Here is a 72089-nt window from a genome sequence, read left to right as displayed (position 1 = left end):
GCACATACCATTTTTAATGTAAAATTTACTCCTCTTTCAGATTCTGCTGTTAAAATTTGTTTACATTATATTGTTAAAAAGTTATAAACAATTTTTTCCAAAAAACACGATTTTTCGAGAAAAAAATTTCATTTTAGACGTATTTTACCTGAAAAAAGTAGATTGATACTCTCAAAAGCTTAAAATATCGCCTCCATGGACCATTAGCTACAAAACCCTGAAGCGACAAATTTTTTTTTCAAAATGTCGGACGCTCATATGGCGGTTAAAACTAGAAAAATGATTCACATATGAAACCTAGTGCTCCAACTTTTTCAAGTCACTGAAATCGCCTGAAACTCGTTACTCGGGGGTTCTTGGGGTCGCTGATTACGAATAATGTCAGTTATCAAAAAATTTTTATAGAATAGGCCACGCCTTAGCCCTTATCCCTTTAACGCCCAAATGGACAAAATTTTGGCACGAAGTTTAAGGACTTATTTCGGTACTTAAAAATCAATAGAAAAATTCACGAATTATCATTTCTTATGTTTTCATATGCGCTCTATCGAATGGCGTTAAAAAAGTCAAAAATTTATAAACAAAAAAATTATTAATGTTTTTTTTTAAAAAAGTCCGAATTTTTTCCAATTTTTGTTTAATTTTTAATTTTTTTTATATGAAATAGCGGAAAAATAATTCCAAATGTTAAAAATAATGTGACATAGATATATAACCTAGAAGATAAGACTATAGAGAAAATTAAAAATTAAAATGGCGGCTCAAAAATGGAGTTTGAAGTTCAAATTTTTTTTCAAAATTTGATTCGATAGTACGAAATTGTTAAAAGTGTTTAGATCAGCTTAAAATTTGTTATTCGGCGGTTTTAGGGGTCGCTGATTACGAATCCGAAGTCCAATTTTAAAAATTCAAAATGGCGGATCCAATATGGCGGACAATTTTTTTAAAAACTCATTAAATTTGATTGAAACTTGTTATTCGGGGGTTTTTGGGGTCGCTGATCACGAATCTGAAGTCTTATTTTAAAAATTCAAAATGGCGGATCCAATATGGCCGACAAATTTTCAAAAACTGATTAGATTAGCTTGAAATTTGTTACTGGAGGATTTTTGGGGTCGCTGATCACGAATCTTAAGTCAAATTTTAAAAATTCAAAATGGCGGATTCAATATGGCGAACAATTTTTTTTTAAACTCATTAAATTTGCTTGAAACTTGTTATTCGGGGGTTTTTGAGGTCGCTGATTATGAATCTGAAATCCAATTTTCAAAATTCAAAATGGCGGATCCAATATGGCCGACTAATTTTTTAAAACTCATTAGATTAGCTTAAAATATGTTACTCGAGGGTTTTTGGGGTCGCTGATTAAGATTATAATGTCCAATATTTAAAATTAAACATGGCTGCTCCAATATGACAGACAAATTTTAGTTGTAATTCGATAATCACGTTCTTTTGCCATTAAAATACTTAAAATATTTTTAATGTTTTCTAACTTTTACCACGTGGAGGTAAATGTGAACTGGAAAGTCTTTTTTAAAAAAAGTTTTTTCGATTTAATATATTGATAACTAAAATTAATCGAATTAAAACTGTGAATAAAGATTTTTCAAATGTTTTACAGGAGCTGCAAGCTGGAGATAAAAAAAATGTTTTTTTTTCAATTTGACCTTGAAATAAGTAATGATTAAAATAAAACATATATACATTCCCATTTTTTGAGCTTTAAATTCAAAAATTATAATAACAAATAAAAAGAAGAAAAATACATAAAAAATGAATAAAGAAAAAAAAATAAAAAAATATAAAAAATATAAAATTTAAAAATAAAAAAAAGAGACTTTCCAGTTCCCGTTTACCTCCACGTGGTAAAAGTTGGAAAACATTAAAAATATTTTAAGTATTTTAATGGCTAAAGAACGTGATTATCGAATTTTAACTAAAAATTCGACTGTCATGTTCAAGCGGCCATGTTCAATTTTAAAAATTGGACTCCAGATTCGTGATCAGTGACCCCTAAAACCCCGGAGTAACAAATTTCAAGATAATCTAATCAGTTTTTGAAAATTTGTCGGCCATATTGGATCCGCCATTTTGAATTTTTTAAATTGGACTTCAGATTCGTGATCAGCGACCCTGAAAACCCCCGAGTAGCAAGTTTCAAGCAAATTTAATGAGTTTTTAAAAAAATTGTCCGCCATATTGGATCCACCCTTTTGAATTTTTAAAATTGGACTTCAGATTCGTGATCAGCGACCCCTAAAACCCCCGAGTAACAAATTTCAAGCTGATCTAAACACTTTTAACAATTTCATACTTTCGAATCAAATTTTGAAAAAAAATTGAACTTCAAGCTCCATTTTTGAGCCCCCATTTTAATTTTTAATTTTCTCTATAGTCCTATCTTCTAGGTTATATATCTGTGTCACGTTATTTGTAACATTTGGAATTATTTTTCCGCTATTTCATAGTAGAAAAAATTAAAAATTGAACAAAAATTGGAAAAAGTCGGACTTTTTTTATAAAAAACATTAATAACTTTTTTGTTTATTAATTTTTGACTTTTTTTAACGCCATTCGATAGAGCGCATATGAAAACATAAGAAATGATGATTCGTGAATTTTTCTATTGATTTTTAAGTACCGAAATAAGTCCTCAAACTTCGTGCCAAAATTTTGTCCATTTGGGCGTTTAAGGGTTATTGGCCTAAGGTCATGCAAGAATCTCACCGGGAAAAACCGTAAGCGTCCTGCATTTGTACTGTGATAGTTTTCACGTGTTAAATGCGTATTCTTTCATGGGGAACATCTTTGTTTTTTCTCTTCTTGTATGTGTGCGCTTTAAGTGTTAAAATGTCGAATTTGATCAAAACTCGTCACGCGGGGGTTTTTGGGGTCACTGGTTACAAATTCGGTGTTAGTTTCTCAAAATTTAAAATAACAGTTTCAATATGGCAGAATTTTTTGAAAATTATCCCGATTGACCTGAAACTGTTTACTTCTGGGTTTTAAAGGTCACTGATTACAAATCTTATGTCAGTTTTTTAAAATTTAAAATGGCGGATCCAATATGGCGGATGACTTTTATAAATAATCCTATTACCCTGAAACTTCTTACTTGGGGGTTTTTGGGGTCGCTGATTTGGAAACTGACATTATATTCGTAATCAGCGAATCTAAGAACCCCTGAGTAAAGAGTTTAGGCGATTTCAGTGACTTGAAAAAGTTGGAGCACTATGTTTCATATGTGAGTGATTTTTTTAGTTTTAGCCGCCATATTAGCGTCCGACATTTAAAAAAAAAAATTTGTCGCTTTAGGGTTTTGTAGCTAAGGGTCCATGGACGCGATATTTTGAGCTTTTGAGAGTATCTATCTACTTTTTTTTAGGTGAAATACGTCTAAAATGAAATTTTTTTCTCGAAAAATCGTGTTTTATTGGGAAAAATTGTTTATAACTTTTTAACAATTTAATATAAACAAATTTCAACAGCAGAATCTGAATGAGGAGTAAATTTTACATTAAAAATGGTATGTGCCAATTTTTCTATATGCACTTTAAAAAAAACGAGGTCCTTAAAGTCAATTGAAATTTTTCGTCCGTCTGGTCCTTAATGGGTTAACAAAAAAAATCAAGAAAACGGGTAATTATTTTTTCAAAATGGCACAGGAAATTCAAAAATAAATATTTGTCTTTATCGAACGATCAGATTTTAGTCCTTTGTATATAAAATCATCAGAACCAAGTGTGATAAAAAAAATTATTTGGAGTTGAGAAAATGGTATTTAAAAATAGGCCTATTTCAATGGAATTTTACAACTGCTCATGCCCCCTTAACAAGGAATTAAAATAATGATCTGCCTCAGAAAAAGTATCATCTGTCTTACACTTAGATTCAGCATCGCCATCATGCAAGTAAGGTTCGCCAGAATTATTACACGGAGAGAAAAAAAAGTAAACGGCTCTACCTAACGGTAGAGCGGTTGCGTTAAATGCAAAACAGCCGTTCAACTTGAGGTTAAGCACGCTGCTTACTCTCGAGGGGAGAACGGTTCTCCTTTTTGGGGAAAGCGGGTACACTTTTTGGAAAGTAAGCGGCTCTATTTGTGTGGAGAAGAGAACGGATACTCCTCAAAAAGTATAACCGTTCGACGTTTGCGGCGCTACTGCTGTGCTCTACAGCGCTCTCTTGCCAAATCAAACGGCTCTCTGCTTTTTTTCTCCGTATCGCGGATGAAATTATGTTGGCATTGATATATTTTGTCGTCCGGCATTTAAAATTTTTAAAATCTGACTTCAGATACATATTCAGCGACCCCGAAAAAACCCCGAGTAATACAATTAAATCCAATAAATGAAATTTTAATGTTGTCGTCCACCATATTGGATGCACCATTTTGAATTTTGAAAATATGATTTTAGATATCGTAATCAGCAACCTCGAAAACCCTCGAGTAACAAATTTGAAGCCAATACGATGATTTTTTAATATTGTCGTCTGCCATATTGGATATGCCATTTCGAATTTTTGAAGTATGTCTTCAGATTCGTAATTAACGAGCCCAAAAATCCCCGAGTAACAAATATGAAGACAATACAATGAATTTTTAATATTGTCGTCCATTGAATCCGCCATTTTTGATTTTTTTAAATTTGACTTTAGATTCGTAATCAGTGACCCCGAAAACCCCCGAGTAACAAATTTCAAGCGATTTCATGAACTTTTGAAAATTGTATCCATCCTGTGTTAAATTTTAAATTTAGATGACTTGAAAAAATCGATATGACAACTAAAATTCGATCTGAAAAAAAATTACTTTACAAAATCTTGTATTTTTTGAGTATTTTTTAAAAAATAAGGGTTTAACGTCACTTTTTGGAAATTTTGACCATGCCATTCGAAAGAGCGACTCCAAAAATGTATGGATACGTCCTTGTAGATTTTTTAATAATTTTTTTCTTTTAATATTATGAGCTTGAAACCGAAGTTAAAAATCAGCAAATTTGTGCATTAAAGGGTTAAAAGACTTGCACTAGTTTGTTTTTTGCTCTTCCAAAGCAAATATCCAGTTTATAAGAGATGTGAAGAAGACACTCAAACATGCGAATCCACATCTGCAAAGATGAAATGAGACGCATGACTGTTCCCAAAATCTTATTTGACATAATAATCATTTGACATAAAACCATTTACCATAAATTTCATTTGACAAGTAATCTATTTGGTATACAAAACATTTAATTTGAAATTTATTTGACATACATTTCATTAAACATACAATTTATATTGCATAAATGTCATTTAATATTATTATCATTTGACATATATTTCATTAGACATAAAATTTATATAACATATATTTCATTTGACATAGAATTAATTTAACATATATTTCATTGGATATAAAAAACATTTAGCATAATTTCCATTCAACGTAAAAAGGGGTTGGGACAAGTCACACTCAGAAAGTCTCCCCAGGACAAGTCTTCACAGAGACATAACTCCCTATGGGACAAGTCTTCCCAGAGGACAAGTCTTCCCAGGGACATCTCTCCCTAAATGTAAATATTAAAAGTAAATAATGTCATGTGTGGATAAGCCTCCCCGGCACATCACTCCCCAGTTAAAAAATGTTTATTAAAACAGTGTCAAATTTAGGACAAGACTCCCCAGGACAATTCTCCCCGGGACATCTCTCCCCAGTTAAAAAATGTTTATTAAAACAGTGGCAAATTCAGGACATGTCTTCCCGGGACATCACGCCCCAGTTAAAAAAAGTTTATTAAAACAGTGTCAAATTTAGGACAATTCTCCTCGGGACATCTCTCCCCAGTTAAAAAATGTTTATTAAAACAGTGGCAAATTCAGGACAAGTCTCCCCAGGACAAGTCACCCCAGGACATCACTCCCCATTTAAAAAATGTTTATTAAAATAGTGGCAAATTCAGGACAAGCCTCCCCGGGACATCTCTTCCCAGTTAAAAAATGTTTTTTAAAACAGTAGCAAATTCAGGACAAGTCTCCCCAGGACAAGTCTCCCTAGTTAAAAAATGTTTATTAAAACAGTATCAAATTCAGGACAAGTCTCTCTGGGACATCTCTCCCAAGTTAAAAAATGTTTATTAAAACAGTGGCAAATTCAGGACAAGTCTCCCCGGGACAACACTCTCTAGTTAAAAAATGTTTATTAAAACTGTGTCAAATTTAGGACAAGTCTCCTCAGGACAAGTCTCCCCGGGACATCTCTCCCCAGTTAAAAAATGTTTATCAAAACAGTGGCAAATTCAGGACATGTCTCCCCAAGACATCACGCCCCAGTTAAAAAATGTTTATTAAAACAGTGTCAAATTCAGGACAAGTCTCTCTGGGACATCTCTCCCCAGTTAAAAAATGTTTATTAAAACAGTGGCAAATTCAGGACAAGTCTCCCCGGGACATCTCTTCCCAGTTAAAAAATGTTTTTTAAAACAGTAGCAAATTCAGGACAAGTCTCCCCAGGACAAATCACCCCGGGACATCACTCTCCATTTAAAAAATGTTTATTAAAATAGTGGCAAATTCAGGACAAGTCTCCCCGGGACATTACTCCCCATTTAAAAAATCCTTATATGAAATCAGTAGATATGCAAATTAGGTAAAGAGAGACATTCTAATGTTATTTACTTTCGAAAGAGGAAGAAAGCAATAGCGTTAGATTTTCTGCGTTATAAACAGAGACCGATAATGTTATTTAGTATCTAGAAAGAAGGAGACAGTAAGATATTTGAAATATACACATATATATATATATATATATATATATATATATATATATATATATATATATATATATATATATATATATATATATATATATATATATATATATATATATATATATATATATAATTTAAAGAGAAACGAAAGGTCTGCTCGAGTACCTGGTCTATTGTTTGAAGGGTTTCTTTCAACCAGTAGGCAGTCTATTGAGTGACCAGTGAGCAGAGATAGATAGAGAGAGAGAGAGAAACTATGAATTAGTAGTATGCATGAGTGCGAGTGAGATTCAAGCAAATTATATACAGGAGCGTTACTGGTAGTCTATTTTAGACTACCAGTTTTTTATTTTTTAGCATTGGTAGTCTATTTTATACTTGAAGTAAGTATATATATACACTGTAAAAAATTAAGGCAGTTAACGGACTCGGGAGTTGGGAGTGAAATTTTTCGAGTTAAAAATCAACTCCAAAAGAAAGTTAATTTCTAACTCCCTTCATTCAAAACCCGCGCGAGTTATTTTTTCCTTGGGGAGTTAGCATTTGGGTGTAAAGTTTTAACTCTCTTTATTTAACTCCCCTGGTATTAACTCCCCAATGGGTGCGACTTTTATAGAATCCCCTGGGGAGTTAAAATTTAACTCCCTTTTTTACAGTGTAGTTACAGTTTATTAACACATTTTTGCAGTATATAATACAGAAAAATAAAAGTCCAAAGTGAAGAACATGTTTTTTTCTCTTTTCAAAATTAAAAAAAATAAGACGAAAAAAATTTTTGTGATTAAAAATAAGGATAAGGAGGTAAGTTTTTAAAAATTGTGTAAAATACTACTTTTTAATGATATAAAATAATTTTTTTGTCCTACCTGCACGGAAAGTACGTCATTTCAAGCACTTAGAGCGGGCGCAAAGTGACTCATTACAACCCAGGGGTAGGGGAAGCGGGCATTAAAATGTGATATTTTCGAGTTTCTTTTTATGTTGACTATAAAAATGCAAACATTTTCAACTTGTTTTATTTTTTCTAGAAAAATGTGCAATTTTTTTTCGATTTTCTCTAAAAAAAATTAAGACAGATTTGGTTTTGTTCACATTTAGGTTATAAAAATTGGCAATTACTATATTTCCAGAATACATTGTTTTCTTATTTCTATATTAAAACTTGTATCATTATAGACTTCAAAGAGTTAACATTTATAGAGAGTTTAATTTTTAACTAATATGAGCATTTAATCGTTCGTGCCCTCAATGACATACTTTCCGTGCAGTTAGGACAAAAAATTATGTTAGCATCATGGGCGCAAAGGTGATTACGACGATGGCGAAATTTCGGGACCTCGGGGACACTTTCGCTCCCTCGGCTTCGCCTCGGGCGCGAAATTGTGTCCCCTCGGTCCCTTCCTTTCGCCATCGTCGCAATCACCTATTTTGCGCCCTTGATACGAAAATAACTATTCTTTTTCTTGTAAAGAAATTTAAATAACTTTCTAGAATCATTTAAAAAATGCTTGATCTCGTCCTTGAGTTTGCCTTGTTTTATTAAAAAATTAATATAATTTCAGGAATACTTTATATGGTTTAATATTTTTTTAATAAATCTTAAACAAGTACCCAGTTTTTTATTATACAAAAGTTTATGTTGCTTAAACAAAAAAAGAAAATTTTTGATTTCAGTTCAAAATTAGATGGTGGGGCGAAAAGGTAAATGTATTTTTACATGTTGTTAAATTTCTTTTGTTTTTGATTTTTTGGGCTTATTTGTTTAAAAATGACTTATTTGACATTAGGGAAGTACTCTGTCAAAAAACAAGACCGTTCACGTAAAATAAACCAAAATTTTTTTTTTTTTTGAAAAATTTTTTTTTAACTTTATAACTGTTCTAAAGCTTTTGTGCAATAAACACAGATCTTTTATTAACTAAATAACTTGTTTATGAATACTTTAACCTATCTACTACTTAACACCTATCAGAAAATAGTTTTAGTAGGCTAGAAATAGAATTCAACATTTCGCCCCAGCATGGGGCGAAAAGTAAAAAAAAACAAAATTTTCAAGAAAGGACAAAACATGTATTGTATGAGAAAATATCAGAAACTTTTTTATTGAAAGTTGTAGGGGACAAGTTGCCCTACAATATTGATATATAAATATTTGCATCTAAGCGGATTATATTGTCTAAAAAAATCATTTATGCAAAATTTAACTTTTCGCCCCAGTTTCCCCTACATTTTTACCCTACGAGGGTAAAATTTGTTGCGTGTTATTTTAACACAAATTCAGGTTAAAACAACACTTTTCATTTCCTGTGTAGCACTAACATGTAGTGTTTACACAATTTTCGCAGATAGTGTACAATTAATTAAAATTGATTTAATAAATGGTAATAAATCATTTATCAGAGATCAAAATAAGTAAAACAATTTCAAAAAAAATTTTATTTTTAAAGTAATTTGGTGTTGAAGTTCTGGATCATTTTATTTTCATGTTATTATTACTTTGAAACAAGTAATGATAATAAAGTAATTTCTTTTAAATAAAGCTTAATGTCTATACTTTAATGATAAAATAAAAAGATTGTTAAAAAATTAAAATCTAAAATTGTTATTAACAATTCTTATAAACAATTGCAAATTCAAGAATGTTCTGAATATTTTGGGAAAATTAAATTACCATGTATTGATGTGCAAAACTCTAAGTTAATTAAAAAAAATTTTCGCCTGTATTTTGGCAGAAAAATCTACACAATTTCTATAATATAGAAGGTTACTGATTTTTCTTTCTTTAAATGAATCCTTGGAGTTTTGCCATAATTTTTCAAGTGTCCGGTTTCATTTATTTTGGCCCTAATATATGTAAAAATATAATAAACTGATGGAAAATATCTGTAGCGTTTTTACTTTGTAATTTCCACATTATGAACACAATTAGTTTTGTAGTATATGAACCGTTCGCTCGAATAATGGCTTAAGTTGATTTAAGCCGTTTTTCAAAAGACGCTTACCATCCTGTTAATTAACATCTAAATTATAATGTTTGATTGGAATTGTTTAAAACAAAACCTATTAAATTAAATAGTAATGCTTTAAATTACTTTTAATTTTATAAATTAGTGTTAGTTTTAAGATGTTCCAAAATGCCTCAAAAACACTTAAGCCGGTATTCGAGCGAACGGTTCATATATATATATATATATATATATATATATATATATATATATAAATATTATTTCAATATTAAATATAAGAAAAACTCTAATAAAAATATAATATACACTACCAGTTAAAATTTAGAGACCATACCCATTATTAGGAGAATGAAAAACATTTTAAAATGTATCATGTACGGAAACTAAAATTTTTGTATCTTTTAAGTTTTAAAAGATGTTTAAATTTTGAATTGATCAAGATCTTTTAGAAGTCACAAGAAGACTAGAGACAGGAGGGCTAACTCGGCTGTTTTCTCACTCACAGCAGTGAGTCAGTATTAGGGGGGTTCTGAAGGCGTAGTTAGATTGCGCCAAATATCTTGTTTTCGGTTCTGCACATCTCAACACTCTTACATTATATATTTGAATACGTGACACGCGTGTGTGAGTGGAAGTGCAGAATCAAAACACGATACTTGGCGCAATCTAACCACGCCTTCATAATCCCCCTATATTTGTCCTACCCCCACTACTGCAGTTAGTCCTCCTGTCTCTAGTCTTCTTGAGAAGTCATTTGATTAATATTTTATTTAGACATTTTTAAAAAATGATAATTTAAATGTTTTACAAAAATTTTAATAACTTCTAAAATACTAAATGCTTTTTAATGATGTTATGCTTATTTTAAAGGTGATTTTCTCCAGAATGAGAATTTTGTATAGGCATTAACGTGTAATTTTTTTTAGAAAATTCAATTTGTCAAACTTACATTTAAAAAATTAAAAAACTTTTAAACAATCTTATTAACAGAGAAATAATTTTTAAAATATAAACATATGTTTTTATTTAATTAAGATTTAATTTAAGGTTATATTAAGGTTTTTGTTGTGGGAAAGGACCAGAAGTGGGCGCGCAACGCGCGTCCTTTTGGTTCTAGTGTTTATTAAAACAGTGGCAAATTCAGAACAAGTCTCCCCGGGACATCTCTTCCCAGTTAAAAAATGTTTTGTAAAACAGTAGCAAATTCAGGACAAGTCTCTCCGGGACATCTCTTCCCAGTTAAAAAATGTTTTTTATAACAGTGGCAAATTCAGGACAAGTCTCCCCAGGACAAGTCTCCCCGGGACAACACACCCCAGTTAAAAATTGTTTATTAAAACAGTGGCAAATTCAGGACAAGTCTCCCCGGGACATCTCTCCCAAGTTAAAAAATGTTTATTAAAACAGTCGCAAATTCAGGACAAGTCTCCCCGGGACATCACTCCCTAGTTAAAAAATGTTTATTAAAACAGTGTCAAATTTAGGACAAGACTCCCCAGGACATCTCTTTCCAGTTAAAAAATGTTTTTTATAACAGTGGCAAATTCAGGACAAGTCTCCCCGGGACATCACTCCCCAGTTAAAAATTGTTTATTAAAACAGTGTCAAATTCAGGACATGTCTCCCCAAGACATCACGCCCCAGTTAAAAACAGTGTCAAATTTAGGACAAGTGTCCCCAGGACAAGTCTTCCCGGGACATCTCTCCCCAGTTAAATAATGTTTATGAAAACAGTTGCAAATTCAGGGCAAGTCTCCTCGGGACATCTCTCCCTAGTTAAAAAATGTTTATTAAAACAGTGGCAAATTTAGGACATGACTCCCCGGGACATCTCTCCCTAGTTTAAAAATGTTTATTAAAACAGTGGCAAATTCAGGACAATTATCCTCAGGACAAGTCTTCCCGGGACATCTCTCCCCATTGAGAAATTGTTTATTAAATCAGTGACAAATTAAGGACAAGTCTTCCCGGGACATCTCTCCCCAGTGAAGAATTGTTTATTAAAACAGTGACAAATTCAGGACAAGTCTCTCCGGGACATCTCTTCACAGTTAAAAAATGTTTTTTATAACAGTGGCAAATTCAGGACAAGTCTCCCCAGTTAAAAATTGTTTATTAAAACAGTGGCAAATTCAGGACAAGTCTCCCCGGGACATCTCTCCCAAGTTAAAAAATGTTTATTAAAACAGTAGCAAATTTAGGACAAGTCTCCCCAGGACATCTCTCCCTAGTTAGAAAATGTTTATTAAAACAGTGGCAAATTTAGGACAAGTCTCCCCAGGACAAGTCTTCCTGGGACATCTTTCCCTAGTTAAAAAATGTTTATTAAAACAGTGGCAAATTCAGTACAAGTCTCCCCAGAACATCTCTCCCCAGTTAAAAAATGTTTATTAAAACAGTGGCAAATTCAGGACAAGTCTCCCCAAGACAAGTCTGCCCGGGACAACTCTCCCCATTTAAAAAATGTTTATGAAAACAGTTGCAAATTCAGGACAAGTCTCCTCGGGACATCTCTCCCTAGTTAAAAAATGTTTATTAAAACAGTGGCAAATTTAGGACATGTCTCCCCGGGACATCTCTCCCTAGTTTAAAAATGTTTATTAAAACAGTGGCAAATTCAGGACAATTATCCTCAGGACAAGTCTTCCCGGGACATCTCTCCCCATTGAGAAATTGTTTATTAAATCAGTGACAAATTAAGGACAAGTCTTCCCGGGACATCTCTCCCCAGTTAAGAATTGTTTATTAAAACAGTGACAAATTCAGGACAAGTCTCCCCGGGACATCTTTCCCCAGTAAACATTTTTTATTATGGGGTTACAATTTGGCACAAACTTATTTAGCTTATTAAGTTTCCCTCTTCTCTAGCGAGAAAACCTATTGACGGGTGGTCCAGGCGTAATGCGAGTACTCCTAATAAAGTCGGCTGTAGACGCAAAATTAGGTTAATATATAGAAAAATTTCTAAAGTAGAATGGTTATGCTTAATCCAAAAAAGTATTTCTCGGGGACTCTTGTCGAAGTGCGTAAGGCCAATAGGGCAGGAGTATAAACAATAAAAAATAAAAAATAAAAAAAAAATAAATAAAAATAGTGCACCGATATTTACCATGGCTATGAAATCTAACAGAACTCAGTTCTTATATGTTTTTGAGGTCGCTCATGACGAATATATAATCTTATTTTCAAAATTCAAAATGGCGGATCATATATGGTTGACAAAATTTTTTTAAATTTACTTGATTGGCTTAAATTTTGTTACTTAGGGATTTTTGTGGTTGCATATTATGAATCTGCTACCGGATTTTCAAAATTCAAAATGGCGGATACAATATGGCAAACAAATTTTTTTTTATTCACTCGATTCGTTTGAATTTTGTTACTTAGGGGCAGGGACCGTCACGGAATCAAAACAAAATTGAAAAATACTTTTGTTTTGATTTGGATATGGGTATTAGAATCAAGATTCCACTCTATTTCGTTTCAGTTCCAATATCAAAATTAAAATTCCACTCTATTTTGTTTTGGTTCCAATATCAAAATCAAAATTTCATTCTATTTAGTTTTGATTCCAATATTAAAATTCTTTTTAGTTTTAATTTTAATAAAATACTACTGCGTATGTATAAGTCTCATTAAACCTAAATTTTGTTGCAATTGGCAAATATATCAAAAGATAATATCGTTTTTACATACGAAATCTGAAGTAGAATTCGAATCGACTTCTGTTTCTATAAGAAAACCGAATTGCAATTTCTTGATTGTGTACTTCTGATGGATTTTCTTTGTATTTTGCCTTATTCTGCCTTATTCTGACTATTCTGCCTAATAGATGGTCATCATTTTCAAATTTCAGGCGACTAGAATTGATTAAATATTTTTTGTCCGTTAAATTGGATTCGCTATTTTGTGTTTAGAAAATCCAATTGCAAATTCATAATCTGCGACCCCAAAAACCCTTGGAGTAACAAAATTCAAGCGAATCGAGTAAATTTAAAAAAAATTTGTCGGCCATATTGTATCCGCCATTTTGAATTTTGTAAATCCGATAGCAGATTCATAATTTGCGACCCCAAAACCCCTGAGTTACAAAAATTAAGTGAATCCAGTAAATTTTAGAAAAATTTGTCGGACATATTGGATCCGCCATTTTGAATTTTGAAAATCCAATTATATATTTGTCATGAGCGACCTCAAAAACATATAAACACTAAGTTCTGTTACACCGAAAAAAAAATAATTTTAATTTTAGACTATTCCTCTTCTTTTGCAGCATTTTTTCTTCTTATATATGGGCACTAAAGTTTTCATTTCTAATTGAGAGGATTTTCCTCTTTTACATTTTCCATTAAATGTCACTTTTTAAGCAGTTTGAAGGTGCGCTCAGAAAAACAAAAAACAGCTTAAAAATCTTCTTTCTAGTATAAATTTTTTTCAATTTAAGAGGAATAATTTCAAACAAAGAAGAAAGGTTAAAATTCATCTTTTACACTGCAAAAACTGGTATCTCACTCGTGTTTTAAAATGAGTTGTTTCAAGTGTTTAAACTATTGAGATACAAAATCTGTCTTATAGTGAGACATTTAATTTAATCTCATGTCTCATTTTAAGACATTAAAGGTAACTCAATGCGTATAAGACACGTAAAACGACTTCTTAGTGTGAGACGGATACTTGAAACACATTTCGTGTCTCAAAATGCATTGCTAAATGTGTAAGACACTTTGAAACGTCTTAAAATGAGACACATATCTGTTTCAAATATGTGGACTAAGACATCTTATGTGTTTCAAATATGGGACAAAACGTCTCAAAATGAGACACTTGTTTTTGCAGTGTAGTTAAAAAACTTTTAAATATATACAAAAATTCCTCTTTTTTGTAAATGAATATTCGCATATTAAAAATAAAATGTAAAAATAATTGTAAAGCGGAATCTTCTTCTCACTTTGAAATTTTATTTTTTTCGGTGTAGATTTCATAGCCATGGTAAATATCGGTGCACCATAAAAAGAATTAAATAATTTTTTCCTCAAATTAGCGCCATTTTGGAGCCGCCATTTTGTTTTTTAATTTCCGCTTTTGCATATTTTGAAAGTTCAATAAGTTTGTGCCAAATTGTGACACTTGTATTCGTGTGAAACAAATAGTTTCAGTAAGAAATAATTATTAAAAAAAATTTTTTATATTTTTTTTGCAATTTGATGCACACAATTCGCTATATATAATTTTCTTTGCGATAAATTTAAAATCTGAGCACGGAATCTTGTATAGCGACCCCGAAAACATAAAGAAACACTTCAGTTACTTGCAGGGAGTATTTTCAATATATGAAATTAAATCTTTAATTAAACACAAATTTTCAGAGGTTTTAGGGGTTAATGGGTTAAATAAAAAAATATATCGACAAAATCCTTCGTCAGACGAGAGTCAATACTATGTAGATGACAACCATATTTTGTTTTTTTGGTTTAAATCACCCAGACGTGAGATTTCATGTACACCATTTGTGCACCTAAAAAAGGACAATAGTGCGCTTGAAGGAGTGCCACCACAGCAATTTTGAATATTTAGACTTAAAAATTTTTTTATCCCACATGCACAAAAATGGCGCTTTTGGATAGCTGACGACAGGGAGTAAAGTCACTCATTCGGTTGACCATATAAAAATAGCGTCCATTTTCATATAAGTCGAACAAGTGAATGACTTTTACTCCTAAAAGTCTGCTATCTGAACTCGCCACTTTTGTACATTAGGAATAAAACATATCGTAAGTAACATGGGAATAAAGGCAGCCAATTTGTTTAAGATGATTTTTGTGACACGAGTTTTTTACAAATACTTAAATATATAATATAGGACGGGTTAATTTAATTTAATGTCGAAGTCGTATTTTGCTAGAAAAAAAAATCCGCAAAAATAGGCCTATTCTTTCCCTTGCCATAGTAGACTTCCCCCTTAATCCTGAATGTGCCACCGTTTAAATAAATAATTTTTACTGGGAAGAGATGTCCCGGGGAGACTTGTCCTAAATTTGACACTGTTTTAATAAACATTTTTTAACTGGGAAGTGATGTCCCGGGGAGACTTGTCCTGAATTCGCCACTGTTTTAATAAACATTTTTTAACTGGATAGTGATGTCCCGGGGAGACTTGTCCTGGGGAGACTTGTCCTGAATTTACCACTGTTTTAATAAACATTTTTTAACTGGAGAGTGATGTCCCGGGGAGACTTGTCCTAGGGAGATTTGTCCTGGGGAGACTTGTCCTAAATTTGACACTGTTTTAATAAACATTTTTTAACTGGAGAGAAATGTCCCGGGGAGACTTGTCCTGAATTTGTCACTGTTTTAGTAAACAATTTCTCACTGGGGAGAGATGTCCTGGGGAGACTTGTCCCGAATTTGCCACCGTTTAAATAAATAATTTTTACTGGGGAGAGATGTCCCGGGGAGACTTGTCCTGAATTTGCCACTGTTTTAATAAACATTTTTTAACTGGGGAGTTATGTCCCGGGGAGACTTGTCCTGAATTTGTCACTGTTTTAGTAAACAGTTTCTCACTGAGGAGAGATGTCCTGGGGAGACTTGTCCTGAATTTGCCACCGTTTAAATAAATAATTTTTACTGGGGAGAGATGTCCTGGGAGACTTGTCCTGAATTTACCACCGTTTAAATAAATAATTTTTACTGGGGAGAGATGTCCCGGGAGACTTGTCCTAGGGAGACTTGTCCTGAATTTGCCACCGTTTAAATAAATAATTTTTACTGGGGAGAAATGTCCCGGGGAGACTTGTCCTGAATTTGCCACTGTTTTAATAAATGTTTTTTACTGAGAAGAGATGTCCCGGGGAGACTTGTCCTGAATTTGCCACTGTTTTAATAAACATTTTTTAACTGGGGAGTGATGTCCCGGGGGGACTTGTCCTGAATTTGCCACCGTTTAAATAAATGTTTTTTACTGAGGAGAGATGTCCCGGGGAGACTTGTCCTGAATTTGCCACTGTTTTAATAAACATTTTTTAACTGGGGAGTGATGTCCCGGGGAGACTTGTCCTGGGGAGACTTGACCTGAATGTGCCACCATTTAAATAAATAATTTTTACTGTGGAGATATGTCCCGGGGAGACTTGTCCTTAATTTGTCACTGTTTTAATAAACAATTTTTCACTGGGGAGAGATGTCCTGGGGAGACTTGTCCACACATGACATTATTTACTTTTAATATTTACATTTGGGGAGAGATGTCCGTGGGAAGACTTGTCCTCTGGGGAGTTATGTCTCTGTGGAGACTTGTCCTGGGAGGACTTGTCGGGGGGAGACTTTCTGGGTGTGACTTGTCTCATATTCCGTAAAAATACAATTGACTTGAATTTTATTTCACATAAAAATCACTTGACATATATTTCAACTGACATAAGTTTTATTTAACAGAAAATTAATTTAATGTAAAATTTGTTTAACATATACGTCATTTGACATAATATACATTTAATAAATTTTATTTTGTCCTAAAATTTATTTGTCATAAATTTTATTTGACATAAATTTCACTTGACATAAATTTCACTTGACATAAATTTCATTTGATATAAATGTCTTTTAATATAATTCTCATTTTACATAAATTTCATTTTATATAAAGTTCATTTGACATAAAAGACATTTAACATATTTCTCATTTGTCATAAATTAGATTTGACATAAAAGTCATTCAACAAAATTCTCATTTGACATACAAATCATTTTACACAAATTACATTTTACATAAAAATATCGGCGCGAATTTTAAAAGTAACCAATTAGATATTGTCAAGAACATTGTGATTCGCCAATTTTGTAATTCGCGCCTATATTTTCATGTCAAATGATCTTTATGTATTATGTAAAATTAAATCTATGACAACTGAATTTTGTACCAATGATAATTATGTGTAATGACTTATCCGTCAAATGAAATTTATATCAAGTGAACTTTATGTCAAATGATAATTATGTTAAATGGGATTTATACCAAATGAAATTTATGTCAAGTAAATTTTATGTCAAATGAGAATTATGTTAAATGGCATGTGTGCCAAATGAAATTTATATCAATTTAATTTTATGTTAAATAATAATTATGTTAAATGATATTCACGTCAAATAAAATTTATGTCAAGCGAATTTTATGTCTAATGATATTTTTGTCAAATGGTTTTTATGTCAAATGAGAATTACGTTAAATGACATTTATGCCAAATGAAATTGATGTCAAATGAATTTTATGTCAAATGAATTTTATAACAAATAAAATTTACGTTAAATGAATTTTATGTCAAAAAAATTTATGTTAAATGATTTTTATGTCAAAAGAAATTTATGTTACATAATTTTTATGTCAAATGAGAATTAAGTTATTTGAGTTTTATGTAACATAATATTTCTGTTAAATGAATTCTATGACAAATGATATTTATGTTGAATGGTTTTTGTGTGCAATGAAATTTATGACAAATAATGTTCATATTATGTAAATTTTAAATTAAGTAGTTTTATATCAAATAACTATTTGGTCAAACAAGATTTCGGGAATAAGCATGGGCCTCGATGAAATACGATAGTTCAGTGCTTCAAATATAACTTCTTTTTACTTAACTTTTTGTATGTTGTTCATTTCGGACTGTACAGCGCCACAAACATTACAAAGTTGGGTGGACTTTGTGTTCGTAATAGAATTGTATGTTTTCCTATCTATCATAGTAAGGTATAGTTTGTAATTCACATTGCATAAATTGTCGTTAACTCTCAGTTTATATGATGAAAGCTTATCAATTTGACTATCTATATTTCTTTCTTAGAGGGCTATTGGCTCTGCTGTTTCTTTTTTAAAGGAAAATTGGACAGGCCTACAAAGTCTGGGTGAAGATGAACGATGATTCTGCCAGACAACTATCTTTTCCTAAGTATTATCAGAAAAAGTAAACAATTGCAGAGGCAGCAACGATGTCAGAAACATACTTCGATTATCGAGATTAATATTAATAGCTTTTTGGTTGTAGCTGGATTGGCATGATGCTCCATCAAATCCCCATTTGGAAATTAGAGTAAGGTTTAAACGTTCTGCTTATGATAAGATTGATAAAAACAGGAACTTGCATAGTTAAAAGACGTTCGGCAGTTTTATCAAGTAAATACTAAAGTGAAATTTTAACGTTTGATTCTGAAACTTGAATGTTGCTTTCTTCAGGGTAGCAATGTTTTTTAGCTAACAGCAGTTTTTCATACCTGGGTAAGATTTCAATATTCTTTGTATGAATTGTTGTTCTAATATATTGGTATTGAGCTTTAGTTAATTTTGCCTCTACAAACAAGGACGTCTTATAAAAGCATTGCAGATTCCGTTCCATTTTGCGACAAACTTTTCTCATTTTAGTAACTTCACCTTCAATGCTTAACGCAGGCGACTGCACATCAGTAAGAAGTTTAGAAACTAAGAAGAACTAGAAACTACGTTTCCATTCGATCTGAGACACATTGCAGCAGCATGAACAATTTCGGCAGAAGATTTCTCTTTTCGTATCTGTAAAGTACGCCTGCGTTTACCTGAAGACGATAAATTATCAAATTCTTTCACTGGTCTTCTAGAACCTAAATAATAATTGGTGGATATATACAAAAAAATGCCTCTATTAATAAAAACGAAAATTTTAAAAATTCATGATTATTTATGCAAACTAAATTGTTAATTAACCCGTTTAGTCCCAAAAGTCCGTTTTTTTATCTTCACATTTGCACTTACCATTTTCATAGATGGTTGGCTAAAAAAAATTTGCATATCGTGTTTTTTATGTATTTTTTGTTCCTCTTTCAGAATCTCAAAGAAAATTTAAGTTTTGACTTAAGGATTAAAAGTTATCATTGTTTAAAAAAACCAAATTTTTTGGTTTTTGTTTTATTAAAACTATATTTTCAATTGGAAATCTCTTCAGGAAAGATTTAGACTGGCAAAATATCGCGCCTAAAACGTTTGACCTTTCATTTAAGCATTGCTAGAAATTTTAATTTTTTCGAAATTCAAAATGGCGGTTCAAAAATGGCCGACAAAATATCTAAAATTTTGAGTAGTCAGAAAAATGAATTATTGACACATTTTCTCATCACAAATGACATCACAAACAATGTTATAAACAATTTTTCTTCATACCCTGGTCGAAAGTACGCACTTCCTGTAGCCTTATCGCAGCAGGAAGTCGAAGATTTGTGCATTGGTTGAAATACTCGAGCGCCCTCTGTAACAGCGGGAGCAAAAAGTGTTCGACATTATCTGTGTTACCTGCAGAGAATTTAAAGCGCGAATCGTTCACACGCGTAGTGGTTGCCGCATTGTGTTACTTAACCTAAAAGTTTGTCTTTTCTCGGTGATTTTACGTGAATATTTCAATCAAAAAATGAATGAAATCATTTCATCCGATGATTCTGCAGATGAGGAGGTTCGCTATATTTTTCCTGTAATCTGCACTTAAAACTGAAGATCCCTGCCGAATTTCAACTCACCAGGTTGAGATTTGTAAAAGTTAAGGGGGGGACAGCCCATTTTGCGTGGCTGGGACGGACACACGAGTGATTTCATAAGGGTTCCGTCAGTACACCTATGGTGTACGGAACCCTAAAAAGGTATAAATTCAAGAAAAAAATTTTTTTTCCGGGTTTCAAAGTAACATATGTTTTAAAATATTATAAACTTTGTAAAAAAAATTAATAAGAAAATTTTACTTACCTCAGGGTAAAAAAATAAATGAAAACTATCCCAAAAAAACGAAACAATTTAAAAATCTGCCAAATTCGCCTAAAATTAGTTACTCGGGGGTTTTTGGGGTCGCTGTTTACGAATCCAATGTTTGTTTTCAAAAATTCAAAATGGCGGATCCAACATGGCGGATGTAAACATTTTCGTCATTTTTCAAACTTTAAATATTTATATCATATGTACATTCTTTCAAAAACTTAAAAAATTTATTTGCTTAAACAATTACATTTGTTATAAACAAATTTTTTATTTTTTAACAAATAATTAGCTTTTTTCATCAAACAAAATTTTTTCCTTTTTTATATTTACTATCATAAAAAAGAACTCCTTAATGAAATGGGAATACTATAAATTATTCATTTAATTTTAATAAACATTATAAGTTAAGAAATATTTATATTTTTAATGAAGTAAACCATTATTCAGTTAAAACAGTTTACATTTAAATGCATATAAATAAATATATTTTTTCTGTGAAAAAAGAACAAAGTTAAATATTTGTTAACTTATAATGTTTATTAAAATTAAATGAATAATTTATAGTATTCCCATTTCATTAAGGAGTTCTTTTTTATGATAGTAAATATAAAAAAGGAAAAAATTTTGTTTGATGAAAAAAGCTAATTATTTGTTAAAAAATGAAAAATTTGTTTATAACAAATGTAATTGTTTAAGCAAATAAATTTTTTAAGTTTTTGAAAGAATGTACATATGATATAAATATTTAAAGTTTGAAAAATGACATAAATGTTTACAAATACAAAAGGAAGTTGATTATTGTTTATATAATTGTTAATATTAATGATAATTTTTAACTTTAAATTAATTGTTTACTAAATTAGATATAAATTCGAACTTGTCTGCAAAAAAACCAATTTTTTTTATGAAGAAGGTCCGAAGTAATCTATTTGTTAATTAACATTGTTTGCAACAATTTAAATAAATTTTATTATGCTTTATTAATTGTCCGGTGGTCATACTAGACTAATTTAAATTGATTTCGATCATGTGTAATGGAAAAATAAAAAAACTAACATGATTTTTTCTAAAAATATTGTAATTTGTCAAATTTTTGAGTAACAAGAAAAAAATAAACAATTAAAAATTCAAAAATCGACTTTGATGGATCTCTTAGTAATTTTAAATCAAGAACATCAACATCCGATAAAATTTGTAGTTTCTAGACAATTTTCAATAGTAAGTTGAAAAAAAATCCCACTGTTCATCGCGCTGGAGTGCGCGAGCGGACGGACAAATTTTACTTATTACACTATATCTTTGGCAAATTGTTTCGGCCCATTTTCAGACTTATAACTTCTTTTAGGGGAATTCCCAAGCTTTCATTTGAGATTATTAAAAAGAAAATAAAAACTACCGAACTTGCACAAAATTGCAAAAAACTATTTATTTTAAAAAATTTTTGCAAAAAAATTTTTTTTTTATTATATAAATAAAATATTTTAAAAGTACACAAAAAAACCTTTCTAAAACACTACTTACTTTTTTTAATTGAATAATTTAAGTAGAAACTACAAATGTTTAAAGAATGCATGTTCGAGTTGAAGCTGAAATTTCAACCCCCCACCCTTTTGATTGGGGTGGGGGGTTGGACCTGTAAATTGGTGTAGTAACTTGTACCTATTAGGGTAACATATTTCCAAAGTATAAAGGAAATCCAAGAACTTTTTTTTATTTTTGGGGCAGTTCAGGAATAATGCCTCATATAATAAATATGTTTTTTTTGTTTTAATATAATTTTAAGCTACCAAAACAACATAAATTCTTTTTGTTTGTGTGGTGTTCTTATGCCATGTCTTTTTTAAGAAAGGATAATTCTCATACTTAATTACTATTCATCATAATTAATTAAAAATTATTATCATATTCAACAATTAGGTTAGGTTTCTTTTAGTGTCCATGACAGCTCCAAACTCAACAATACCAATTCAAATTCGCGCGCCATATGTCGGCCCCGACCTAGCTTTAATATATATACACACACAATTTGACAGCTAACCTATCTTGTGTTTCTAACGTTTCTAAAAATGTATTATATATATTTTTTTTAAATAAATTAAAACTTCTAATAGTTAACAATCATGATGTCATGTCAATTATGATTATATATTAAATATTGTTATCACTTGTATATGAGTTTTGTGTTTTGTGTTGTGTTGTGACAGGCATGCTTGTGTGTGTCCGTGTCCGTGTGGTTCCACCTTTCGAGTTCTTCGATATTTCGATTTCAACTCGAACTCTCTTTTTTAAGAAAGGACAAAAAATTATTTAATAATTATAATTTATTAATATTATCTACTTATACATTTTATAGATTTAGAAATACTTATCGTTATCAAAAATCTCTTTTAACAATTGTCGAAAACTATTTTTGATACATTTTAGGTTTACTTTTCACTGACAGTTTGTAAACAACCGACAATCATATCAATTTTTAATTTTTATTTAAAAAAGTGAGAGGAATGACGGGTGAGAGGAATGACGATTTAAACATTTTTTAATTTTATTTAATTGGCAAATAATTTTCCTCCAGCTTAGAATGCCCTATCATGTTCATAATCATATTTTATTCATATTTTAGAAAATTGTTCTTAAATATCATAACTTTTAGAAAAAATTGATAAAATACCAATTTTCATGTTTTAAATAATTGTCTTACGTATTGAAAGAATGAAAAGAACTTAGATGACAGGTTAGAAAATCGATTTTTGAGGTGGTAAAATATTTTAAAAATACATTAAACAATAAAATTTTACAACTTTTTCTTGCAGAACATTTAGAAAAAGTCATAAAATAGTGAAATATCACTTAGTATTTTCCCAAATGATTATAATTATTTAGAAAATCTTGACTACATACAAAATGAAGTTTTTTGGAGAATCACCCATTAATTGAAAAAATGAATAAATTTAAGTCACATTAAATTTGTAAACATATGAAATAACCTCCACTCGTGTCACAAATATCACCGTAAACAAATGGCTGCCTTTATACCCTTGTTGCTTAATATACTATTTTAATATAAAAATTTTAAAAAAATTTCTTTACATTTCTTAAAAGTAGAGAAAAAACTAAAATTTTCATTTTTTGATAACTTTTTTCTAAACTAAATATTTGCAGACTTATAAGCTATACTGAATACAAGTCTACATTCTCAAATCCAAAATTTAAAAAATTCTTAACTTGAAAATAGTATTTGAGAACTTGTATATCTTCAGAATAGTTAAATAGTTATATGCCTAGAAAAATCGATTTTTTAAAAATCATTGACCTATAAGTATCCTTAAAAATTGTATCTTTAAGGGTTTAAAAAAACGATTTTTCTTTTTTTTGCTTTAAAATGTTCCTGAGTATCATAAAATTACTATTCTATAACGTTTTTGCAGAAATGTACAAATGAAAAAAGTTATTACAATTTTTATGGCCGTGTATCAGCTCACTTGAATACGTTAACGAATACTTTAAAAAAACTTTTCTCGAAAATACATTTTTGAAAACAGGGAAACACTTCTCTTAAAATCTACCAAACCCATTTAAATAAAACAAAATCCATACGATTCTTTTATTTAAAAAACTTGACAACAAACCTTTTATAAAGGTTTGTACCCTAGATATTATTTCTTACGGGAGTGAATTGACCTAAAAACACATCTTTTTTAGATTTGTATTTAGTAAAGGATTAAAAATTTTTTTTTTTAATTTCGAAGTTCTATTCCTGGGTTGTAAGGAGTTTTTCTTTATTAGTTTTTAAAAACAGTAAGCCTTTATGTCATGATTCAGAAAACTCAGTGCCTATTGGAATATTTGAAATGAATTTGACTATTTTTTAAAATAAAATTTTCTATATTATAATTAACAAATATAAATGAAATTTGAAGTTTGTAAATCATTTGATACTATGTGTGTTTATGGGAGTAGTTCTTTAGGAACATTGAAACGATAAGAATCGAGTAACAAGTAGGTGAATGTATTCCATCCTCAGGTTCGAATAAACGAGGCTGTCTTGTTCACAGTATACAAGTTTTCTTTAGCGAGCGGTAATGAATTCCAGTAACTCCGCTCTACTGCAGTGATTTTGCTTTAAAACTCTAATAATTTATTTTATATAAATCTGTGATGGCACGCAGTTTTGGCTGCTTACGTTACCTACTTCTCTCGTGCGTTGTATTTTTTGGAGTAAGTGTTCTATGACTGTGTTTAAATTGAAAATTTAACATTTTTACTTCTAGCTTTTACTTGCTTTTACTACATTCGCTAAACTATACCATAGGCATTACAAAGGTAAGCGACTTGAATATAGTCATCGCGTACCTGATCAAAATATTAAGGACACACCGGTTTCTAAAAACAATGTTGTTTTGTTTAATATCAGCAAGACCATTATAAATAATTCTATGGCTAATGTTTAATTTTTTTAGGGTTTATTCTAATAAATTATTTATTTGGGCTCTTATAATATTCATGAAACGTTTTCGGTTTTTATTTATTTTTACAATTAATTTTCATGTTATCTGTTTGTGATAAATATTTAGTTCGTTATTAGTTAAATTCAATAATTAAATTAATTCTTAAGAAATTGTTTTTTGCATATATTAAGTACCTTTACACATTGTTGGATACATAGGGAAGGACGAATGGTTGCCACTCCTACCAATATTTTCTTTATATGAGAAACAAAGAGACAAATTTGTAATGCTATCATTTTCATTTTTTTTAAATATCTCTAGTTTAGTGAAAAAGATTGTTTAGATTTTCGTGTAGATTATTTCTATGAATTTTTATGAACTGTAAAGTAATAATCAAATTTATGAAATAAAGTTCTGTTTGGAAAATTCTTTCCCCTTTTGCTTCTTTGTGGAGGAAACTTTGTAGTCCTTTAAGTTATAAAACTTTTCAACATGGTTTAAAAAAATTTGTAGATCCCTTTTTGTATGTATAGGGTTGTCACGCTTATGCTATTTTCAAATTCCCTGAATTTTTCAGGTTTTCCAGGTTAAAAAACGGAATTTTTCTAGGTTTTTAAAACGAAAATTATTCGAAAATATCAATAACTTGATTTTTAAATAAATATTTAACCATTATTATTTTTTCATAGAAATTCAGATTTTCAAAAATTTTAAATTCAATAACATATAAGAATATTATTATAAAACATAAAGATATCGATCACTCCGAGTCTTCAACTAGGAGTGATCGCTTTCTTCATATTTTATAATAATTAAAACTTGCTACCTTGTTACTGCAACTTCTTTAAAAATTATTTTAATCATTACGATTATTCATTTCTAGAATTTCCAATTAAAATTCTTCTTTAAGTCAATTTTTAAAAATAATTTTTGAAAAAATTCTTTTAGAATTTTCAAATTCATTTGTTTGCAATTTAATTTTACGAAATTTTGATTATTTTTATTCATCAATTAAATATATTAGAAATTAAAAACTTCAAATAATTAAAAAAAAATTCCATTAAACTTTTTGAAAAAATATAATTCTACAGAATTCTTAATTAAAAATATGAAAAGTTCAAATTTTCAAAGATTTTAATTTGAAACCTTTTGAAAATTCAATTATTTCTAAAAATCTACGCCATAATGCTTTTAATATTTAATTATAATCTAAAATTTTAACTAAAATTCATTATTAAATAAATATTTATTAGAAAATTCTACGAGAATTTAATTATTTAACTACAAAAATAAACATTTTATTAAATAATTGAATGTTTCTTAAAATTGAATTTTCATAAAGAATCTTATCAACAAATTTTTAAATAATTTAATTCTCTTGACAAATTTTAATAAAATTTTTAAGAATAATTTCATTTTTTGAGAAATTTGATGAAAATTGTATTAAAAATAATTGGAATTCTGCTGAAAATTTTATTAAAATTTTTGAAAATAATTGAATTTCGGAGAAAAATTTTCATTATGTCTTTGTGAAAATAATTAAATAATATTAATTTTAAAATATTTAAGTAAAATTAGATTTCGAGAATAAGCAAAATAACTTTAGAAAACAATGATTTCCAGGATTCCGATCAAAATTTCCTGACTTTTCCAGGTTTTTTCAAGGTTTATAAAATTCCCTGACATTTCCAGGTTTTCCAGGTTGCGTGGCAACCCTGTATATACCCATATACTATATGATAACTCGAAGAGCTTTTAACGAATTTGGGTAAAAAATTTTTACTTACATTTATCTTATTAGTGTCACAAAATAGACACAAAGATTATTAAAAATCCTCAGAAAATATTTTTTTTCAATCTTTAATAACAAATTCATTCTTTCAAAAAAATTTTTCTATTTCGGATATTGAAATTATTATATAATAGGATTTTATTTCTTACATTTCTAAAGACTTTTCTAAATTAAATTAACTAGGTATAAAAGATACTGATTTGTAAAAACAATTCTTAAGAATCCCCATCTTGTTTAAATAAGTTTGGTGAAATTATATCTTCACTTTATGGTGCAAGAAATGTCCCCTCAAGGTCACAGTAACAGCTTAAAAAAGAGGATAGTAATAATATTAGAGGAAATGTACTTTTTAGATTCTGCAAGACTCTAAATCTTTAATTTTGTATTAATATATTAGTTTCTTTTAATTCAACAGAACCGATTCGTTTATTGAATTCGTTTATTGAATTGAATTGAACAATCAACGGAAGAAATTATAAAACAAAGTAGGAGATTTTTCCTTTTTTTCACCAAAAATCTAAATTGTATAACAAAATTTCTAATTCGGTTCCAAATGTGAGAAAAATGAGCTGTGCACAAGGACAGCTCATTTTATGAATATTGAGCCGTTCAATTAATCTAGAAAAAAATAATCTAGGAAAAAACTTTTTCACTTTTTTGAATTTTGACAATTTTTTTCACGTTTCTAGTGTCAATAAAAATATAACCATTTGAGTTAATTGTGAGCATTAAACTAATATTTTAAACAAAATCTAAATACAAATAATGTACTACGAAAATTCTACATTAAAAAGAATAGCTTGTTCCATATTTACTTTTGATTTCCCGCCAAAGGAGAGGAAAACTGTAGAAAACCTCTCCCGAGTACAAATAGTTTATCGACTGCCGAGTTCTGTTTGGAATTTTAAGTTCAAAAGAATTTTTTCCACAGACACGTTTTTTTCTACATGGGACATAAAGTTTATTTCTATTTTCTGCGTACTCACTTTTTAAACACATTGAATTATTAACATAAACAATTTAAGCCGGTTGTGTTGATCGCACAAAATCGAAATAGCAGGGCTATCGAAACGTAAAATTGAGTTTTTTATTTTTTAATATTTGACTTGGAGGATTGATAAATTTCTTGACGTTTTACATTGAATTTCTGTCTTTACAGCATAAAATTGGTTCAAAATAGGTAAATAGGGGAAACTTCGATCAAAAAAAGGAAAAATAGGGAAATATATAAATGCAGATTTCTTAATCAAAAACAACAAATCAAAAATAGTAGATATAAACAAGTAACTGATTAGAGGTAGAATTTCCGTGCTGGATCACGAAACTCTTAACATTCATAAGATACTACTGTCGATCTATTGTGATGGTGTAGTAATAGTAATATCAATTAGGGTATTTTAGAGTTTAGGCTGTGAGCATAAGTATATCGCTTTAGAAAAAAATTTTGAAGTTACATTTAACAATTTAAAAATGACTGACACAACATGATTGCTACATAAGATTAAACAAATTTTATAAGATTGTCATTCATTACACTGTCACGCAAAAAAAAGTTAATGTTCTAAGCTACAGGTCAAGCAATTTCACATTTTAACAAAATTTCATATTTCCTGTAATCTTGACCCATCTACTCTATATTTACAAAATTAATTATTTTTTCAGATTATTGGAATAATTGTGAGCGTTACTTCTGGATATTCCATTTATCGATTATATGAATATGCTCCTCTTACACCAAATAAAGTGTGTGGACCAGCTATAATTTTATTGGGAATGGGAATTTTATCAATTCTTCTTGCATGGTGGGCATACTATTCAGTGGATCACAACAATCTATCTCCAGCAGTTACGGTAAGTCTAATAAAATATCGTACTCAATATAATTTCTAATGAACTTATCGAACACTTTGAAAATTTTCATATGAGTAAAAAAATGTATTATTAATTTTATTTACAGTTTAGTTTCTTTCTTGGATTAATCACACTTGTAGAATTCTCTACAGGAATTTGGTCTTTTGTTAAGCATGAAGAAATAAATGAAATTCCTGCCTTTGAAGCAAAAAAAGCTTTTTCTTTAGCTATAACGGATCATAAAAAACTTTGGGATCGTATGCAATCAAAGGTAACGAGGTATTATCAATATTAATTTAACATTATCATTACATTTTCTTAATCACCAGAGTCACAGTTTTCCAATCTTCATAACAGTTCATCATATTGTGAACTTCTCATACAATTTTCTCGATTTGGACAGCCACATTTTTCTGTAGTATTAATCCAAAGGCTACATTTAGATGCTCTTATTATAAAACTAATTTAATATACACATTTTAATGCGCTAATGACTGACTTTCAAAATGAAAAAGTTACACGCTATTAACTGATTCTGAGTTCCGAAAAGTTAAACAATTTGAAAAACATGAAAGTTAACCTTTAAAGTACTAATGTACATACTGAGTACAGATCGTCCAGGTGTTTTGTTCAAATGCGTTCCATTCTTAAAAAGATGTCATTGTTTATTGTTAAATATTTTTTAACAAATTAGCTTTATATTAACAAAACTATAGTTTTCATATTCCTCAGAACGTTTCCTATCGATTAAAAAAAGTCGACTGAATTTCATCAATTTGAGACAAAGATATAAGGTTTTAAAGTATTGCATGGTACAAATCGACCACATGTGTATCGAACGTAAGTTTTTGAAGTGTGTACTTTAAGGGTTACACGGAGAGAGAATATAGATTATATTTTATATAATATTTATAATATTTTCAAATTGGGGAAAAAGTGCGACAAAGCGAAATTTTGATATAAAAAATACTAAACTTTAAAAAAACTTATGTGAAATTTAGTATAATTATATCAAATATCAAGAATATTAATTAAATTCTTATATAACTTTAATAAATTTCACAAAACTTTTTTTTAAGTTTAGTATTTTCTATATCAAAATTTCGCTTTGTTGCACTTTTTCCCCAATTTGTAAAATACTTTTACAAAATTTAATATATATTCTCTCTCCGTGTAATGAAAAAATTAAAGCAGGTGTTAAAGTGGAATTTTGATTTTACTAATTTTAAAAAGTTGTTATTGTTACACTTTAACCCACGCATACTTCGGACAAATAATTGTTAAAGGCAGTGGATTCCCCTTCTACTTGGTTATTCATTCATTCAGCCATAGGTAGAGAACCTTATTCTTTTAAATGTGAAAAGAGGATAATTTTGGGTAATTAAATTAAAGAAAACAAATGTCATAAACAATTATAAGTATAATTATATTCTGCCCAAAATTTCCTCATACAATTTATATTTTATTTGGTTTATACACTGAGAAAACAGGATATTAAAACTCTTAATATACTAGATATTTAAGAAAAGATGCTAATGCATATCATCCAGATGTTATGGTTTAATATCTCAGATGTTAAAAAGTATAATCTGTAAATGTGAGGTTATGTTTGAACAAGTCTTTTTCAAACATTTTAGATATTAAATTTGAACATCTAAGAAGTTTACATAGTTCACTGTCTCAGATATTGACCATTAATATCTAGATAATAAGGCTTAATATCCATTTTTCTCAGTGTACACCTGTCTTATCAGCCTTACATACTTGTCTATACAAGTGTTTTTACATTTCGTAAATTTCTCTTAAAAATTTTTCCTAATAAACTTAATACTAAATTTTGCGTCTACAGAACGTCTTGAAATTAGGAATACTCGCATTTGTCTGGACCATCCGTCTAATGGGTTTTGATATTAAAATGGGTGTGAATGAGAGTGCAGTGTATGTGTAACGTAGTGTAAGATTACTGTACTCACTATTCGGTAATTCTATCCTTTAGACACTGTAATCCAATATATGTGGTTTGTATTGTTCTCCAAATTAATTTCGTGAGCGATTTTTTAAACAAATTCTGTAAATACCAAATCTAGGGTTACAAGACCGATATTTCGTTATGAACTTTCTTAATTTTCCTCTAAGTTGTACAAATTTGAGACACAAAACCAAATAATCAAAGTCTGTCTTTAAGATGCATATAAATATGTATTAATATATAATAAATATGTCATGTCATAAAGACATTTGAAAATGGCTAATATATAAAGAACGATTTTTTACAACTTGATTGAATTATTTTGCAAACTATGATTGGTTCAAATATTTCGTTCGCGATATTGAATTCGACATTTTAAAATTGGAAAAACTTTCTAGATTCTAGTGTAGCAATCGAAAATCTCTTTTTTTATAAAAGAAAGAAACTATAACTTAGGTATTCATTTGTTTTCCATATTATTGACCAGATTCTCGTTTTTACGATCTTTTTCGAGCGATTTCTCGCTCGAATGCGACACTGAAGATTCATATTCAGCGACCCGAAAAACCCCAAAGTAACATAATTTACCACTATCACAGGATTTTTTAATACTTCATCCTCCATATTAAATCCGCCATTTTGAATTTTGAAAAAGTAGCTAGTGGAGTTTTTTCGCCTGGAAAGCTCAAAAATATACTGATTTTATTATTAATATAATATATTTCATAAACAAAATATATACTATTGTTGCAAATACAATAGTATTTGCAAATAGTGTTAATGTTGCAAATACTATTGTATTTGCAACATTTAATTAAAATAAAAGACAAGATGTCAAAAGCTTTGTAACCTAATAAATCGTTACTCTAATTGACATTGTTATAGAAACGAAGGTTTATTAGAAGTTGTTGCGTTCGTTTGTGATAGTTAATTTTTATGTATAGTTGAATAAGTTGTTTAACTAAGTGTTAATCGTTAATTTTTAATCAATAGCATATTTTACATTTTTCAATTTGTGGTGACATTTTGAGTCAGCCATCTTGAATTTTGACAAAGTAACGTCAGATTCGGAATCAACGACTCAAAATACCTCTGAGTACTTAGCGTCACGCCTATATAGTAAAATCATTAAATTTTATTAATTTAGCCACCTTATTGAATTTACCATTTTGAATTTTTGAAATCTGACTGTAGATGACCAACATTTTCACAAAACTAGATGAGTGTTGCAAAATATGTTGTGTGACACTCGTGTGTAAAGACAATTATACTCGTGTGATTTGTCACACTCGTATAATTACTCACTTTACGCACTTGTATCATAAGTAACTATTGAGCAATGTACAGAAAAAGTCTGATATTATTGATTAGATTTATTTTATATTTACTCACAAGTGTACACATTAATAAAGGCACATTTTTATACATTCTGCACTGAATTTTTTTCAATTTTTGAATAATAATTTTTTGTGCTATTGAGGAAATATGTGTAGTGAAAACAAAAACTACAATAATTATTTATAATTTCAGTTAGGATGCTGTGGATTATACGGGCCATCAGATTACCGTGATAAACAAGGAGTTCCTTGGTCATGTCATAAAGCATCTTTAACAAATGACGCAGAAAACCCGTACTTAGAATCTTTTTATAAAATCGGATGTCTTTATTCAGCACATCAAAACACGCGATCAGTATTATTAAGTTTGTTTCTAACATCACTAGGATCTGTAATTCTACAGGTATGTATTTCAATTATAAACCAATGGTTCACACTTTGTATTTATTATGTGATTTTGGTTTCGTTTGAAACCTAGTTTAATTATTGATTATATAAAAGTAACAAATCACTAAAATATTAGCACATGTAAAAAGCACTGAAAAAAGAACCCAGTGGGCACACTTATTCAAAAGACGTCCTAAGAATGTCTTCTTGCGGACGTCTTTTGGACTTGTACCAAAGACGTCTTTAAGACGTCCTATAAATGTTTTATGTCTTGGCCATTAGATGTCCAAAAGAGACGTCTTTTTCATTCAACTTTTTAAAATAGAAGAATTTTCATAAATAGAAAATATTATTTTCTAAGTTCAACTTGGACCTAGAAACTCATGAATGTAAAAGTCATTGGAATTTTTCTAAGTTAAATTTATTTCATTGACAACTAGGCTTTAGCGAAGCTGAGTGTAGAACAGTGTGTTAATATATTTTCTAGTTGCTTTATATGTTTGTTTCTATAACTATTGAGTAAAGTACATATCGACCGCTTGCGTTTTATAGTGTCTAGTGAGTGAAACATCATTCCAAATTTTATAGTGGATAGTGTTCGCGCTATTTCGTTGACTCCAAATGACGCCGAGCACTGAAACTCCCGCCAAAAAGTAAAATACATCTTACTACAACGAAGTCAACGCCAACTGCGGAACCAAACCTTCAAAAGGTTCAAACTATAAAGGGTAAAAAAATGACACAAAAAAGGAAAGAATCAACCTAGTGAAGGGACTACGAGAACTGACCTCTTCCCCTATTACAAACCAGCGTGGTAAAATAGACGCCATAATTAAAATGCTAGCCATTGACAAGACACACAAAGTGTCTATTATACCGCCAAAACGGAAAATTACGACAGAAAAAGAAATTTCGACAACTGCACCAACATCTAAAAAGACAAAAATAAGGAAGAACACTGTTTCTCGCCCAAATGCAAAATCAGAAAATAAAAATGATAATGACGAGAAGTTCGTAAAAACTCCAATTATTTTAGAAACTCTAACTGACAACACAATAAATCTAGACAAAAGTAAAGCAACACACCTACTGATAGAAGACCCAACTCTGACACCTAATAATAATATACTATTAAATATCTCAGACGAGGAAAAACAATGGACAATAACACCAATTAAAAACAATAAAAATCTCATCATAACATAAGAAGAAAAACTTGATTTCGAAACTGAAATATAAGAAATATATAAAACATCAGACCTATTTGAAACCAGCACTCTCTAGTTATTACAACCAATGGAAATTACCACCAATGACAATCAAATGCACATCCAAGAGCAATCTACTATCCAACATAACACTCATCAAGGAAATGATTCGACTTCCTCCCAAGAAAAACTCGAACAACAACAATCGCCTATCATCGAAAAAATAGTGAAAAACGACGTTCAAACTCACAGCCTAACCGAAAACAATACAAAAAGAAAAAGAAACATCAACACCATCGAGGACGAAAAAGGTCAGGAAACATCATATAAAAATCAACACAAACCAACAACTACAAGAGCCAACAATTAAAGTAAAAAATAAATTTAAAACACAATTACCGCCAATTACACAGGTCAACAAAAAAAGACTTACTTTTTTTATGAGATAGCGGAATGGTTTCCTATGTATTTTTGGACGCTGAACACGATCCCGACTTCCAAAATTGCCCATCACGTCAGGATTTTAAGAAAAGTGGGGGAAAAGACCCCAAAAACTCTTTTTTGAGGAATTTCAACATTTTTTTCTCTTTAACCTGACGTGCTACAGACTTCCACAAGGTCTTAAATTAAAGCTTGTAATGTGCACTACAAGACCCATGTCCATAAAAAAATTAAATTTTTTTTTTAAAAATGGGGTTGAAGACACAAAAAAATTGTGTTTTTGGATTGCTTTAATAGACTTCTTGCAATTTCTTGGATTTGCTTGAAAATGGTTACTTGGGGTTTTTGGGGTCACTGATTACGAATCCGATATTAGTTTGCAAAAATTAAAAATGGCGAATTCGTAATTAGCGACCCCAAAAACCCAGAAATAACAATTTTCAAGCGAATCCAATCAATTCTTAATTTTTACATCTGCCATCTTGGTTCCGCCGTTTTAATTTTTGCAAACTAATATCGGATTCGTAATCAGCGACCCCAAAAACCCCAAGTAACCATTTTCAAGCTAATTCAAGCAATTGCATGAAGTCTATTAAAGCAATCCAAAAACACAAATTTCTGGTTTGTTCATCCCCATTTTTTGAAAAAAAATTTAATTTTTTTTATTTTATGGATATGGCTCTTGTAGTGCACATTACAAGCTTTAATTTAAGACCTTGTGGAAGTCTCTAGCACGTCAGGTTAAAGAGAAAAAAATGTTGAATATCCTCAAAAAAGCGGTTTTGGGGACTTTACCCCCACTTTTCTCAAAATCCTGACGTGATGGGCAAATTTGGAAGTCAGGATCGGGTTTAGCGTCCAAAAATACATAGGAAACCATTCCGCTATCTCATAAAAAAGTAAGTCTTTTTTTGTTGACCTGTGTTATTATACAGAATAATAAAGTACAATTTCTAACAAGTATATTAACTAAAATAATAACAATACAAACTTTCGTCTTCAAAAACCTATCAAACGAAAAAATAGATTTATATCTAAGGAATTACGATAATTTTAATCCAGTAATGGAAAATATAAAAAAATAAAGTCGAATTTCATACGAGAACTACAAAAAAAGATAAAGTTAAAAAAAATAAAGATAAAGTTATTAATTTAATAATAAGTTTTATAAAGTTATAAAGTTAAAGATAAAGCTTCTGAAAGGACTAGCTGGCGATTGTAATGAAAATCCTTAATAGAAAAACAGCTAATTTTTCTTGCTGGGTTTAGATGGTGACGGTCGCGATTGGTTGAAATGCCATGACAAGTTGCGCGCGCAACTGTTTTTACGTATAGTTTAGATGGTGACGGTCGCGATTGGTTAAAATGACATGACAAGTTGCTCGCGCAACTGTCTTTACGTATATTTCATAATAAGGGTAGTAATTGGTAGAGATGCCATGACAAGTTGCGCGCGCAACGTGGAACATAGTCAATTTGATTTTTCACACAGCGTGTGGACATTCGTCTTGGATTCTCTCTTGAGTGAATTGTGTGAATGAAGGAATTAAATTAAAAAGTAAATAACAGGTATGTTTTTATTGTTTATTATATAACATATATAGTTAAATACATGCATATTACGTATATTTTTATGGTAGGTCAAATTGTCAAATTTCCGAGAAATAATTTTTGAAAATCTAATTTTTTTAAAGTATACATCTGTTTAATTACTTATATAACTTGAAAATATTTCAAATTACAAAAATTTTATAATTTTTATTAAAAAATAGATTGATAACAATTATTTATAAACAAAAAATAATTGTATTCTTACTGTATATACATACAGACATAGATTATATACTTGAGTGTTACTAATTATTAAAATTTGTTTCAGGTATCTCAGTGGATGTTATTGGTTTTTGGAAATTTGTTCTTGGAAATTGTTTGTTGTAATTGTTTTTTACCTATTTGGAAGTTGACTTTTGGATTGTTAAGTTATTGTTGAATTACTAGATTTAATTACTGTATAAATATTGTAATTGAATGGTTAAGATTTTGTTGAAATTTGTATTTGTTCCTTTGAATATGGTGTCAAGTAATTGTTAATATTTTTATTTGATAATGAAAAAGAACTGAAAAATTTGATATTTTCTCATGTTAAAAGAAAGATTAAAGTTTCTAAAGATGAAATGTTGGATGACTAGAAAAATTATATAGTTTAATTTGTGAAATAATACATCACCGGTCTAAATTTAGAAACCAGCCATTTTCAGAAGAATGAAAATCATTTTCTGTTGATATTTTGAAAGAAGATAAAATTTTGAAAAGATCAAGATATTTTAGAAGTCGTTTTGCCGATAATTTATTTAGATACTTTTAAAGAATCGTCATTTTCAATGTTGTACAAAAACTTGAATAACTTCTAAAATAATGAACGCTTTTTAATGACCTTAGGCTTATTTTAAATAACTATAAAAATTACTTATAGGCATTAACGTGTAATTTTTTTTAGAAAATGCCATATATTTTATGTTTTAAAATGTTTTTCAATCACCTGAAAATGGGTAGTCTTTAAATTTTGACCGGTAGTGTACCTCGAATACTACTGACAAGATTTATTTTGTGATATCATTTTGTAATAATACTATAAATAGTACTATAAATAGATTATATGATTATCTATTTTTCACGTCTATTGTGATTTAAGGTATTAGTCGCGCAGTTGGCGCTGGTCAAAAATTTACCGGGCCGCTTACTAGAGTGGGGCAGTGAGAGTGAGAGAGATAGTTTAACTCCCCACTCTATTCGTTCGTATGAAAATTCATATAGTTTAGTAATTTTTTTAACTTTCTGTCAATATATTTATAGCTTGGCGCGGTAAAAAAATGTCATGTTTTTTTTATTTATTTGTTTCATCTAATTGAATACTTTGGTAGTTTTATTTCAAAATCTGACGATTAGTTATCATATAAATAATTATTAAACAAAATCAATACATGCATTGGGTGCTCCCTCCATGCAAAATGTATGAACTTTGAATTCATTTTTTGAAGCTTTGAAACGGTCAAAATTAATGAAATTGGTCTCATTCTGTAGATAAATACTTCAGGAATAAGTATGCAAAATTTGAAAAAAATCTGACGAAAACCATTTTACGCGACTAATACCTTAATAAAGTATTTTATTTTTAAAATGTTAAATATTTTATTTTTAAATTATTGTAGTACATCTATTGAATAAGAAATTAGTTTGTATTTCATGTTTTTATTTTTGATAACAATTTATAAAAGTTTGTTTTATGAAGCTGCTTTAATTTTTATAAACAATTACATTATTTAGGACAATTAGATTAAGTAATTTAGCTTCTATTAAATTTATTATTTAAAATTTATAATAAAATAATATTTTTATACTTAATAAAAAAATTTTTATTATGTTGAATTATATGATAATATATGGTTAAGTGAGTAGCATCGAATCAAGAGATAATTAGAAAAAATAAACATTTTAGTATAATTTATGCAATATAATAGGTAAGTATGTCAATAAAATTTCCACTGTATAAAGCCTGTCATATGTTTTGATTATTGTCGAGTTTTTATATTGATGAAGCTGAAACTAGCACCCACTTATTTTAGAAATTAAATTTTAAAGATAATTATTTTTTTGATTAAAAACAATATCATTTTTTGCAAAATAAAGTGCTTTCTGATAACTAAATACAAATCACAGTTTCCTAAGAAATATTTAATGTTAAAATCTAATTTCTAAAACAAGAGGGTGCTGATAAGTGGGTGCCAATTTCAGCTTTATTTTATATTGTATGTATTGATAATTGAGATTAGAAGCTTTTTTATATTTACATTTAAATTAGAAATATATTACTTTCGAAAGTTTTATTAATTGTCAATTTTTATTTCAAAAAACTAAGTATCATTTTAAGTTCTTATTTCTTATTGTCATTGTTGTACTTTTTAAATAACTTTTATTTTAAAAACATTTTTGTTAAACAAATAGAATATTTAGGTATAAAATTAAACTCTGAAAGTTAATAAACAGGTGCTATAATAATTGGATTACACTTTCAGCATCTGTAACTTTTATAATTAAATTTTAATGGTAAATATTTTTTTTTAAATAAACTGGATACCTATTTTAGCTTTATCCAAAGAATATTAAAACATGTAAAGTATTTACGAAATCATACTAATTTTACTAATAAATATAATAGTAATAAATAATATATCCCAGAATAATTTAATCCCAAGAAAAACATTTTTGATGTTATAATATAATATAAGTAAAAAAATAATAAAATTTATAACAAATTAATGGAAAATATCTGTACCGTTTTTACTTTATAATTTACATATTATGAACATAATTAGTTTTGTAATATATATGGGTCAGACCAGTTCAACTGTGTTAAAAAAATTTCATTGATTTTCTAAAATGTTAAAACTTTTATGAAAATCGGTGGTTCACAACAAAACAAAAAAACACTTTTAACCGTTTTTTAAAATTTTAAATTTTTGTTATTGCTTTTTCATTAACAAAATAATACAACATTTTAAAAAAAATTAATAACTCAAAAGCTGTTTACAATAAATTAATAAAACTTACACTGATTACACAAAATTGTTCACTCTTTTAAATGAAAATATTTGCAAGATTGTAAATTTAAAAATTCCATATTTTATATAAAGGTTTTATTTTGTAGCAAATGACTAGAAGTGGGCGCGCAACGCGCACCCTTTTTGTTCTAGTGATATAAAAAAAGAATTAGACAATTATTAAATTCAAAAAAAAATAGAAATACTATCAATAAAAAAGATTAATTTAAAAGAGTTTTTCAAATCGAAACGGGGAAAAGACGCGTGTTTGATCAAGTTATCGGGGAAAGTGGCGGCTGACAACTGTCAACCATCTCACGCATAGCAAATCATATAGTTTGGTGGAAAAGAGTTAATAGTAGAAATCCGGTTCAATGTTATAACTGCCAAAGAATAGGCCATACGGCCAGATATTGTAATCGCAAATACAAGTGCGTGAAGTGTGTTGATGGTCATGGTCCGGGCGAGTGCTTAAAAGGTAACGAAAACGAAACTTTACAGAAAGACATATATTGCATAATTTGCAATCAAAAGGGATTAATAAAGTATCAAAACAAACTTTTAGAACAAAAAATGTCATCAATTTAGAAAGAGAAGAAAATCAAATACTACGAGAACATATTAAATCCTAATGTATCATTTGCAAAAATAACTAAAAGAAAGAGTATGAATGAAAAGGATGAAAATAAAATAAATAGAACTTTTAATAGAACAAATCCAAATCTAGAAAATAATAATAGTATACAAAATGTACCGACTAAACTAGGAACAAGATTAGATAAAAATGGTAACGAGAAAAATATTAACAATAATACTCAACAATTTCCAAGTAATTAGAAATGATAGACCCAATGGTAAGGGAGGAGAAACAGCAATAGTAGTGGGTAACTAAATTTCCTTTAAAATCATTCAACCAAATTGCCAAGCTCACTTTAATTCAATAGAATTTACAATAAGTAAATTATCACTGCTAAATGATCTTAACCTATTTATAATAAGTGCATATGCACCAGGAAATGTTAGATCCAATTATACTAAAGAATTAAATGAACTATTTTATGAATTAAAATTACAATATCCAATAAATCTATACCTTCTAACCGGGAATTTAAATTCCAGACATACGGAATTGGATGTCCTTCTTCGAAGTACATAAGAGCGGATGGGAAGAAGAACTTGCCGAGCGCGAGAACGTAAGGGATAGTTACAGTCAGGTAGAAGTGTGAGGCACACAGGTGCTAACTGATACCTGACTGATATTATCCCTTGCAACCACGCGGTCGGCGAGTTCTTTTTCCCATCCGCTCATATATAGTTTTGTCTTATTTCAAAAAGATTTAATTAAATTTATTCTGAAATGTCAGGAATACACTCGGGGTAAAGCCGCTCACTTAGTTTTAAATTTAAAATTTTGAATATAATAATTCCACGTATTATATTTTAACAATAACAAATTTTATGACTTGTTAAAATTAAAATTGTAACTACATTTTATTTTCTCTTAACCATTCTAAGAATAAGTTTTTACCCGAACAGTAGTTACCAAATTCATACATTCTTCACTTCACATTTTGCAATTTACTAAAATCTATATAATTAGAATAGAACGGGGCAAGGCAGCCAAGATTGCACATTTTGGTTTGCGAGGCAGTTATTTAAATAGGTTTTTTCAATTTTAATATCGCGTTAGAAAGCTTGTCTTATTGGCTAAAAAATTGCAATAGAACATTTTGACGTAGGTTGCACTTAAAAATTTCTACAACCCTTTTCTCAAAGGACCACATTTTAGCATATTTGAAAAAACGTGGGGTGAGGCGGCCAACTATTTAAATAGTTAAAAAACATAACTTAAAGTTACAATTAGTGAAACATAACAAGGTAGTTGTCCTTAACTTACTTTTTAACTTACTTTTTAACTTACTTTTTAACTAACTTTTTAACTTTAACTTTTTAACTTTTTAACTAACTTACTTCAATAACTCTTAGAAAAGTTACATCCAAAACGTATGTTTTCATAAATGATACTGTCATTGCTAAACTGCTGCAGCAATAATGCCCATCTGATAGCAACTAAAGTAAACTACCATAAGCAGTCTACATTATCAATAGCGCAAGATTTGAAAAAATTATGCAGAAATAAGAAGCAATTGGCCGATTTACCCCGTTGGCTGCCTCGCCCCGTTTTCCTCTACAGATAAAGAATAAAAATTGAATTATTATTTAAACAATTTTTAAACAAATTATTGTTGTTATTTACCAACTTTTTATAGAATGCACCTTGAAAGATGCAATTTTTTCCTTATTTTGCAATTTACTGAAATCTACATAATTACAGATAAAGAATAAAAATTGAATTATTATTTAAACAATTTTTGTTATTTACCAACTTTTTACAGAATGCACCTTGAAAGTTGCAGTCTTTTCTAATTTTGCAATTTTCTAATCTTCATGTGATTAAAATATTACAATTTTTTAATAATACTTATGACTGGTTTCAGTAAATATTGTCTTTAATTTATTGATTTAATTCTAAATAAAGCTAAGAAAACATGAAAAGTTGTCAAATATTTGCTATAATCTCTCTGTTTATTTGAAAATTATATGATTTTGCAATATTAAATTGTTTAAACAAATGCAATATGCATAATAACATTATTAAAATACATTAATTTTATTAACAGATAATTATATGGAAAAAATTTGATGAATTTTAATCGTTTTTGGTAAAAAAAAACAAACAAAAATCGTTGGTAGCATGAAGGTTAACTATATTGTTATTTACAAACTTCGTTTATAGTGAGCCTAGAATAATACATTTTTTTTCTTAATTTTGCAATTTATTGTACTTTATATAATTGGGGCATTCTTTCTGAATCCGGCCACCCCCCTGCACACTTTATTTTTAAAGATAAAATGTTGTAAGTATAGTCAAAATTTGCGTAAAAAAGTCAAGTTTTTGATGCCGTCTGTCGAATTTTATTTCCATTTAGGGGTTCGGCAGTATGACCAAAAATTCGCTCAAACTACCCTAAAAATATGGCCAATTGAGTGAATAACAAAGAAAAATAAAGTAATCTTTCTTGTAACAGAGAAAAACATTTTATTTATGTAGTTTTAACACTGTACCCTCAAAATAATAAAAACCACCCCTAAAAATCACCCCCTAAACATAGGTTTAAAAAAGTTCCAATTTTTCTTTAAAAAATTGGTTAAAAAACATAAATAACATTTATGAGGCTCGTAATTTAATCAGAATATATTTTAATCAAATTTACCCCCATAAAAATAATTACCGATTAAGAAAAATCATCCCCTGTACATTATTTGGTCAATTTGGTAATTATTCTCATGAACATAAACATAACATTTTTTTTAAAGATTGTATAAGCTATGGAATTTTCTCACAATAAATTATGTTTAAACTAAAACTAATATTAATAAAAATAACCCCTAAAAATCATCCCCTAATCATTATTTTCACAAATTTCCAATTATTCTTAAATAAATTGTGTACAAAAAATTTAAATACGGTCTCTGAGGTCCAGAATTTGTTCTGAATATATTTTAATCAAATTTACCCCCATAAAAATAATAACTAATATACAAAAATCATCCCCTTTACATTATTTGGTCAATTTGGTAATAATTCTCATAAACATAGACATAACTTTTTTTTATAGATTCTATAAGTTATGGGATTTTCTCACAATATATTATGTTTAATCTCAAACTAATATTAATAAAAACAACCCCTAAAAATCATCCCCTAATCATAATTTTCACAAATTTCCAATTATTCTTAAATTAATTGTGTAAAAAAAAATTAAATACGGTTTCTGAGGTCTAAAATATTTGTTCTGAATATATTTCAATCAAATTAACACCATTAAAAATAATTACCAATAAACAAAAATCATCCCCTGTACATTAGTTGCGAAATTTGGTAATAATTATCTTGAACATAGACATGACATTTTTTATACAATCTATAAGCTATGGAATTTTCTCACAATAAATTATGTTTAAACTAAAACTAATATTAATAAAAACAACTCCTAAAAATCATCCCCTAATCATAATTTTTACAAATTTCTAATTATACTTAAATAAATTGTATACAAAAAATTTAAATACGGCTTCTGAGGTCTAGAATATTTGTTCTGAATATATTTCAATTAAATATATTTATTTATTATATAATATTATTATATATTATTATTATATTTTATTATATTATTTATTATATTATTTATTTATATATGTATATTTATTTATTTTTCTCATAAACATAGAAATAACATTTTTTTATACATTCTATAAGTTATGGAATTTGTTTACAGCGAGTGCAAAATATTGAAAGTTATTAAATTTTTTATAAATACCTCTTAAAAATAGAAATTAATTTATTTAAAAATTTTCTTAAACAAATTACTTTTAGTTATTTGTTTAAAAATTGTTTAATTAATAATTTTATTCATTTCATCTATCGGTGTTCTTATAAACCTCATCTAATTATAAAATTAGGTAAAAACTGTATCATCCATGTGCATTATGTAAAAAGCTAGTAAATAACAATAATAATTTATATTAACAATTTTTTAATAATATTTTGAACGAGTTTATCTCTTAAAGAATTAAAGTAAACTTTCACGGAATGAAATTCTAAAAAGTCAGTTCTTAAAAATCAATAGAATTTAAATCATGCAGTATTAGATAGAACTCCAAATGCACTTTCTAATTTTTAATCAGTAAAATTTCACTGGTAATAAAGTGGGAATTTAGCAACTGCAGATTCCAATTTAAAGAAAAATTAAACAATTTTTTCAAAATTAGACAGCTATATTAGATCTGACATTTTGAATTTTTAAAAACGGACTTCAGAATCATAATCAGCGACCCCGAAAACCTCCATATACCAAATTGCAAGAAAATTCAATAACTTTTTAAAAATTAGTCCGCCATATTGGATCCGCCATTTTGAATTTTCAAGAACGGACTTTAGATTCATAATCAGCGACCCGAAAACCCCCATATACCAAATTGCAAGAAAATTCAATAACTTTTTAAAAATTTGGTCGCCATATTGGATCCGCCATTTTGAATTTTTAAAAATGGACTTTAGATTCGTCATCAGCGACCCTAAAAACCCCCAAATACCGAATTGCAAGAAAATTTAATAATTTTTTGAAAATTAGTCCGCCATATTGGATCCACCATTCTGAATTTTTAAAAATGGACTTCAGATTCGTAATCAGCGACCCTAAAAACCCCCATATACAGAATTGCAAGAAAATTTAATAATTTTTTGAAAATTAGTCCGCGATATTGGATCCGCCATTTTGAATTTTATAATTCAAAATTCATATTATATGTAACCAGGGATCCGAAACACCATTATATACTTATTTATGTAAAAATCCAATCGTTTTTTTTAAATGTCCGCTTTTAGAATTAATGATTTAAGCTTATTTTAACTAATTTTTACACTAACATTGTTCATTACTTATTATTAAATATTTTATAAATATGAACTTCTGAAGAATTGTATGACAATTTGTGAGTCTTAAGCTTTAAGTTGCAACTTAGTAGATGTATTTAGTATAATTTGTTTAAAAGTTACTAGAACTAAGAAGGCGCGCGTTGCGCGCCCACTCCTAGCCATTTAAAACAAAATAAAACCTTAATTTAACCTAAATTTAAACCTTAATTAAATAAAAACATATGTTCATATTTAAAAAATAATTTTTCTGTTAATAAGATTGTTTAAAAGTTTTTTAATTTTTTTAATCCAAGTTTGACGACTTGCATTTTTTGAGAAAAAAATACCCGTTAATGCCTATAAATAATTCTCATTCTGTAGAAAATCATCTTTAAAATAAGCCTAAGATCATTAAAAAGCGTTCATTATTTTAGAAGTTATTACAATTTTTGTAAAACATTGAAAATGAAGATTTTTTAAAAATATCTAAATAAAATATTGGCCAAACGATTTCTGAAAGATGTTGTTCTATTCAAAATGTTATCATCTTTTAAAACATAAAAGGAAAAAAATATTAGTTTTCTTACTTTATATGTTTTGAAATGTTTTTCATTCACCTTAAACTAAATTTTGACCGATAGTGTATATTATATTTTTATTAGGGTTTCTCTTCTATTTAATATTGAAATACTATTAATATATATTACAAGACTAATTGTGTTCATATAATATCAAAGATGTTTTTGTTGGAATTAAATTATTCTGGGATAAATTATTTATTACTATTATATTTATTAGTAGTAAAATTAATATAATGTCAGAAATAAGAAATCCAGTTTATTTTTAAAAAATTAATGTTTTTGTTTCAAAAAAAAATATTTACCATTAAAATTTAATTCTAAAAGTTACAGATGCAGAAACTATTATATAATCCAATCATTATAACACCTGTTTATTAACTGTCAGAGTTTAATTTTATACCTAAATATTCTTTAAAAAAACAACATAAATAGTTTTAAAATAAAATCTGGGTCCTTGAAAGTATTTCAGCAATTTGATTAATTATAATATTTTAATGTAACAAGGCAAACTTAAGAATTTTTTAACTGATTCTAGAAAGTTACTTAAATTTCTTTATTATAAGTTTAATTGATGAAAAAATAGATTATGTTTTAATGATTTAGACGGGAAAGATGTTCATTTATTAATTGCATTTACGTACAAAAAAATATTTTTTATCACTAAAAAGTAGTATTTTACACAATTTTTAAAAACTTACTTATATCTCCTTTATTCTTATTTTTTAATTACAAAAATTTTTTCACTTCTGATATTTTATATAGATTTTTATTGTTTTGTCACTTTTCACTTTTATCATAAAATATATCCAGAATATTATTAAGAATTAAGAATGATGAAGAATATTTAGGAAAAAACACGTATTCTTTACTTCTATATTCTGTAATATTCAACATGTATCATGTATTTATGTATAATACTCGCACTCGACCACGTGGAATAAATTAGAACCTCAAAACTGCACGCGCACAAAAATTTGAAATTATTTCAGCCAATAGTGACCGTCATCATCGTATTTCAACCACTCGCGACCGTCATCATGTCATTTTCACAACCCATCACGACCGTCACTCTCAAACTTCAACTAAAAAATAGCTGTTTTTCTATTAACCCTCATAGGCTCGAGTTCGATTTTTGAAATGCGCACACAAGGTGGGTCTGAGGGACCCGGATGTTTCAATGCAATAAAAAATAAAATTTAATAGCAAAGTGCTTCATATTTTCCATATTTAGTACAATTTTAATAATATAATTGGATACAAAATTTTAAATATTAAAAAGTAATCAAGTTATAACTAAAATTTGTTTAACAAATTTAATGAGTCATTTTAAATAAATCGAACTACATACTTATTAAGGACGATTTTTCTAATTTGTATTTTTGTTTTATTAAATTTACTGATGTATTAAGCATATATGTTATTACTTATTATGTCAGTTATTGATAAAAATACCATAAATAAATCCAATATTGTATAAAAAATGGAAATTTAAAAATTTGTTTTCATAGCTTGGGTCTCGTACCCGGCTTGAGCCCTTACGTATGTTCGACTTACAAGGTAATTTTACCAGAGTAATTAATAAATAAAAAATTGTTTATACTGGTGAAAAATGTATGTTTTTTCGTCCCCAAGCCTAATGTGAAGTTGATTTTCCAATAATATTTTCTTTACCGGAAGTAGATCAAAAAAACTTTCTGACGGACCCGCCTCGAGCCTATGAGGGTTAAGGAAACATTGAATTGAAATTTTATTTATTTTTTACTGATTGGGCAATTAAATTAACAGAAATTTTTAATACGCGTGACACAAATTTCCAATAATTTTTTGATTAGACAATCAGTAAAAAATCACTGATATTTCTGTAAATTTCAACCGATTTTTAGTAAAAATCCACTGATTCAATTCGCGAGAATAAAGTCAGTGATTCTTACTAATATTTCACTAATCTTAAGTAGAATTTCACTGATTCAGATTTAGAGTGTAAATGAAACATTTTTAAAATATATATAACAAAGATATTAATGTTATATCACATTTAAAATGGAGGGCAAAACAGTCCATTTTAGATATTTTTCCAAGTTTGTTATGAACAAGAAAATCCTAAATGCAATAAAAATATTTAGAAAAATTCACGTTATTTATCCGAATACACAATATACATCAAACTTCAAAGCACACATTTTATGCATATTAGTAGAGCAAAATTTTAAAATTTTAAAAGTATCCAATTTTAAAAATTAACAATAAAAGTATACGTCTGATTGTGAGATTTGATCAAGCCTTTTTATAAAATTTTTTTCCACGTGTAGTTTTTTATTTAGGTCCATTTGAAAAATATAAGAATGTAAGTATAACTACTTATTTTAAAAAGGATGTAAACTTAAAATAAGCCTGTGTAGAAATTTCGCTGGGGCCCTGATAAGGGCCGGATAGGGCCGACCTATTAGGGAATGAAACGCCGCGCCCGATGTGGCCCTGATCAGGAAATCCACATTTTCTTGTCGCCCCGATCTGGCCCTGATCGGGCGCGGCGTTTCATTCCTTACTATGGCCCTAGTAGGGCAATTTCTACACGGGAGTACTTATACTTATATTTTTTATATTCTTTAGATGAACCTAAATAAAAAACTACACATAAAAAAAATTTTTGAATGGAGAGGAATCAAAGTTATCTATTTGTTAATTAATATTGTTTATAACAATTTAAATATGTTATTTCTTAAACAAGAATAACACATTTTCTTTAAATGAACATAAATAAAAAAGAAAACGTAAAATCTATTTTTAATGGAGAGGGACAAAAATTAACTATTTGTTAATTAACAATGTTTATAACAATTTAAATAAGTTAATAATATAATAATAATAATAATAATAATAATAATAATAATAATTTATAATATATACCTGATTGATTTAGAGAAGGCCTTCGATTCAGTATGGATCGATGGCCTTATCTTTAGACTAATAAAGAGGCACTCTCCGCCATATCTAATAAAAATAATTCTAAATATGATTACTGGGAGAAAAATGCAAATTCAATTATTGCATGACGGTACCGTCAGCGATCAGTTCGAGTTGAAAAATGGTCTGAAACAAGGGGCAGTGAATTCACCGCTCCTCTTTAATATATTTATTTGTAATCTTCTGAGGTTATATGGGATGAATAATACATCCCATAGGAACCCAGTTGGCAAAAAACCATCATTGTTTTAAAAACGTTTTTAGAACGTTTCATGTCTGCAAAATAATGTTCAAAAAACGTTCCATTGCTTTTGAAACATTTTAGAACCATATAACGTTTTTGGGACATTATTTAGCAGACATGAAACGTTCTAAAAACGTTTTTGGAACGTTTTTAAAACAATGATGCTTTTTTGCCCACTGGGAAGGGAATAGGTTATACGATATGCAGGTATATCAAGGATAGATGTATTCATATTGAAGATAATATGCAAACATACAGCGAGAGCTTCAAAAAATAACACAAACCCTCTCATATCGTTGCCCTACGCGAAGGATAATGTATCACTGAGAAGGCTTGTAGAATCTGTCACCGGAAACATTCATGTTTTTAGACAAATATGGTTATGTCCAAGATTCAAAAAACATTCCTATACTTTACCACATCTTAAGACATTCGAGGGATAGAGTAATTACCATCAACTCGGACGACTTGCTGACGGATCCAGAAATTGAGATGCGTTACTCTTAACAGATGCAAAATAGAGACACATTAATAAACTATAGATTAAATAAAAAAAATATTGGTTGTTAAAAAGCCCCTTTTTAAACTAAATAAAATAAAATTAAATCAAGCAAATGATAAAGTACATAATTGAAAATGAACATTCTTTCCAATTTCGGACGCAAAGAGAAAGAATAAGATTCAGTTTTTTCAGTTTTTTATTTTAACTTCTTTTCTGGATCGTGATTTTATATGATGAATTAAAAAAATGTTACAAAGAAAGAAAGAGAGAATGCAAAATAGATTTCATAATATTATAAATAGTGACACTTCGACGAGAAGGCTAAATAGCCCGTTCGAAAAATAAATATTTTATTAAGTTTTATACAACAAAATTTTGTTCATTTCCTCGTTATTGTTGTACAAATATTAAAAATTGTTTAAAATGAATGAAAGAAAGGTGCTTAAGGTGCAGTGCTTCAAGTTCAAGGTATCCGAGTTTGATCCCAGCTTTGTAGGCATTTTTTCATTATTTCTTCACATTTTAGAAAAAATTAAATTAAAATTAAAATAAATTTAATACAGTATTACTGTGTTTTAACTTAGAAAATGTTATAAAAGTCTTTCTTCGAGACATTATTGTCATTGTCCCCGGATGTTCGCGGACAAAAAGGGACGTCTTTTAGACATCCCTGTGCCCACTGAGGAGCAGTTGAATTATTCACATTTTTTATAATTAATGCCAAATATGAATTAATTAAGATTTAATAAATGAGAAACATAAACATTTCTATGAGTGACCGAGTAGAAATTTAGGACCTATGTAAGACACATAAAATTAGGACCAAGTGGAATCTGCAGGAAATTATGTAGCGTCTAAGGCTAATGGGATTTTAGCCCCTTTAAAATCAAAAAATTATTAAATTATTATTATTTTATCCCATAAAATCAAAGTATTATGGGATTAGTGACTGATTTTTTGCTTTGGAATAAGTAAATTTTACTAATAACTTATTAGAAATTACTATTTACAATTGAAATTAATTAATTCAAAAGCATAAGTCAGTCACTAGTTCATATCAATGAAAATGTTTTTGAGTTAAACGGTTTTTTGGAAATTCAAAAATTTTGATTTTTTCTTAAATGGCTTAACCCATCTTCATTAAGAGGGATCCCTCATGAAAAGTGTGTAAAATATGTCAAAATTCAACATTTTTTTCTTGCTTATTTTATTATAAAAGTTAAAAAGCCTTTTTGCATAATAAAAAGTATAATTTAAAATATTAAAAACAATTAAAATTTTGATATTATGTTAGGCTGTAGAGGGCGTAATAAACGATGCTTTTATTTTGAGGCGCTTTGCGGTTGCAGGTCTAGAGTCGTTCCCAGTGGTCTAAAACAAAAAACCAAAAGAACTTTTACAGTTGAGGTTCTAATCTAGTAGTTATACCTAAAATTACCTTAAAAAATGAAAATTTAAAAAAATAACACTACTTTTAACAAAAGAATTACCTTTTTTCGCAACATTTTTTATTCAAAAAAAGTATTAAACATTTTTTTAAAAAAATTTTTAGGTATACTCACTAAAGAACATATTTTTTAACAATATGCAAAAAGAATTAGACAGAAACATCCATCCGTTTACTCAGAATCCCTACAACCGATTTAAAAAAACAGCGTTTTGAGAAAAACGCAGTTACAGTTTAAATATGATTTTTTCATATTTATTGTTGAATATTTTTGCGAATTTTAGTTGTAGTGCCAGTTTTACTTTTTTGTAAATTTTTTCGAAAAGTTCACTAAAATATATATATATATATATATATTTACATTAAATGTGCATATATTATTACCTTTTTTAGACGTTTTAAATTGAAAAGATTTTTTCCTCTGGATTATATAGGAAACTAATATATAGGGGCCAAAAATTGGTTTTTTATTATTTTAAATATGAAGTACCCTTTCAATCATCTTGTAAAAAATATATGTTACTTTTCAGATGATAATTATTTTATAGAGAAATTGACGGTGGTGGAAAAAAATTTTCGACCAAAAAATTTTTTTTATTGTATTTATGTGTGAAAATTTTGGTCGCCAATTTTTTAAAACTGTTTTTATGAATTGTGTAACATATATTTTTTTCATGAAAATCGATTTAGCAATTTAGAAGTAAATCAAAATTTTTTAATTTTCAAAAAAACCGTTTAATTCAAAAACAAAATTTTTCTCGAGTTAAAGCTTGGTGTAAATAAGTTTCATGTTTTTTATTCATAGATAAGAAAAATAACTGATTCACATGTCCTCCAGTCAAACATGTCCTTTGATCACTGATGTCTCGACCTTCGGCCATAACTAGAGGAGAACGGGGCAAGGCAGCTAAGATGGCACATTTAGGTTTGCGAGGCAGTTATTTACATAGGTTTTTTCAATTTTAATATCGCGTTAGAAAGCTTGTCTTATTGGTTAAAAAATCGCCATAGAACATTTTGACGTAGGTTGCACTTAAAAACTTCTACAACCCTTTTCCCAAAGGACCACATTATGGCATATTTGAAAAAACGTAGGGTGAGGCGGCCAACTATTTTAATAGTTAAAAAAACATAACTTAAAGTTACAGTTAGTGAAACATAACAAGGTAGTTGTCCTTAATATACTTTTATTTTGTTAGTAAACTTCAAAAATTTACGTTTAAATAATATTATAATAATGACATTAATTAAATTAAATTTAACATTTTAAGGAAATATAAATTTGTTTTTCTTAAAAAATGGTTTATAAAATTCAATGTTAAGTTTAAAATGTATTAGAGTAGGAAAAAAAGAGAAAACATTTAGAAGAACCAATAAAATCAACACAAAATGACGAAAAATGTAGTGTTGGCTGCCTAACCCCACGAGTACTTTTTTAAGAAAACATCCACAAAACCCGTAATATTAAAAATATCGTAATACCATTAACACCATCGTCTTCAGCACTAAATTCTGCATTAAAAATCACTATACAAGAATTTTATTCGTGTAACTCTATTAACTAAAATCACCAAAATAACTCTTAGAAAAGTTACATCCAAAACGTATGTTTTCATAAATGATACTGTCATTGCTAAACTGCTGCAGCAATAATGCCCATCTGTTAGCAACTAAAGTAAACTACCATAAGCAGTCTACATTATCAATAGCGCACGATTTGATAAAATTTTGCATAAATAAGAAGCAATTGGCTGCCTCACCCCTTTGGCTGCCTCGCCCCGTTCTCCTCTACCCAGTGGGCACACTTGTTCAAAAGACGTCCTAAAGATGTCTTTTTGCGGACGTCTTTTGGACTTGTACAAAAAGACGTCTTTAAGACGTCCTATACATGTTCTATGTCTTGGCCATTAGATGTCTTTAAGATGTTTAAAAGACGTCTTTTTCATTCAACATTTGAAAATAGAAAAATTTCCATAAATAGAAAATATTATTTTTTAAGTTCAACTTGGACTTAGAAACTAATCAATGTTAAAGTGATTGGAATTTTTCTAAGTTGAATTCATTTCATTGACAAGTGAGATCGTTAACTTTGTAGAGGTTCATATCTGTCTTGAACGGCTGAAGTGCTTAAGGCGCAGTGTTTCAAGCCCAAGGTATCCGAGTTCGATCCCAGCTTCGTAGGAATTTTTTCATTATTTCTCCACATTTTATAAAAAATAAAATTAAACTTAAAATAAATTTAATACAATATTACTGAGTTTCAACTTAGAAAATGTTAAAAAAGAAATGTTTATTTAAGATCTGAAGAAATGTAAAAAGGACGTCCAAAAGACGTCTAAAAGACGGCTTTAAGACGTACTTTAGACGTCCTTTTTTATGTCTTTTAGACGTCTTTAGGACGTCTTTTGGACCAGACATAGAACGTCTTTAAGACGTCTTTTAGTTGTCTTTTTGATGACTCAGAGACATTACAATCATTGTCCCCGAATTGTCCGCGGACAAAAAGGGACGTCTTTAAGACGTCCCTGTGCCCACTGGGTGGGTACTCGCTTAGGTCATGTGCTGGTTGCCATTATTACCAGGTATTTCCTTGCAAACTTTGCCAATAGGGGAAATGATGCATTTCGCTCCTTCTACCACATTAGGACATTGTCATCCATCAAAACCAGTGGATGAGTTTCATATCTATTTAGTTCTTTTTGAAACTTCTGAGTCGGTTAAATTCGGTATGGCGTTTGACGAACCCGTATATCCTAAAAACCTGGTTTAAAAATAAATCAGATTTAAAAAAAACTGGTTTAAGAAAAACTTAAACCGGGTATTTATAACCGCAAAGCGGTTTGCAGTAATACCGAAATCTGATTCTGTTAACTAAAAAAGTAATTTAAATCAATACAATCCGGCATTTTTTATTTCTTCCATACCAAAATATTATTTTTCAAAACTGTCAGTGATTAACACTTTTTTTCTTACAGGTATGTTTTCTAGCAGTGACAACATGCTATTCTAAAGCAATTAAGAAAAAAAAGGAAAAGCGGAAACAAGATATGATCGACTCTGCAAGAAATCGTTCTGTTAACAAGCCTGATAATCACATGTTAAAACCTAAAGCACTACCTTTACCATAAACCATAACAGATTTTATAATAAATGTTTAACATTTTTAATAAAAAATTATCAACTCCAACTGAAGATTTTATTTAACAACTTCTTTTTTTTACTAAATATTGTCAAATTTTACGAAAATAGCCATTATGTCTCGTTTTTATGAAAAGATTATGTACTAATAGAGTCCCAGATTTATCACATTCTTCTAACCCTGTGGGTACGAAACCGTCTTTGTTCTAGAGACGTTTCTAAACCGTTTTTAAAACGTTTTATGTCCATGTTCATCGGAAATCAATTAAAAGACAATTATTTTAATACTATTCTTGAGATTTATGTTGTAAAAATTAAATTAATTTTTTCATCTGTAAGACATGATCTGTAACATGAGTGGAATAGCAAGGTTGCGGAATATCCGTGGGGTCGTGGGGCAAGATGAGACCAGATGTCGACTTAGCAGTGCCATTCGTCGCTCCACTCTACGAACATATACTAATACCCAGATAACAAAATGTCCGCGTGCCGATTAATCGAACCGAATCCAGATGCATGCCTAACAACGAATCGGCCCGTAATACGGACCTTCCCGCTACTAAGTCTATCGGAGGGGAAATTGCAGTGATTGTTAATCTTAATATTAAAAAAAATATTTCTTACATTTAAAATAAAATTGTACTTCTAAACAGTTTTAAAAGTTAACTTGAAGGGATCCGTGCAATAACACATGATAACACACAATAACAATAACACATTACAACGGTGTAATACAGAATATGTCTAAAAATAAAGAAAAAGTTTTTTAAGGAAAAAAAATATTGCGTAGATAATTAATAAATCGAAAATGTTTTTCTGATAGTATTTATCTCAATTTTATATTTCATCACAAAAAATTAATTTAAAAATGAAAAATTTTGATAACCTGAAATCATTAACTTGTGGTACCATATATTATAATAACTTCGTTTTTTATGATGAAAATTGTTTGTTACTTGGAGTAAATTAGTAGTAGAAGATGCCGTTGGATCCAAGAATTTAACGCGAATGGCATCGATTAATATTATTTTTTGTAAAGTGCAACCTGTTAGATTTACATTTCTATGATTTTGACAGAATATTATAACCAGAGTGTGAAAACCACTGAGATTTCCCCTCCGATAGACATAGTAGTGGGGGGTCAGTGTTACGGACCGATTCGTTGTTGGGCATGTATCTGGATTCAGCTATAAGCAGCTGAATGTGTGTGCAACAGCTAGCGATATTGCTAGCCCGTCAGTCTGGCACGATTGTGCCAGCAATGGTCCGGCACGAACGTGTCTGCTATTTGTAAACCTATAAAATTATATTTTTATTAATTTTAATTATTATTTTATTAGTTATAAGGAGTATTGATTATAGGAATTCAATTTTTATAAAAAAAATATTTTTATTATTTGTAATAATACAAAATTAACAATTCAATAAAAAAATTTTTTTTGGCTTTCAAAGTAAAATATGTTTTAAAATATTATAAACTTTGTAAAAAAAATTAATAACAAAAACTGGCTCTATCAGATGATCTTAAAACCCAGGTTTCTTCACGCGGTGGTTGTTTGGTGGTCTAGGACTCAACTGATAACGGTTAAAGAGAAACTGGACCAACTGCAAGCAATGATTTTCAGGGGTATTACAGGAGCTATGAGAACCACGCCAACAGCTGCGTTGGGATTCATGCTAGCCGAGGTACCTCTGCATATTGCCGCGGTGAAAAAGGCGGCTCTTACTATGAGCAGGTTAACTGCGCAGGGAAGATGGAAGGTTGGTGGTATACACACCAAGCTTCCACGCTCAATTCTATCAATACCAGAATTAAGTATGGTGCAAGATAGAATGATCAAGAGGGTGAAATTTAAACCCCGCTTTAAGATCATTACACCTTCGAGAATGGACTGGAAGAAAGGTTTTCCACTTGGGGACGAAGTCTGGTATACAGACGGCTCCAAGATGGACTGCGGTGCAGGCTTCGGAATTTATCGAAAAACTGGCTGCATTAAAGTGGCTGAGTCACTAGGACAATATGCCACGGTCTGGCAGACAGAGGTCCGTGCGATTTTAACTTGAGTCCAAATATCCATTCGAAATGGAACAAAGGGCAAAAGGATTAGTATTTGTGTAGATAGTCAGGCGGCCTTAGGGGCTCTGAAAAATCCCACAATAGAATCAAAACTCGTCTGGGAATGCTGTATCGTACTAGATGAGTTAGGTTCAGCAAATAAACTTTCATTGATTTGGGTACCGGGACACTGGGGAATTAAGAGTAATAAAAGAGTAGACGTCCTGGCGAAAATCGGCTCCGAGACGGAATTTATAGGTCCTGAGCCAGCAGTGGCAATAATGCCCTGCTTGGTTAAGGGAGCCATAGAAAGATGGGGTCAAAAGGAGTATGAGAAGTATTGGGCGAACGTTGGGGTGGGAAAGCAAGCAAAAACTCTGTTGGGGCTAGCACTCAACAAGAGGCGAGCGAGCGATCTCCTAAAAATCGATAAGATCAGAGTTAGAACCGTAGTTCGTCTACTTACGGGACATGGACTATTGAATTACCATCAGCATAAAATAGGCAGACAAGTTTCACCTATGTGCAGACTGTGTGGGGAGAGTAACGAAACTTCGACTCACATATTATCAGAATACCCAGCGTTAGCTAGGATCAGGCTATCCAGCTGGGGTCAAGCAATTATTGACCCTAAGCAGGTGAGCAACCTATCGATAGAAGAGATACTGGACTTCTGAAGAAGAACAGGACTCTAAGGAGTTGCTATAAACGAGCGAGCTGGAGTTTGGTACAATGGGTTTTATAACTTAGGGGCTCACTTTCCCCTCTTGAGGAAAATCCAGCTCGATCTCGGTTAATAGATTAGATTAGATTAGATTAGACCCAAAAAAAAAACAATTTAAAAATCTGACAAATTCGCCTAAAATTTGTTACTTGGGGGTTTTCGGGGTCGCTTTTTACAAATCTAATGTTAGTTTTCAAAAATTCAAAATGGCGGATCCAACATGGCGGACGATAAATTGAAACTTCATCAGAATCGTCTAAAAATTGTCACTTAGGGCTTTTCGGGGTCGCTGAATACGAATCCGATGTCAGATTTTAAAAATTCAAAATGGCGGATCCAACATGGCGGACGATAAATTTAAAAATCTACCAAATTTGCATAAGATTTGTTACTCGGGGGCTTTCATGGTCGCTTATTGCGAATCAGATGAAACAAATGATAGATTTAGACCAATAGTTGAAAGAACTATGTACAAAGCCAATAACCGGGGAAAAATCTGTTCTTCTGTTGGACTTTTGGTCAGGTCAAACTAAAAAAACATTTGATAATTTAGATACAGGGAATAAAAACGTCGAAATTCTTACGATTCCCGCAGGAACTACTGGATTTATACAACCGCTAGACGTTTATGGCTTTAGAACGTGGAAGAATTTTTTAAAAAAATTCTCTGACCTTGTAATTCTCTACAATTATGACGCCAACTTGCACTTACGAGATAATATCCTTAAAATCCAATCGTTAATACATAATCAGTTTTCCTCGCCAAGATTTAGGAATTTGTTTAAATATGCTTGGTGGAAAAGTGGATACATTGGTGAAAAGCCAGAGAAATGCTAAACACCTGTCGACTTCTGCATGACGAAATGCGAAAGTTCATGTGAAATGTGCAATAATATCGCAATAATTAGATGTGGTTGGTGCAAAACCTCAATGTGCATTCAGCACTTCTTTGCAGTAAAAGGTGAAAACCTGCCACATTACTGCTCTATCTTCAATTTATAATTTTTATTTAAAAACAACTTTAGAAAAGAATTCTTACTCAAAAACCATTTAATCCCAAAACTTATTTTCAATAAATCTGTAAAATTTTAAAAATTGAAAAAATACTTCTTAAAAATCAATCCATTGTTCTGCAACATTGTTTAAAAATAACTCCAGCTTCGTAATCAGCGATCTCAAAACCCCCCAGTAACAAATTTCATAATTTTTAAACATTTTTTATAAAAATAAACAAATTTTTAAAAATTAATCTGACATATTGGTTCGGCTATTTTGAATTTTTAAAAACAGATTATATATTCATAATCAGCGACCCCAAAAACCCCTGAGTAACAAGTTTTGAGCGAATCCAAATAGTTTTTAAATTTGTCATCCGCCATTTTGAATTTTGAAAATCCAACTTTAGATTCGTAATCAGTGACCCCAAAAACCCCCCGAGTAACAAGTTTTGAGCGAATATAAATAGTTTTTAAATATGTCAACCGCCATATTAGATCCGCCATTTTGAATTTTTAAAAACAGACTTAATATTCGTAATCAGCGACCTCAAAAACCCCTGAGTAACAAATTTTATCAAAATCTAATGAGTTTTCTCCGAGTTGCTGTTTTCATCCCTTAAATGTAAAAAGGGTGTTTTCTACCCTTTAAACTAAAATTGGGCCGATATAAAAAAACACGTGTCAAATATTTTTCAAGGAACTACTTGTATGCAAATTTTCAAAAAATCGGCGTCTGTCGGTTCCCTAGTGTTACCTGTTAGAAACCTTTTTTTATAATTTAGAAGCATTTAGAAGCTATAAGGATGGTTGTTTGACCATAGGGTTGTTTTTAGAGGCTAGTTTACATTTACTAGCATTACCTAGTCATCATACAAATATTTTTTTGTATTTTTGAAACGTATATAATAATCTATGAAAATTATTTTTTTAATTGTTCAAAACTATTGATTGTATGTGAGAATAATTATGAAATAGGGGTGGGTTCCAAGGGGGGTGTTTAACATTATTATCCATATTTTTGTCACTTAGAAACATTTTTTTATAATTTAGATGCATTTAGAATCTATAGATTTTTTTAAAATATTTACAAAAACTATTATCGTCAAGGGGTGGCTATTTGATTTTAAGGGTGGTGTTCAAATAATTATTTATCATTATTTTTTATTTTTGAACAACCAGAGAATATTTATAAATAATTATAAAGCAGACAGGAGCTAAAAATTATTTAATTTATCACTTAGATTAATTTTCAATTCTTTTGGGTAGTAATATACGTTAAGGGTGGTTTTAAGGGGTGGAACATGTTAAAAAAAATGTTTTTCTTTTATTGAATAATAGAATAATCGAATTTACTAAACATTATACATTTATAATAACGTCAAAAAAACTTGGCCATTAAAAAGTTAAATAGTTTTTAATTATTATTATAAATTATTTTATTTTAGAATTAAAAAACATTTTTAGTTTAAAAAAACCATTAAAAATTGTTTTATAAAGAAATTATTTAAAAAATATTTTTATAAAGCCCAGTCCAAAACTTTTAAGCAACATTACATTTGATTAAAAATTACATTTTTAATCAAAATTATCGTCATCCAAATCATCGTCAGGTACAGAATTTTCGCTATCCATTATTATTATTATTATTATTATTATTTCCATTATTATGAAGTGTCTCTTTCTCCTCTTTCATGAGATCGCTTTCATTAATTTGTTCGATATTTTCCTTCTTTTTCTGTCTACTTTTCATTTTATTTCGACAACGTTGCTTAGCGCTTTTAAGTACGTCCAACATAGCCAGTTTATACGACTTCTTATTGTCAGGACCATCAAATAAGGGGCATTTCACAACAGCACCTGTAAAGAATAACAGATGTCATATTGTTTAATTATTGGAAAACGGAAATGAAAAACTTGATATGTAACTCTTCAAGGTGAAAAGGACCTAACGCGACAATAACATAAGGCTTACTTTTCTTGCACTACTCACGAATGACTAAGCCTAATGTATTTGTTGCGTTAGGTTCCTTTCTCCGTGAAGTTTCACATATAGCGGAAAGACTTGCAGGTTACCTCGCTTATGTTATTTTTTATTCCATAAAATTGATTTGCGAATACATAGAAAAATTAAAATTGTGCCTCTTTCAAAATTGCAGGTTGCCCCGCTTCCTTAAATTTTTGATTATTTTTATTTACACTCTCAAATTACATTTTTACGATTGTTTAATGTTTGGAATGGTTATTGAGAAAAAGTGTAGTGTATTTATTACATTTTATTAATTATTTCAATCATTATCTTTTCATTATCGATACACAGAGAGAAGAAAAATTTATTTTTTTAATTTTAAATTCTTATTTTTATGTTTATAAACATTAAATGTAGGGGAAAAGCTTGCAGGTTGCCATACCTAAGCTTTTTTGCTCATAACTCATTAAAAAAAATAATAATTTATATGAACATTCCATCGGAAAGAGGACCTGAAAAGCTACAAAGACCCATAGATAATTTAAATTGTCAAAAAATATACATCAATTTTTAAAAATGATGTAAAATCAACGTTTCAAAATTTAGGATTGCAGGTTGACCCACCTTGAAAAATTGATAATAATATGGAACAATTCCAATAAATTTATTAAATATCACTTATTAATGTTTCTGAACATAATAATTTCAATGTAAATTTTGTAAACAAATTATTAATAAATAACATTTTTTTAAATAAAAAATATTTTTGAAAAATAAAAAAAAGATTTTATTGAAAATTAAACGAAAAGCAAGATATGTGAAAAAAATGAAGTTTCGGAAATCGTGTAAATTTACTCCAAATTATCATTGCGGATTCACAATTCGGACTTGCAAACCGTAAAGTGAGTCAACCTGCAATTTTGAACTCTATTTCTAAATCGATAAAAAAAATAATAATTTATGATATTTTAAAAATTCCTTTTGGATTATCAAAATTATTTAATAAAGCCACTAAGAAAAAAATTGTAACCTAAATTATCCATAAAAATATTTCATTTGTAAGCACATGAAAAAGTCACATTTTTAATTTTTCAATTTTTCTACAAGTCAATTTCAGAATTTGTTTAACAATAACATTTTTATTGCTTCTTTTTGCTCCAAAAGTTTATAAAAAGTAATAACTAATCATTTGACAAGAATATCAGTCGCGCTTTTAAATATGGCATTTCTACAGTAAAAAAATAACACAAGTGGGACAACCTGCAAGCCTTTCTCCTAAGTAAAATTTAATAAATTTTCATAAATTTAATTGATTTTTTCCATATTTTGAACCATTTTTCAGGGAGGGGCAACCTGTAAGTCCAAAATTTAAAACGTCGATTTTTCATCATTTTTAAAATCTGTTATTAAAATTTTATTTTATAACAATTTAAATTAAATAGGTGTCAAAGCTTTAGATTTTCAGGTCCTCTTTTCGGTCATATGTTCATATAATTTTTTTTAACGAGATATAAATAAAACAGTTTAGGGGGGGCAAAATGCAAACCTTTTCTCTACTATTTATTTAGTTTTATAGTTGAGTTATAGTTTAAAGTCTGATATAACAGTTAGCACTTACAGAGAATATGTTCGAGACATTAGTGTTACCAAATTGTTCGGTCTCTTTTTGTTTATATCAAGTAAACTTGAGTACTAGTTGGTCCTTTATTACTACTTTCAGTGCAAAATTGAGAAATTCTTTAATTTTTTACCTTCCTAGTTGTGCTAAATGGCAATGCTGAAAAAATGTATATAATAAATGGAGCAATATTAACTTTATTCGGTAACTTTTTATGAATACTTTAATAATTGAAATTTAATTTTAAAAATTGTATTTTCTTACTAATTTTTTGCTCAGACGAAAAAATCTTTAAAATTTAAGGTTATTTCCTGTTTTTATAAAGTCTAAGGTTTTAATGACATTCGGATTTTCTATTAAAAACTTACTACTTTTTGTCGATTCTCTTTGCCCTGCTTTGATTCTAAATTTTTAAAATCATCTACGGTTTTCAGAGGAAAACTAATCAACGGTTGACATAAAGTCTCCCCCACAATTTTCTCAGAATCTTTATTCATGTCAAACAAAATATGCAAGATGTTCCTATTCTGCTCTTCTATATTGCTATATCCAAAAACATGACTTAATGAGAAAAGTATGATACACATGATGTGAAAATATTAAAACCAAAAATTCACTCACTTCATTCTTTGAAGTACTTCGGCCTTAAAATTTAAATCTTTGTCTTCGTTAACAGACAACAGATGTTCACTGCCTTAATCCATTTCTTAGGTTTCTGGTACTGCTGATGCTATGACGTTAGTATCCAAGGTGACAGGTGTTAAATTATCTTACAAGTAACACTACCCAATCATGAATCGCGGATCGCATTCTATTATGGATCATTTTTTAGATAATCGAAAAATATTTGATACGTATTTTTTTATTTCGGCTGACATGCAATTTTAGGGGTTGAAAATGGGGGTTGAAAATACCGATTTTTATGTAATGTGTAAGGATCATATGTGTAAACCAGTAGAAATATTAAGATAATAATTAATGATACAATAAAAGCATAATGTTAAACTATGATTCTTATAAGATACCAGTTTTTAAAATTCTAAAACAATAATTGTTTTAAAAAGGAAATTGCCCAAAACTGGCCCAAACTGTTATTGACGCACATTTGCGCAACTTCAAAAAAATGATTCAAAACTTCTTAAAAATCTCTGAAACTGGTTACTCGGAGGTTTTCGGGGTCGCTGAGCACGAATCTGACATCAGTTTTTCAAAATTCAAAATGGCGGATCCAATATGGCGGACGACTATTTTAAAATATGATCCAATTTGCCTGGAAATCGTTACTCAAGGGTTTTCGGTGTCGCTGATTACGAATCTGACATCAGTTTTTTAAAATTCAAAATGGCGGATCCAATATGGCGGACAATTTTTCAACAATTCTTTCAATTCGCTTGAAATTGGTTACTCGGGGGTTTTTGGGGTCGCTGAGTACGAATTTGGTGTTAGTTTTTCAAAATTCAGAATAGCAGATCCAATGTGGCGAAAGATTTGTTTAAAAATTCATCCGATATGTCTACAAATCGTTCTCGGGGGTTTTGGAAGTCGTTGATTACGAATTCGAGGTTCATTTTTTAAAATGCAAAATTGGATCCGCCATTTGGAATTTTAAAAAATTGATGTCAGATTTGTAATTAGCGACCCCGAAACCCCCAGTTTCAAACAAACCCATACAAATTTTTTTCAACACACTTTTGGCCAAAACAGTGGAAATCTCGTTGACAGCCAAAGGGTTAACCTTTAAACCAGTTTAATTCTTGAACTGTTATTTTTATGTGTTAGGAAAAAGTGTTGTAAGTTAAGAAAAGACGAGAATTTTATTTTGTTTCAAATCAATTTTTGTTATTATTGTCTGTTTCCTTAAAAGTTAATAGTCTTTAAAAATAGAAATTGTAACTCTATTATAAAAAATAGTTATAAAAACACATAAATGTTTCAATTTACTCGCTCTCTGCCGTACCCGAGAATAACCAACTTGGAGGTGGCGAGTGTATATTCCCTTCTTTTTTTAAATTTTTTTTTGTTTTTTGTTGTTTTTTAATTTTTTGGGGTTTTTTGTTGTTTTTTAAATTTTTTTTGTTTTTTGTTGTTTTTTTAATTTTTTGTGGTTTTTTTATTTTTAACTTGGAGGTGGCGAGTGTATATTCCCTTCTTTTTTTAAAATTTTTTTTTGGTTTTTTGTTGTTTTTTCTTGTTTTTAAAATTTTTTTTAGTTTTATTTGTTTTTTTTATTTTTTGTGGTTTTTTGCGAAATATATTAAAATTTTAATAAGTCGGCTTTAAAAATATATTGAATTGTCAGCAGAATTGTCAGTTTTTAAATTATTGCTCATAATTTTGACAATAATGAGGAGAACTTTCGTTTCTTGGGTCGAAAAAGTGTTCAAAACACATAAATTTGGTACACCAGGCACATAAAAAAAAAGCATTGTCTCCACAATAATGACAAACGGTGTCGCAGCTTTTGAAGCAATAAGCAACAGGTGTATCGCATTTAGGCGGTTTTTCCAAAATGTAACCACTTTTGTACCATCCATACTTAAAGAGGTTAATAAATCTTGGAGATGATAACTGGTTGTGTGTTACAGACTGCAGTTTCAAGATGTTATTTCTCAAATGCAAATTCACTTCAAAGTCATAAAGGATTACTGAATCGGAAAAATGTTTAACGAAGTTTTTCCAAGGTCTAAACCCGTAAACATCAAGGGGTTGTATTTGACCTGTTGTTCCTGCAGGGATTGTTAAAATTTTCACTTCTTTTCCACGAGTATCAACTTTTTCCAAATTTTTTTTTTGTTTGTCCCGTCCAAGAATCTAATAAAAGCATTGATTTTTCATCAACATTGGGTAAATAAACATCTTTAAACCACTGCCCTGCTAATTGAGATGACAATTTACCGGATGTCGAAGGAAGTACTTGTCGGCTTTATATATATTTTTTTGAACTATTGGTCCGAATTCTCCACCTTTGTCTTGCAAAACAATAAATAAAGGGGACTTCAATAGTCCACTAGCTGTCACAGTAGGTTGGATGGTATAACTATGGGTTAAAGAGTTCATGGATTGTGCAATATATTCAATTTTCACATCACCTTTAAACGACAATGTTCTCCCACTATGAGTTTCCAAATTAAAACCTGATTGGTCTGAATTGCAAACATTATCGGCTCCAAATAACGATATTTGTTCTCTAACATTGTGAACATATTCATTTGCCTTTTTCTTTAAGGCTAGCATCAGTCTAGCATCTGCAGCATCTCTTATAATGTTGTCTAACTGTTCTGCAAAGAGTTTTTCATCGTCAGTTACAATAGATTCATAATCATTAAGTTCAACATTCAAATGATCGTGCAACAAACGCATAATATTCTTTGGATTTATCATTTTTATTACACAAGTGTAACGAAAAAGCTGTCAAAATCAATAAAGTCCTAAAAAGGATTGATTGTAATTTTTTATTTTCTTTTTATAATTCTTGTATAAAGAAAGTTCAAGTATTAAAAAATTTAAACTTAAGGAAAAGAATTTACAAAAATTGAACTACATAAAAAACACAAAAAAATAAGAATAAAACTTTACTAACCTTAAATGTATAATTCAAGCAACAAAGATTGATTGCCAACTAGAAAACAAACTATATCGACGAAAACTCTTCCTTTGAATACCAAAAAGTCTCTAAAAAATTACGAGAAAGTAATAATGTAAACTCGGCTGTGCGACACCTAGCATACAATCGCGTAAATAAAAAAAGTGAGCCCGCGATGTAATGTTAATTCTGCTGTGCGATACCTAGCGGACAATCTCGTAAATTAAAAAAGTGAGCGCGCGATTTAAATTTGCATACATACAAATTTGGATTAATATTTATCTTCTTGTTAAATTAATATTACTAATAAGAATAACAATTGTAGTAAAACAAAAAAGCTGTTCATTATTTGAAGTCAGCTAAACGGGCAAAAATAAAATTTAAAAATGTGAAGGATCGAATTGTATCCCGAAAAACTCTGTTTTAAAACAGAATAATATTCTCGTCTTATATTCAATTTATTTTGTTTGGAAAACAATGTTTTAATTTTTAAAACATCAATTGTTTAATAAAATGTTGTTTAAAAAATATTTTTATTCATTTTAAAACAAAATAATATTCTCATCTTCCATTCAATATTGTATTTTGCAAGGGGAGAAAAATTATTTAAAAAAAAATATTTTTACTTCTTTAAACAAAAAAATTTCTCATTTATTAAAAAATTAAATAATATTCTCATTTTACGTTTAATTTATTTTTTTGAATACAAATTTTTTATTTTTTAAACAATAATTGTTTTTTTAAAACAAAAATTGATTTGAAACAAAATAAAATTCTCGTCTTTTCTTAACTTACAACACTTTTTCCTAACACATAAAAATAACAGTTCAAGAATTAAACTGGTTTAAAGGTTAACCCTTTGGCTGTCAACGAGATTTCCACTGTTTTGGCCAAAAGTGTGTTGAAAAAAATTTGTATGGGTTTGTTTGAAACTGGGGGTTTCGGGGTCGCTAATTACAAATCTGACATCAATTTTTTAAAATTCCAAATGGCGGATCCAATTTTGCATTTTAAAAAATGAACCTCGAATTCGTAATCAACGACTTCCAAAACCCCCGAGAACGATTTGTAGACATATCGGATGAATTTTTAAACAAATCTTTCGCCACATTGGATCTGCTATTCTGAATTTTGAAAAACTAACACCAAATTCGTACTCAGCGACCCCAAAAACCCCCGAGTAACCAATTTCAAGCGAATTGAAAGAATTGTTGAAAAATTGTCCGCCATATTGGATCCGCCATTTTGAATTTTAAAAAACTGATGTCAGATTCGTAATCAGCGACACCGAAAACCCTTGAGTAACGATTTCCAGGCAAATTGGATCATATTTTAAAATAGTCGTCCGCCATATTGGATCCGCCATTTTGAATTTTGAAAAACTGATGTCAGATTCGTGCTCAGCGACCCCGAAAACCCCCGAGTAACCAGTTTCAGAGATTTTTAAGAAGTTTTGAATCATTTTTTTGAAGTTGCGCAAATGTGCGTCAATAACAGTTTGGGCCAGTTTTGGGCAATTTCCTTTTTAAAACAATTATTGTTTTAGAATTTTAAAAACTGGTATCTTATAAGAATCATAGTTCAACATTATGCTTTTATTGTATCATTAATTATTATCTTAATATTTCTACTGGTTTACACATATGATCCTTACACATTACATAAAAATCGGTATTTTCAACCCCCATTTTCAACCCCTAAAATTGCATGTCAGCCGAAATAAAAAAATACGTATCAAATATTTTTCGATTATCTAAAAAATGATCCATAACAGAATGCGATCCGCGATTCATGATTGGGTAGTGTTACTTGTTAGAAGAATATCCTGAAATGTATTTCGTACACTACAGTCCAAAAGTATCAGGACGATTACATTCGACTCTATGAAAAAACATGCCATCACTTTTTCAATCATATCTCGGAAATAAAAGGAGGTACAAAAAAAAATTAAATACGGTTAGAAAGCTGATTAAATTCTGCGTAAAATAAGCCGTTTGTGAAGTCATTTCGTTATTTTTTAAGTTGTAGAGTGAGAAAGAAATAAAAAAAATTATCAAATTTTCTAATTTTTGTCTCTTGACTTCAACTTTTTCAAAAATCTAGAAAAATTTAGATAAAATTTTTCTAAAAACACAGAAATCTTCGTTAGAATTTCTGCTTTAAAATAAGCCTTTGAAAATTAAAAAAAGTTAATCCGTCTTTGATATATCATTAAAAATGTGAAGCCGTGTTTCGACCGATTGGTGCATTGAAATTCAACTGTGACGACTCGATTGTGGCATCGTGTGGCAGCGAATGAGAGAGAACAGGAACGAATTCATGCGGGGAAACGATGAACTTTTGAGTTTCTTTATATTACTCGTGAAACATCATTATTTATTATTCTCCAGCAAAAATTCATCCCTGTTTTCTCTCATTCGCTGCCGCGCGAAGCCAGAATCGAGTCGTCACTGTTGAATTTCAATGCACCAATCGGTCAAAACACGGCTTGTCATTTTTAATGATATATCGAAGACGATTAACCTTTTTTAATTTTCGAAGACTTATTTTAAAGCTGAAATTCTAACAAAGATTTCTGTGTTTTTAAAAACATTTATCTAAATTTTTTTAGATTTTTGAAAAAGTTGAAGTCAAGAGACAAAAATGAGAAAATTTGATAATTTTTTTATTTTTTTCTCACTCTACAACTTAAAAAATAACGAAATGACTTCACAAACGGCTTATTTTACGCAAAATTTAATCAGCTTTCTAACCGTATTTAATTCTTTTTTGTATCTCCTTTTATTTCTGAGATATGATTGAAAAAGTGATGGCATGTTTTTTTATGGAGTCGAATGTAATCGTCCTGATACTTTTGGACGGTAGTGTATATGAAAAAATATACTGTATTGAAATTTAACTTGTATTTTAATAAAGTTTTAATAGTAAACTCTCTAGTAAATTAAAAATATTTGTAATAAAGAACTATTTCATTAATTTAAAATTCTTGAAATTTAGCAATATGTTATGCTATAAAAGATTTATATTTTACTACTCTGGATGGTTACTTATTTTTTAATTGTTTTATTTAGTGACCATCGCGGAATCACAACAAAAGTAAGAAACATTTTTTGTTTTACTTTGAGTTGTGTTACCGAAATATAAAATTAAGTTTATTTAATTTTTTATTTAACCCTTAAACCGCACCCTGGGTGTGCGACACCCATATTCTAGCTTTTTACTCTAATATTTCGGTTAAATTCGTAAAAATTGAACATGTGTCGTTATTGGACGATATATTTTGTACTTAAGTTTATGTTCCGTGAGGGACATTAGTCTCCCAAGTGTCTTTGTGTATTTTATAACTTTATGAAGTTGTCGGCGAATAATTTCTGCTTGTTTGACACCCAGTTTTTGGTTTAAGGTAATTTCAGTAGTTTTAAAAAACTCTTTTTTAATTATTAAAATTAAATAAATCATTATGAAACCTATTTTCCTTCAAAATTGATGTACTGAGCTATATAAGATAATTTTTCCAAAAGATAATATCCTATTTCAGCTTGGAGAACACACTTAAAAGTCCCCGGGTGTCGCACACCCAGTGTGCGGTTTAAGGATGGATTTGGCAGTGTGCGGTTTAAGGGTTAAATGACTAGATTAAAATCAAATTTATTCAAAATTTGATTTTGATATTTGAGTCAAAAGTTTTCTAGTTTTGTTTATGAACAAAAATTAAATTTTATTTAACATACTACCCAATGGGAAACTGCCAAGAGTCACCATTGGCGTATTAATGGCCCAATATTGGGAGCCATTGATTTTTTATTGGTATATTATTGGCACCCATTAATGGACCAATAGTGGTAAAGTCATAGGCTGACTACGTCGTTGCCAATAATTGGCAGCCATCATTGGCACATTAATAGCTGCCAATAAAACGCCAATAATAAAAATTTTTTAAATTAACAAAAATTATTAATTAAAATTATAATTATTTAATTATAAAAATTAAAAATTGTTTATTAATTTTTTTTAATTATTATATTTGTAAAAGAAAAAAGTCATCACAGTAATTAGTGAGATCTCTCTCTTTCAAAAAATTGCCTCACATCCTGTGCAAAAATAGGAGAGGCAGGGGGCAGAATTATATTCTACGAATGGACCTGAGGAGTTCAGCCTTTATATGTACGGGCTGGAGTAAGTCAGATACGAGTAGAACTGATGTTTGCTCGCCCTATGCGGCACGGTTGGAACTAAATTCTAAAGACAACGCGCACGTGCTCTCACGCAACGCGGGAACATTTGAAATTATTTTACAATTAATTCAAAATATAATTCAAATAAAAGTTTAAAGTTAAAATTTTTCTGTTATTAACATTTTGAATCTAAAGGAGATTAATAAAAACAATATTTTATATTTGTAATATTACACGGAGAGACCCACATCTGTAAAAATTACTAAAAATGGTTACAATGACCGGAGATAATGGGACTTTTATCATAATGTACTACAGAAATAGATAAATTTACAAAAGAAATAGATAAATTTGCTACATTGAAATAGCAAGTTTTAATCTTTTGTGTAAGAGTTGTAAATGTAGCGAAAATTGATTATAGTTTTATCTACTTTCATTAGACAAAATCCGACAAATGAAAACGTTTTCCACTAAAACCTACTATCCACTGTAGTAATTTTTGGTAAGCAAGTGTGGCTAGCGAGTGCAGCCATATGGCGCCTGCCATTCTATTAATTGCTAACTTCGTCAATCTCCGTAAATAAGCCGATGCCATCCGATCATTGACAGTGACTATGTTTCGCGTATGTAACATAAATTTGGATATTATCTACAATAATTAAATATAAAGTGAAACGTAGGTCGTTCGTTATCTCAGAAATTGACCATTATAAATTAATAAATTTTGCATTTATTCCTGTCCCAAGAACTGTCTTATAATAAGTTGTTAAAAGTAAACTGCTTTCTCGTAAGTAATATAAATTTTTATCATTCAATATATAAGGAAACAAAGATGTATACTTTCAGTAAAATTCGTTGTCGTGCGTGCAGTTGTGTATTAGTGTATTAATCAACCGCGTCTATACATTGTGACGTTATTCTTACGATTTACGTCACAATAGCACTAACCCAGTGGAAACACTTGTTCAAAAGACGTCCTAAAGATGTCTTTTTGCGGACGTCTTTTGGACTTGTACAAAAAGACGTCTTAAAGACGTCCTATACATGTTGTATGTGTTGGCCATTAGATGTCTTTAAGATGTCTAAAAGACGTCTTTTTCATTCAACATTTGAAAATAGAAAAATTTCCATAAATAGAAAATATTATTTTCTAAGTTCAAATTGGACTTAGAAATTCATGAATGTAAAATTCATTGGAATTTTTCTAAGTTAAATCCATTTCATTGACAAGTGAGATCGTTAACTTTGTAGAGGTTCATATCTGTCTTGAACGGCTGAGGTGCTCAAGGCGCAGTGCTTCAAGCCTAAGGTATCCGAGTTCGATCCCAGCTTCGTAGGAATTTTTTTATTATTTCTCTACATTTTAGAAAAAATAAAATTAAACTTAAAATAAATTTAATACAATATTACTGAGTTTCAACTTAGAAAATGTTAAAAAAGAAATGTTTATTTAAGATCTGAAGGAATGTAAAAAGGACGTCCACAAGACGTCTTTTAGACGTCCCTTTTATGTCTTTTAGTCGTTTAAACGACGTCTTAAAGACGTACTTTAGGCGTCCTTTCTTATGTCTTTTAGACGCAAGTTTGGCCTTTCTTATGTCCCAACGTCGCAAGTTTGGCGTATGGCCGTCTTTAAAATTTCGCGTCAAAAGTAGCAGACAAGCTGTAGTATTTAACAAGCGCTATTGCCACGTTTACAAATTCACCTGTCATTTACAGTAAATATTAAAATAATTTTTCAAGTTTGATGTTAAACATCTTTTAAACAAGACGGTGAAAAATTTTCATTTTTTTTATAAAAGTTCATTTTGGTTCAATAAATAAAACTTTAGTTTTTCTAAAAAATCTGTCGATTAGTATAAGTGCAAAAATTAAAAATCTGTGGTTTTCATATGGTTTTCCTATACCGTACATGTTAAAAATCGAAACTTTGATTTAATTTTTTGAGACTTACAGACGGTAAATTTTATTTTAATAGGCCTTATTTTGTAGATAAATATCCAAAGAATAATTATGTGAAACTTAAAAAAATTCTGTCGAAAACGAATTTACGCGACAAATACCTTAAAGTAAATTTGTTACAGTGTCTGGTTTAGTATTTGTTTAAGTAATTTTTTAATCGTTTCGAATTGTTAAATAATATGTTACAGTGAGTTCAATATTCCAAATTATTATTAGTTTGATGTTTTCTGTAATAAATAATAAATTAAAAGTATAAAAATGAAATCATGGTCCCTATTACGAGTCAACTTATCATCGATACATAATCTGTAAGTTATTTATATTATTTATGGTTGTTTGTTATAATTCAGAATACTCAAGAAATTCTGCTTATGGTATTTTATTATTTTAATTATTAATTATAAACGACAAAATGAGCATTACAATTTAAGGACTTTTGTTAATCAAGTTTCATTGGTACAATATACTTAATTATTATTACCTAATTGATTGTTAATTTATTTATAATTCCGTCACTGTGTTTTAAACTACCTTCTCTTTCTTGAATACAAAACTCACCCCTCTCTCCACGACCAGCATAGTTGACTAGTACCGGCACGTGCGAAAAATCTAGTTAATATTAATGTTTGTTTAAACGGTCTTAATTAAGTATTGAGTAATGTTTAATTTAATGATTGTTGATTAATTATGTTTTAGTGCGGTTGACAATACCGGCGATACAAAAGTTTTCTGGCGCCCTACCGGGGACCGTCTAGACAAACTATAAAGAACTAGATTGCACAAGAAACGTTTTCTTTGGTAAAATATTGAAATTCTAAAAATAAACAATTTTACGAAACAAATCATCGAGACAAAATGAAATTGGACAATGAAGCATGTATAATACTTTACATCAATTTATTGTCAACAACAGAATAATCATCATTCCTTTCGAAATAAAATTTCCTAATTAAAAATTCTTTCGAAAAAGAAAAAATAGAGATTAAAGGCATTATAAATTTTAATTTTCTGTTGCGAAAAATAATAGTAGTCAATTATAATATTCTCTTCATTTTTTTTGTAAATTAAAAAAATGAGATTTATGCATGAAAATAGATAAGTTGGCCGATTCTTATAGTAGTCCATTTAAAAAAGTGAATCAGTTACTTGACGTACCTATTTTAATTATCTGTAACACACTTTAACAACATGAATAAAAATAATTTTTTTTTCTACGAAATTTTCTTTTCTCTATTACTCACTGAACTACCTTCTCAAAAATATTGACTTGTGCGCCCCACGTTAGGCACCAAATTGTAACGCTTTTTTTCTATACATTATTATAAGGAAACATACTCAAAATCTGGTTTTAACCGAATTTCAATATTTAACCAAAGAAAACGTTACTTGTGCAATCTAGTTCTTTATAGTTTGTCTAGACGGTCCCCGGTAGGGCGCCAGAAAACTTTTGTATCGCCGGTATTGTCAACCGGACTAAAACATAATTAATCAAAAATCAATAAATTAAACATTACTCAATACCTAATTAAGACCGTTTAAACAAACATTAATATTAACTAGATTTTTCGCACGTGCCGGTACTAGTCAACTATGCTGGTCGTGGAGAGAGGGGTGAGTTTTGTATTCAAGAAAGAGAAGGTAGTTTAAAATACAGTGACGGAATTATAAATAAATTAACAATCAATTATGTAATAATAATGAAGTATATTGTACCAATGAAACTTGATTAACAAACGTCCTTAAATTGTAATGCTCATTTTGTCGTTTATAATTAATAATTAAAATAATAAAATACCATAAGCAGAATTACTTGAGTATTCTGAATTATAACAAACAACCATAAATAATATAAATAACTTACAGATTATGTATCGATGATAAGTTGACTCGTGATGGGGACCATGATTTCATTTTTATACTTTTAATTTATTATTTATTACAGAAAACATCAAACTAATAATTAATTGGAATATTGAACTCACTGTAACATATTATTTAACAATTCGAAACCATAAAAGAATTAAACTGGAACTAAACTAGAACTGATTCTGAATCTATTACATTTTACTAAAAACTGGAGAAATTAACTAACGATGTTAACACAACAAGGGATCGATGGCAAGAGAGAGATTTAA

At 29.3% G+C, this 72089-nt stretch overlaps 2 protein-coding genes across 2 annotated transcripts; both read left to right on the top strand.

Moving 5' to 3' along the window:
- The first annotated feature begins 24510 nt into the window (after window positions 1-24510).
- Window positions 24511-52921, top strand: LOC122501839 (23 kDa integral membrane protein-like). The gene is made up of 5 exons (XM_043611603.1): window positions 24511-24704; window positions 28389-28577; window positions 28684-28848; window positions 32077-32286; window positions 52710-52921. The coding sequence occupies exons 1-5, from the start codon at window positions 24645-24647 to the stop codon at window positions 52860-52862; spliced, it is 777 nt and encodes a 258-aa protein (XP_043467538.1). The 5' UTR covers window positions 24511-24644; the 3' UTR covers window positions 52863-52921.
- A 1469-nt stretch (window positions 52922-54390) lies between these two features.
- On the top strand, window positions 54391-55605 carry LOC122501873. The gene is made up of 2 exons (XM_043611635.1): window positions 54391-54915; window positions 54967-55605. The coding sequence occupies exons 1-2, from the start codon at window positions 54391-54393 to the stop codon at window positions 55603-55605; spliced, it is 1164 nt and encodes a 387-aa protein (XP_043467570.1).
- Window positions 55606-72089: the final 16484 nt, after the last annotated feature.

This window comes from Leptopilina heterotoma, unplaced genomic scaffold, assembly GCF_015476425.1.
Source record: "Leptopilina heterotoma isolate Lh14 unplaced genomic scaffold, ASM1547642v1 Lhet_217, whole genome shotgun sequence".
In the NCBI taxonomy this organism is placed as follows: Eukaryota; Metazoa; Arthropoda; class Insecta; order Hymenoptera; family Figitidae; genus Leptopilina; species Leptopilina heterotoma.
Note: the sequence above shows the minus strand (reverse complement) of the source record. Positions and strands in the feature narration are given on the sequence as shown.

Coding starts and splice junctions, on each gene's coding strand:
- LOC122501839 (XM_043611603.1), top strand. CDS start 24,645: ATGGCACGCAGTTTTGGCTGCTTACGTTACCTACTTCTCTCGTGCGTT. Junction 24,705..28,388: donor CGTGCGTTGTATTTTTTGGA/GTAAGTGTTCTA, acceptor TTATTTTTTCAG/ATTATTGGAATAATTGTGAG. Junction 28,849..32,076: donor GGGATCGTATGCAATCAAAG/GTAACGAGGTAT, acceptor TTATAATTTCAG/TTAGGATGCTGTGGATTATA.
- LOC122501873 (XM_043611635.1), top strand. CDS start 54,391: ATGATCTTAAAACCCAGGTTTCTTCACGCGGTGGTTGTTTGGTGGTCT. Junction 54,916..54,966: donor CCACGGTCTGGCAGACAGAG/GTCCGTGCGATT, acceptor AATGGAACAAAG/GGCAAAAGGATTAGTATTTG.